Source organism: Phalangium opilio, unplaced genomic scaffold, assembly GCF_054372755.1.
Source record: "Phalangium opilio isolate 3A_F unplaced genomic scaffold, DU_Popi_V2 ptg000053l_1, whole genome shotgun sequence".
In the NCBI taxonomy this organism is placed as follows: Eukaryota; Metazoa; Arthropoda; class Arachnida; order Opiliones; family Phalangiidae; genus Phalangium; species Phalangium opilio.
Window position 1 is genome coordinate 5,322,937 of NW_028324172.1, and position 72,089 is coordinate 5,395,025.

The 72,089-nt window shown below is 38.3% G+C and overlaps 1 protein-coding gene and 5 long non-coding RNA genes across 8 annotated transcripts; 4 read left to right on the forward strand and 2 right to left on the reverse strand.

The window, feature by feature from the left end:
* The first annotated feature begins 13,242 nt into the window (after positions 1-13,242).
* LOC149673223 (uncharacterized) lies at positions 13,243-13,621 on the forward strand. The gene is made up of 2 exons (XR_016367143.1): positions 13,243-13,409; positions 13,474-13,621. It is a non-coding gene; the product is annotated as an uncharacterized LOC149673223 (long non-coding RNA).
* A 6,623-nt stretch (positions 13,622-20,244) lies between these two features.
* On the forward strand, positions 20,245-22,595 carry LOC149673224 (uncharacterized). The gene is made up of 5 exons (XR_016367111.1): positions 20,245-20,395; positions 20,530-20,724; positions 20,787-21,304; positions 21,402-22,401; positions 22,464-22,595. It is a non-coding gene; the product is annotated as an uncharacterized LOC149673224 (long non-coding RNA).
* Positions 20,719-22,550, reverse strand: LOC149673225 (uncharacterized). Its single transcript, XR_016367110.1, has 3 exons — positions 22,421-22,550; positions 20,953-21,028; positions 20,719-20,892 (listed from the first exon to the last, which is right to left on the reverse strand). It is a non-coding gene; the product is annotated as an uncharacterized LOC149673225 (long non-coding RNA).
* A 4,208-nt stretch (positions 22,596-26,803) lies between the features above and the next one.
* Positions 26,804-27,770, forward strand: LOC149673226 (uncharacterized). 2 transcript variants are annotated; one of them, XR_016367114.1, is made up of 3 exons: positions 26,804-26,954; positions 27,089-27,283; positions 27,346-27,770. It is a non-coding gene; the product is annotated as an uncharacterized LOC149673226 (long non-coding RNA). The 2 variants fall into 2 exon arrangements; XR_016367115.1 differs by having other exon boundaries at positions 27,089-27,137.
* Positions 27,278-29,110, reverse strand: LOC149673227 (uncharacterized). 2 transcript variants are annotated; one of them, XR_016367112.1, is made up of 3 exons: positions 28,981-29,110; positions 27,512-27,587; positions 27,278-27,451 (listed from the first exon to the last, which is right to left on the reverse strand). It is a non-coding gene; the product is annotated as an uncharacterized LOC149673227 (long non-coding RNA). The 2 variants fall into 2 exon arrangements; XR_016367113.1 differs by lacking the exon at positions 27,278-27,451 and having other exon boundaries at positions 27,551-27,587; positions 28,976-29,108.
* A 3,997-nt stretch (positions 29,111-33,107) lies between these two features.
* Positions 33,108-38,549, forward strand: LOC149673228 (uncharacterized). Its single transcript, XM_089840237.1, has 5 exons — positions 33,108-34,110; positions 34,176-36,392; positions 36,447-37,676; positions 37,752-37,931; positions 38,029-38,549. The coding sequence occupies exons 1-5, from the start codon at positions 33,108-33,110 to the stop codon at positions 38,547-38,549; spliced, it is 5,151 nt and encodes a 1,716-aa protein (XP_089696363.1).
* Positions 38,550-72,089: the final 33,540 nt, after the last annotated feature.

Genomic DNA, 72,089 nt, shown 5'->3' on the forward strand with positions numbered 1-72,089 from the left:
TCCCTATTAATTAATTGTTTTTAAAAATTTTTTTTCAAACTCTGTAATCCTTTGGCGAAAGCGTTGGTCGTTGATGAGGTCAAAGTTCACGCGAGACTCGAAGGGTAGTTGGTAGACACGCACTACAGTAGAAAACACGACGGATTTATGCGCACGCGCACTTTTTCGTTTCCCGACCGCTCTTTGTTGGTGGCTGGGCATGTTTGGATTAGAGGCTCGCAAACATCTTCGCCCTCGCTGGTCGGGAAGTCGGGAAACCCCTGACGCAGTGGTTTGTTGTTGCACGGCTTTTTGGAAACCATCGGACACGATGGACTGTGCTTCCGATGTTCCCTTGATGGATGGTCCGTGCAACGCCACTGGTACAGGGCAATGCCGCAAAAGGCGCAGCGCGTCGTCTGTGTTTCTACATCTGCAAGATAGAAACCGTCTTTGGCCAGGGCTTCGATAGGAACGCAAGATTCCCACAAGCCCTCAAAAGTATGTCTTCGCCTAGCCTCGTAATTCATGCGAAAGAGATGTTGAAGCGGGTGTTGCCTCTTTGAAACCGTAGGGTCGACTGGTTGTCAAATCGGCGTTCAACAATCTCTTATTCGAGGTTTGGCGAAATCTTTTGGTGATTTTAACGGCCTCTAGCTGCAGCTTGTATTTATCCCGTTTAAAATTAAAAGGGACATTGACTGTAACTTCCTTTTCCGGATTCATCGCTACACTTTCAAAGGTTTCAAAGTCAAGTTTTTCAAGATTTTCTCGATTTAACGTCAACCCTTTAATTTTCTTGACTTCTTTTCCTTTGCTAGTGCGAAACGAGTAACTTTTGGCACCGGTACTACAAAAGGAAGTTATATAATCACCGCCGAGTTCGTCCGCCCAGCAACCAATATGATTGCCAGTTGGAATGTCAAACTTTCCCGGTTGATGGCGGTAGATTATGGAGTCGGTGTCACAATACAAGGCTGCGCGGTCTAATTGAAGCAGCATCTTGTTCAATTCGAGTCGCCTGTAGCAAGAAACAAAGCTCCCCACAATGGCCGACCCCAGTTTGTAGTCCGAAACGTAATCGCTTTTGGCTTTGTACGATAAGAGAGCGATCGACTCCGTAACTGGCCGTAAGTCGACTAATTCCAGAGTGTAATCGCTCGCGTATCGTATCAATTCGTAATAATTGTTGATAAAGATGCTGCGAATCTTTCCCCTATTTAACGCCATGCGACCCCAAAGAGAATTTAAATTAATTTTAGCGATATTACGCAGGGAAGGATTCGATTGAATATCCGCCACTGTCAGAGAAAGCTTTTCATTCTTGTTTATATCAGCGATATACGCCTCTTTTTGCAGAGGCGTTTGCGCGTGAGCGGGAAATCCGGAATTCTTCACTTTCAAGGCGATAAAATCAGTCATGTACTGGGCGAAGAAATATTCCGTTTTTGGATAATGGTGAACCTCAAATATATCGAGGAGTTTATAACCATGCTCCATAGCGGCATAGACTTCAACCGTTGGCCAGACTGATTCGAAAGCCCGTTCATTGACAGTGTGATCGCAGATTTCCGCTCGCAATTCTAGACACGTGCGACAGAGGGCGTAGGCTAATTTACCACCACTGCGAAAGGGAATTAAGGGGATGTGGAGATCTTGAGGGGCCAGCAGACGACAACTCATAACGCCAAAATACCAGCCTGGCGATTTGTCAAAATCTCTGTTATAGATTATGGGGTGCCCGCTAGGGTACGGACAATCGCGACAAACTTTCGGGTACAAAGAAATAATATCCTTGTAGAAAATTTTCTCCTCACCTTGCACGTGGCAGTTAAGAACAAAATTTTCAGTTCGTCCCCCATAGAGAGCGCTACGGGCTGATATTTGAGGTCGAAAAGTTAAACTTTTGCAGAAAGCCTTAGCTTCGGCGTTTTCTTTTAAAAGCTTAGCAAATTGACACTCAAAAATCGAGGTATATTCATATCCGACAATCTTCTCTTTAATAAACAGCTCTCTATCTAGAGTCCGCTCGTACAGAAATCTGTTGCTGGCTTTGAGTTGGGTATTGTAGGCATTAAGTTTTTGACATGGACAACCGTGAAAGTAGCAACCGTGGAAATCGTAGATTTTGGGCGGAGTTTCGCTATAGCCGTCGACTAAATAGCGCCCCACCCGATATTCACCCCCATAGCTTAAAGCCGTTCGCAATTTTATATTTTCCGTTTTCTCCACCCAAGCGAGATATTTTAAGCTAATCTGACTGTGATTGAATTTTGCGTTATAGCCGTTAGAAGGAACAATACCCATGCTGTAAGGTTTATAGTAATTGTTAAGATAAATAGTGGTTAAAGCACCCGCCAAAGTAATATTTTTTAAGCAAAAAGGGTCTAATTTTGTTAGATCTACGTAAATTTTTCTAAAAGCTTCGACGCCTTGTCTTAGGACTTTGACATCTTGAATGCAATATTTAATAAGCTCCTCTTTGATGTTGTAAATAGATCCTTCCATTGACGCGTACCAAGCTTGAAAATCTCGATAATCATTGGCTTTCATTTGAGCTACGTTAAAGTACGAAGCTTCAGGGATGACGCCAATGTAATTAAGATTTTCTTCGGTATGAAAATCAAATGGAAAGAATCCTTTCGCCACATTGCCGAGGCTAAACATGCTGGTGAAATTACGCAGAGTTTGACTAATGTAATTAAAGCTATCATGAAATCTAAATTTGCGGTCCCTCAAGATGAATCATTAAAATTTTACTGCCGTCAAAAATAACGGCAGGGGTGACGTGTCTATGGACTAAAGCGTTGAGAATTAAGAAGTTATCAAAAGCATTCGCGTAATGAGCTACGACTTGAGTGTTAGTAAAGCGCGGTTGGTACATCTTACGTTTCTGTCCAGTCAAAACTACCTGCTCTACGCTAAATAAATAATTTAAAAATTGGCGCCGTAAAAAATTTTAGTTTCAAAGCCAGCTTCAGTTTCTACGTCACAAACTAGTAAAATGGGGACGTGGATATTATTTCTAAGAATAGTCTCAATGTCGTAATAAACAAACCGCGAGGCTTTCATTTTGGTTTCCAAAGGCATAACAAAATGTTCACCTGGCGGATGGACTATTTTACATTGAGAGCATTCGGGATTGCAGTCGTGATCGTCGCCCACATTCTAAACATCGTTTTTGACTCGCGCAGGTGCCATTAAGTAAATGAGTTTCGTAGCAGGGGCCCGGGAAAAAGTAGCGGTGGCATTCGTCGCAACGTTTTAAAACGTCCTCGTTGGTTAAATGAAAAGCTTCACCTTGGCAGCGAAAACATATATATGGCTTTGTATCCTCGGGGCATTTATGTTCTTTTAACAATTCGTATTTGTAAAAAGATTTTAAGCATAAATCGCAAGAGATACAACCGCCCATCATGCCGTGCCAAGTTTTCGCGGGGTGGATATGGTCGCCAATTTTTAATAAATAGATAAATTTAGGAGCTTGGGGTCCTTTGAAAAATATGGTAAAATTATTCGTAGCATCAACTATCACGATCCGATAATGGGGAGCTAAATAATTTTGAAATTTTTGAATATCTTCTAGAGTAACGAAACCCTCGGGGACGCCGGCTTTCCTGTGCAAGATTTTCGCAATATTACCTTGAAGGTCGCTATTGCGTCTCAGTTTGTCAAAATTGTTCCGGTTAAAGGGCGGACCTTGCTTATTTTGTCGATAAAAATTGCGATCGGCCAACTCTTTACCCAAAACTAAACTTCGAGCAAAACAGAGGTTATCATTGTTTTCCATAAAAATAAATTGGTTATTTTGTTTTACGAAATAATCCAAATTAACCAAAGTTCTATTTTTTATGGACTTATAATAAACTCCTATATTAGCATCGAGGTTTAAAAAAATTATGTCAAACTGAAAATCTTCCCCATTAAAGACAAAGTCCCGACTAGATTGCGTTACTCTATAGATGGTGCGCATAATTCGCTTACTGGTGAATTTGTCAATTTTTATAAATTTAATATTAACGGGGGTCGTCAATCCGGGGGAGCTTAAAACAAATCGAACCCGATTATACCCGGGGTTCTCGGTTACTAATTTACGTATAACTTCGTCGAGAATTTTTCGAAAAATTCGAAAAAAATCTCGCGTTGGAATGTCATCCAAATTTTTGAAAGCTATACGCAAATCGATTTGTTTACAGTGCCACATGCGACTCGTTTTGTCAATCTGCCGCTCAATTGTGTAGTACCGGTTTACCTGTGCGTGTTCTTCTCCCTCACTACCCTCCGAGTCACTCCCGCTGCTGCCGCTGCTCGAACTCATTTTTTGAATCTCTATCAGAAATAAAAAGAATTGGAACAAAATTTTGGTTTGTAAATTTATTGTTAATAAGATACTTACTTTGCTGGGCGGCTGCTGCGTGGCCTGAGCGTCACCCTTTATGTCCTCCACCAACCGGTGGAAGGCGTTGAGGAGTTTGACGGCGTCCTTGTCCTTGCTGTCAACGACTCGCTTCAGTCGTTTGTGGGAGCGCTCCCAAATTTTGTCGGCTTGGGAGTCCTTTATGTCCTTAAATTTGTAGACACTCACGTCTACAAAATAATCCCCCTTTCGCGGGGGGGACTTTTGTCTCGAAGTACTGGCCGTCGCTCCTCAGCCGGTACGACCCTTCAATTCCGTTAACGCCGACGACGTGTTTCTGGAGCACGTCTTGGACGAACGTCTCGTCGTCGGAATCGATCAGCACTTCTATAGGGTCCGGTTTTAAGAACTGAGGTATTTTATGCTGGCCGCTACTTGCTCCTGGTCAAGCCCCGGGTGACGATGGTGGCGAGTCGAATAAAGATTGGCTTTGAGGAAATTGACTCATGACTGCTGGTTTGATTGTGAAAATCCAATGCCCATGCTCGAGCTTTTATACCCAGAATCTCAGGGCCATTTTTTTAGAATACAGGCCCAGACATGGTTTTTTATAACACAACCTTATTCTATTCTTATTAAGAGTTTAAAAAAAAATATAATTATGTCTGATACGCTATTTTTTTAATTTAACCTAAAATACATTTTTCATTGTGGAGTTGATACTAAAGATTAAAGAGGACCTTAATATATCTATCTATATAAAAAATAACCTCTCTAGTTTAATATTAATATACATTTATTTAGATTTAAATCATGTTACAAAACAATTTCCGTCCCTCCCAAAGTAATTAGTTTTAACCTTCACTAATAAATTGTTTTTCTTATATAAAGCGATCTCGTGAGAATTATTCAAATTTAATTATTCGAAACACGCCTAAACAAGCTTTTGCATACGAATAATATTTGTCCCCTTAGGCAGCTATCAAAGTAACTTCTTTTTAACCTTCGCTAAAGGGTTTTTTATATAACACGATTTTGTTTGAATTATTTAAAACACGCCTAGACAACTTTTTTGCATACGAAAAAAAAAACTTAGACCTCGGAGAGATTTTGTAATTTTAAGCCTATTTATCTAATTAACTTTTTGCTATTTATTGAATTTTAAGAATCTTGAAAGTATTGGCTAGACACTATTAGATTTGACCTCGCTTATTTTGTATATAAGCCCCGTGTTTCAAAATGAAAGTTATCAGTTGTTTAACTTCTGTTTCTGAAACACCAGTCCCAACCACTTTAAGATGTCTTTTTCCACCGCTCCTCGTTTGCCCTGCCTGCCTGCTATAAAAATCCATCCGGCAGCGCTTATTCCCCGTCGTGCCACTCCCCAGTCGGCCGGACTGGATTTATATTGTCCAGTGGATACCGTAATCGACCCTCACGGTATCAAAATTGTGTCGACTGGGTTAGGCGTTATGCTGCCGGCGGACAGCTACGGCCGCATTGTTGGCCGTAGTAGCTTAACGGCCCAAGGCCTGTTTGTTGCCGAGGGGACGATAGGTATGTTTATTAGTTATTTTATAATGCGTAATAGTATAATAATTCTTAACAATAATAGACGCCGACTATCGGGGACCCCTAAAAGTCGTCATCGCCAACGTCGGGGACACCGCCTACACTGTTCGGCGTGGCGATAGAGTCGCCCAATTGATAGTTACCCCGGTTATATTGCTAAGACCGCGGGAAACGGCGGTAAATATTTTCAAGTTTTTTAATTTAGAATTCAACTTGTAACATGTTTTTATGTTATCTCTAGACTTTGGCCCCTACGTTACGCGGCAATGGGGGTTTGGGTCGACCGGCGTCTAGTATTTTTTTATTGGTGGTGGGTTTTTTATGTAAATATTTTAGTTTTATATATTTTTGTTATTTTGTTTTAATGTTATTGTATAATATCTGTTATTAAAATCTTTATTTGCATATTTGTATATTCTTTCCAGACTTATAATTATAGGCTTATTTTTTAGCTCCGCCTTAATTAACCTATCCAATGAAATTTATCTCTTTACTTACACCCCGCCTAATAAGCCAAGTAGGAACCAATCAACAATATCGCTTTCCTTGCTATTATATTACATATATATCACGTACTAGCTATTTAAATATCATTTGCTTTTGTAACCCGCCCAATATGCTATGCCTCATTTTCTTTTTTGTTCACGGGTTAATAGTCAACATTTTGTTAACTCTTTACGAAATCGAGCGGCGAAGCAGAAAACAGCTGGAAAATAAACCCAAACGGCCCTCCGCCGATTGCACTTCCGAGTCAAATAACGATACGGGGTCAATGTGAAAAATGAACTCGATAAAACATGTTTGTTTATCCTTGCTGGTTGTTGATTATTTTGTACTATATATTTTGTATTTATTTATTACGCATATCTGTACATCTTATAAAAAGTAAATATTTGATGTCTTAAAATCTGTGTTTTTATTAACTTTAGGCTTACAGAGAAAAAAGGGTAACACCCAATGTAAGCAAACCAGGGATGACGTCAAGGTTGACTATAGTTTTAGTTTTGGTCTGAGTTAAGAATATGATGTCATGAAACTAACAGACAGGAGCTCGGGCTAGTCCAGACTTGTCTGGACAGTTTGGTTTGAGTCTGGTGGATGAGGAGATGGCGGCCATCTTGGGGTGGCGGCCATCTTGGATCTCTGCGAATCTAGGTAGTTCCTACTACTGAGTAGGGTCTCTAAACTATTCACAATTTCAAAGACCATTTGGGAGTAAAGTACTAAGATCTTATCAATCTGTGTAACGTTTGATTGGGCTATTTAAGACGCCAGGGTGGCCGGGTATCTTTTTTTACAGTATAATTGTTACCCGAGTTGTTACATGAAGTTATCCTTTAATGTATAGCATATGTGTGGTGTTGGCTTATCTATGGAGTGAACTGGATTCATTTGTCTCCTTTTCTTTATCTTAGGCGTAAAGAATCAATTCAATTATTGAGGAAGAGGTTGAAAAATCCCGGGAATAAAAGAGGGAAAGAACGGACGGACAACATTAATTTCTGTGCGGGGTTAAAAAACCTGTTAGGGGGCTACCACTAGAAAATTTGGAAATATATACACTGTTTTTGGTGAGGACCCTTCTGTATGTGGGTACATTTCCAAAATTTTTGAATCTATGTTCCAGTCCCGAAACTCGTTGCTGATGTGTCTTTAAGCATAAAATGACTTACCAATTTTCGAACTAGCAGAAGATGAATTACTTTCTGAATTCTTTGACGAGCAACTTCCGAATGTATCAGATCTGCACACTTTAGTATTATCTTCAACTTCAATTGGTACTTTTGGTGAATCGCTTTCCATAGAGACGGGGGTCAAATCCGATAGTTCGTTGGAATCGGGCTCAGGTTTACAAACATACAACGAAACACTCAATGAACTCAAATCAACATTAATCAAAAATGTCTTGATTAGAATCAAGACCTAAAAAGTATCGATAAGACTGAGGGTATCACTTGTCTGAAGGATCAGATATTAATTTTTCTTTTTAATTGAAACTTAAATGCAGGCTTAAGAAAAAACAACGTTCCATTACTGTTTTCCGTTGAAATAAATTATTTTACTGGTAATCAATTTCAAAAATTTACTTATCTCGGCTTTTCGACCACAATTCCATTCCCCGAAAACATTTTATCATTACATTAATTACTTTTGGGAGAGTACGTGTATGGTTTTGCGTTTTAAAAGGTTCCTAAAGACGTTACATCCCCATTCGTGACCGGCACTCTTCGCAGTGGAACATTTTAATTATTCTAAAAGCAATGGCGCCAAATTCAATAGGGACAGTAACATTTTTAGTCGCGGTTTTGCAAAATGATGTAATATCGAGTGTACTTTAGTGAACCGTCGTATTGTTCTTTCTCATAGTTCAGGGCATGATCAGTATTACTGCCCAATTTCTCTCTCTAGTTTCTAACAATGGTTAGAGACTATTTGTGTTGAGTTTGTCGGTTACTCAAAACGTTAAGAACTTTTACCTCGACAACTCATTATGTAATAAAATGACTTTATTAATAAAAGAACAAACAAACAACTATCACCGATCGTGACCCACGGAACAAGACCCCGATTCTTTAGGGAGTATTAGTTTAAATAGTATAGAATAGGCCAAAAAAACTATTATTACATTAACAAAGCTTAAGAGTTACATACATAAAAAACTATTGATTAGCAAGCTTAAGAGTTACATTCATAAAAAACTATTTAGATCGGATTCATAACATCTCCCTTTCTCGAGGAAGCGAAGCGCGAGATGAGGTATAGCATCGCTGGCTCGGATTGACTTGAAGACGCGATGGCTTGCGAACTTCGCGGCCCGACCGGGGCGGGATGTTTCCGGATCCTCGTCGACCGCGTCGTGCGGCAAATTAAATTGAACATGACGTTCCGGGTTTTCCGTGACTTCCAACGGTTCCGTACATGGTGTTAATTGGAACGAATCCATGATAATAGAATAAGGGTCGCTGCTTTCTTCTGCCTCAGCCCTATGCTGAAGATGATTTGCATGAAAGGCACGAGAAACTCCATCCTGGAGTTGAACCGTATACACGAGCCCTCGGGATTTTGTTACCCGACCGGCAGTCCAAGTGGGCACTAAGGCGTTCCTTGCCCAGACCAGATCACCAGCATTAAAACGGCGAAGACGTGCCCCATGTCGTCGGTTAAACTGGCGCTCCATTTCCATGTCACGGACAGCGACGTGCTTGGCCGGTGGACGAAGAAGGTCCAAGGACGTTCTGAGTTTGCGTCCAAGGAATAGTTCCGCAGGAGTCTGACCTTGAATACGGTCATTTGGCGTAGTCCGGTACGTCGTAAGGAAAACTTCCAACAGCTGTGGAACCTTGCCTTGGCCTTCAAGCTTCAGTAGTGCCCGTTTAAACGTATCCACAAATCGTTCCACTTGGCCATTTGACTGTGGATGATACGGTGGCGAAAAGACATGCTGAATGCCGTGACTTGCGCAGAACGTAGCAAAGGCTTCTGAGGTAAATTGTGGACCATTATCACTAACGAGAGTGTCTGGAAGTCCATAACGAGCGACAAGGCCTCTTAGAATCTTTGTCGTAGCGTCTGTAGTTGTAGACCTCGTTAGGAAGATTTCCGGAAATTTAGAATAGGCATCCACGACCAGTAGGAAATAGTCCCCATGATGTGGTCCTGCATAGTCTATGTGGATCCTCTCCCATGGACGTGACGCTTTAGGCCAAGACTTGAGGAAAGTTTTGGTCGGTAGTTTGGTTGCTAGAGCGCATTTGGCACAGGAACGGACCAATTCTTCAGCTTGCTGATCCATGAATGGCCAGTACGCGTAGCGTCGAGCTAAGGACTTCATACGATTAATGCCAGGGTGTCCGTTATGGAGAAGTTCCAAAACTTTTCGTTGGAGCAGCTTCGGGACGACAATACGATCGTCAAATAGAAGACAATCCTCTTGTAAGGCCAATTGATTACGTCGACGAAAGAATTGTTGAAGCTCGTCGTTGCCTTTGCTGAACCCCAAGGATCGAGAATCTGGCCAGCGGGTTTTTGTAAAGTGCATGACCCGTTGCAGGAGATCATCAGCTCTAGTGGCGGCCTGGATGTCCTTATATGTCAACGGGAGGTGCCGAATAGTTGCCCGCATATCAGAGTCAACTTGAATGTGGGCGATAATGACCTCGTCTTCTGTCGACTTCTGAGATGATATCAAGCGAGACAACGCATCCGCCTGACCGAAGATAGTCGTTCCGCGGTACTCAATGCGAAAATCCTACGCAAGGAGGATAACAGCCCAGCGCTGAAGTCGATTAGCAGAGTGTATAGGTACTCCCTTCTTGCTGCCAAAGATAGAAACCAAAGGTTTGTGATCCGTAAGTAAGGTAAAATGCCGGCCGTAAAGCATTTTGTGAAATTTCTTGACGGCGAAAACCAGTGCTAAGCCTTCCTTCTCGATTTGCCCATAATTACGTTCGGCTGGTAGTAACGACCGTGAGGCATGGGTTACGGCTTTCTCGGTCCCATCCGGGAAGACGTGAAGCAGAACAGCCCCAATTCCTTGTTCAGACGCATCGGCGGCTACGATGATGTCCAGGGTTGGATCATAATGCGTGAGAAGCAGATCAGACTGTAAGATCCCTTTCAGATCATCAAACGCCTTTTGGCAACGTGGGGACCAGTGCCATGGTTGAGACTTCTGCAACAACGCGTCCAGTGGCGCCCGTATTTGACGCATGTTGCTTACGAAGGCCTGATAGTAATTGATCATGCCCAGATATGCGCGAAGCCCAGGAACGTCGGTAGGTTCTGGCATATGAGTGAGAGCGTCGATCTTAGCTGGATCTGGTCTTCTTCCCGTTTTGTCGATTATCATGCCCAGATACTTAATTGAAGGCTTGAACAAAGAGCATTTCTCCAGGCGCAAACGGAAACCAAAACTTTGAATCCGTGAAAGAACCTGCCGCAAATGATCTCTATGATCCTTGACGTTCTTGCTTGCCACAATGATGTCATCCAAATAACCCGCAGCAAAGGGTAGCCCGGCGAGCATGTTGTCCATAATCTTTTGGAAGATAGCTGGAGCTGTCTTAATTCCAAAGGATAACCTTTGAAACTGGAACATTCCGCGGTGGGTAGAGATTCCGCATAGACGTTTTGACGGATCGTCCAGCTCGACTTGGAGATACGCATCCGATAGGTCGAGTTGGGAAAATACTTGACCGCCATTGAGAGTGGAGAAAATATCTTCCGGTAATGGGAGTGGATGATGGTTTGGTCGAAGAGCTTCGTTCAACCCCGTGGAGTAGTCAACGCAGAGTCGTGTCTTCCCATTCGCCTTCCGTATTACCAGAATTGGCGCTGCCCATTCGGTGTGATCGACAGGTGTAATAACGCCCAGAGTAAGTAATCGGTCTATTTCGGCATCTACCACCTCCCGTGAAGCGTAGGGGACTGGCCTGGCCCGACAGAAAACAGGCACTGCCCCCTCAATGACCTCTAGACTGGCTTTTACTGTCGTACAGCGGCCTAAGCCATCTGCGAAGACATCCGGGAAATCGTCCCGCAGGGACGTGAGGTCATCTTCCTGCCGCTGTAGCATGCAAGGGTTCAGAGACTGGAACGGTCGTCGTAGTTGATCAAGGAGCCCGAACACGTCCAGTGTTCCTACGCCTAGAAGTTTTAAGGCCCCGTTCTTGGCCAGAAAGAACGACTGTTTGGCTTTGATGGGACCCAGTTGAAACGTCGCCAGACCCTTTCCAAGGAAGGAAGCAGTAGTTCCATCAAAGAGAAGGCCAACATCCTCGCAGGGTTGCAGTGACGGCCTTCCTATAGCTTCGTAAGTCGTTTCATCAATGATATTAGCTTCTGCACCGCTATCCATTAGGAATTCGACAGGCACTCCATTGACTAAGATCTTCCCCGTGATTAGTCTTGACCCCTGAACGGAGTTGAGGCGTAACGTTGGAACCGCGAGGCAATTGACCCGTCTGCGGGACCTCCTGGGGAATTGTTTATGTATCCGCCACTTCTCGCATTGACTTTCCAAGTGGCCCTCCTTGGCACACTTGTGACAGACGTTATGTGTATAGGGGCAGTCCCGGATCCAATGCAATTCCCCGCATCGATAGCAAGGAGAGGGTGGTGGTTTGAGAGATCCACTTCCGCTTGCGGAGCTGGTCGGTGAGCCGGACCGTGGAGCACGAGACCGCGCACGGCTTCGAGATGGCTTCCCCTTTGGACGCTTAGTGGTAGCCTGGACAACATTAAGTCGGGCCGTGCGGTCTTGAAACACGGTCTGCTCGGATTTGGTGGCTACCACAGTTAAGATATCCTCGATAACTGATTCTAGCGCCACGGAGGCTTCTGTGTTTGAGCGCTGCAGAATCCGTGTCCGGATAGTTTCGTCCTCAGGTCGAGATAACCCAGAGAGAGCAATCAGAATCCCAAACTGTTCTTCCGTGAGGTCGCCGAAATTAAAACGTTTAAGCTGATACTTGACGCGGTTGAAATAGCGCGCGTAGTCTTCGTCCAAGCTTCGTTGAATACGCATGGTGTTAAACCGTTCGATGAATAGCGTATGCGTTTTACCGAAGAGCTTGCGCAGGTGTGTAATTGTTTGGTCGAGGTCGAAATCTGTCGGTTCCTTGGGAGAGCAGAACTTGTCATACTCATTGAATGCTTCCATCGACAGCTTGGCAAGGAGACACTTGACTTAAGTTTCGTCATCCATAGTCGGGGCATTGACATCCAAAGAGTACTGGAACCGCTTAAGCCATTGATCCAAATTGGAACCATCGTCCTCCGGACTGAAAAGAGGAACGTCGATGGCATTGAAACGCGGTGGGCTGACCACAGAATCCTTATCCTGCAAGCCCGTAGTGCGAGGAAGCAGAGTATCAAGTAGCTCGTCGTGACGCTTCCCCGATTCCGCATTCTGCTTGATAAGTACGCGCAAGAGGTCTTCCAGAGTAGACATTACTAGAAGAAGGTAATGTAGAGTTCACGCCCAAGGCCGATATCTCATCTCCGTCGCCACTGTTGAGTTTGTCGGTTACTCAAAACGTTAAGAACTTTTACCTCGACAACTCATTATGTAATAAAATGACTTTATTAATAAAAGAACAAACAAACAACTATCACCGATCGTGACCCACGGAACAAGACCCCGATTCTTTAGGGAGTATTAGTTTAAATAGTATAGAATAGGCCAAAAAAACTATTATTACATTAACAAAGCTTAAGAGTTACATACATAAAAAACTATTGATTAACAAGCTTAAGAGTTACATTCATAAAAAACTATTTAGATCGGATTCATAACAATTTGATATGGCACGGCACAACGTTATATACATTTGTAAATTCTATGTAGCACAAAAGGAAAAAGAATCCATTTTTTTATATTTTGGTTTGAAATAAATAAACTCATCATAGTAGTTATAACGAACAGAAAGTCAAGAGAATGGCACCGGTAATGAGCAGCAAAAAGAGAGGAAAGTTTGCTTCAAGGTAGCAGAGGGACATGGTAGTGAAAATAGTAATCTAGAATTTTGTTCGTTCAAACCTTAATATATCATGAAAAATTCAAGTGAGGAGGCGGCACTACCTAGAAAGATCTATTTTGGCAGATAACAGCGAAAAAATTATGTTCTACACACACTGGGACTATGGGAGAGTTTCTGGGCCGCAGGTCGCACATGATGAAATTTCAACTCCAATTTACATCAATTCTCCCTGGTCGTACTAGTTTCAGGTTAAGCTATAGTTTTCTCAGGTCCTGTTAGTCTCGAAAGGGTTATATAGTCCTTGTAACTTTTAAAAGGTTGTTGTCATGGCTAAACAGACCGCTATAACAGTTTTTTTTATTGTTTTATAGGTTTTTTTGACACGTTATCTCCCAAAGGTAATTAATGTGTTCTAGATTTCAATTCCAGCCTATGGCTTTTAGAAATTTTTAAAAATAAAAAAAATTTAATTTCAGGATCCTTAATTAGGGATAATGTTTTTAAAACTTATAGCCCTCTTGTAGGCGTTTTCAATCCTATGTATTTCCTATGAGCGCCTGTAGAATGATTTCTCCGCAGTACCCAGAGCTTTAAATTGGTGAAAAAAACCACTTACCTTCTAATTAAACAGGAATTTTTCCATATTCTATTATTTTTTTTTCGATTTTTGGTTTTTCAAGATAAGTATGCCTAAGTGCATTTGAACTGCACTATTAGCGACATTCGTATAGATTATAAAGTTTTGTTTTAAATCTTTCTAACTTAAAGTAGAAATACCAGATTTTGGAAAATGAATGTTACAACACAAATTACTGCCGACCAAGAGTCTAATAGATGTTATCTCTAAAAAGAACTCTTGGTCATTCCTCTTTTGACAAGTGATGGGCGGGCAGCTCGACCCTTCAACGGATTTTCCCTATTACGGAAAAATCTCGCTTTTCTTGCAATAGCCTTTCTTAAGGCTCGGTTCTCCTATATTTTAATTCAAATATTGAGAGTATTTAACTCTCAAGATTTAGGTTCATTAAATTAATGACACCTTTATTATTATTATTTTTTTTGGTGCAATATTTATATACTTCTAAGAGTTTTCAATCCGATTTGATCCCACGTATTCTTCAGTGGGCGCCTGAAGGGTGCTTTATCCTCACTGCACCGTGCACTTTTATTTCTATTTCTGTTTTATTTGTACTTATAATTATACAATTTTGTGAAAAACTGTAAATAGTACTATTTCTGAGCAATTACTTGCTCCTCCCTGATTTAAAACGGATTCACCTATGTGAAAAGTGAATAAATATTCATTCATTGAATTTGAAGGAAGCATTAATTAAAGGATCTATAAACCACTCCTTTTTATAATTTAGATAATTAAGTGTGACTAAACGAAATCTTAATCAAGAATTAACATATATTTAGATTTTAGACGAAATATAAAAAGCGCTATTGAACGCATTTGAAAAATACTCTCTAACGGACAAAAATACTCATACGTTTGTAGAATTAATCCGCGCTAAATTAAAAATAGGTACACAATTAATTAAAATGCATAGTAAAATAAAATGCACAGTGAAATTAAATTAACACACAGTACTTTGGTCCTCCCACCCTTTTTGAAATAACCAGTATATTTTGTATTATTTTCTATTAATATGATTTAAAGATTTAATATGATTTTAAGCATATGTGAAGGGAAGATCTGCTGGATAAGAAATGGAACCATAAAGCTTCCCTCGAACTGATTTTCGAACTAATCATGATGAACTAAATCGAAATGCTCATGGAGAAGCCGCTTCGGTTGGAAAATAGCAAAAACCCACGCCGTCACTGGCTCACTCTCCAGATTTTCCATCCTCCTTATTGGTCGAAAAAAAAACGGATTTCAAGTCGTTTAAAACCTATAAATAGTACTCGGCGCTCTCCTATGACCATTCTCTTCTCTTGCGATTTCTCCCTCCGAGACAAGATACTTTCAAAGCCTTTTTAAAAAATTGATCTTACCAGTTTTTTTAAGACTTTAAATTCCTCGACAGTGTTTGAACTGTTTCAAAACAGCTTTTTTCAAAGCTAAAATTCAAGTTCAACTTGAATTAGTGTACATCGTGTACGTTTTAGGTTTTTAAAAACTTAAATTTCATTTTTGTGAAATTCCGCGAACCCGTGTTATTTTCAAGTTTTTTTTTATTAAACTTGAAGTTAGTTTTAATCGCGCAAACTTCGCATAATTTTTAAGTTTATTTTAAAACTAGAGTTTTTGGTTTGAGAAAGTCCGCGAACTCCGAGTGCTTTTCAAGTTTTTTTTAAACTTGAATTTTTTTAAGCCAGCGAGCTCGGCGTAATTTTTAAGTTGCTTAAACTTGAATTTTTGAGAAAGCACCTCTTTTAGGACGTTTTTGGAGCCAACGTATTTGAAGGTAAGCGAATTTCGTTATATTTTTATTCAATTAAACATTTTTAAGATTGGTTTTGAATTTCTTAAGTGGCTATCCCCTTGACCTATAATTTATTTGACCTTAAATTTTTGATGCGATCTACGCGATATACGAGGGGCTATCCACTTTAATTATGTTTTTTGGAAATTCTTTAGTAGTTATTCCCTAGTCTATATTCCGTAGTATTATTTATTTAACCTAATCTAGGCGATATACGAGGGGCTATCCACTTTAATTATGTTTTGATTATTCCTTAGTCTATATTCCGTAGTATTATTTATTTCACCTAATCTAGGCGATATACGAGGGGCTATCCACTTTAAGGATGTCTTGGAGATTCTCTAGTAGCTATCCCATAGACTATACTTATATTTTTAATTTAACCTTCATTAACTTTTTGATACAATGCACGCGATATACGAGGGGCTCGGTTTTAGTACTTTTAGAGTATGTTTTATTTGACCCAAAATACGCGAAAACCAAGGATTATCTACCCTCAAGATGTTTTGAAATTTCTTTAAGGGGAGGGTGAAATGGAAAATTTAGTGATTTTAGCGATTATTTCATAGCGAAACATCCTTGAAATAATTCTGAATGGGAAATAGATTGCCATAAACTAAATTTATCGTATAATTAAAGAGGCTGTGAAGCCAATTTACTTTAATACATTATCGTACATAAATGAAATAATAACAGTAATCAGAATAACAATATCCCCTTTTTTACCCACTGTCGGGAGATATTTTGAAATTTCATCATTGCATATCCCCTCGCGCATATTCCATGGTCTTTCTTAAATTTTTGAACATAAACTATGCAATATACGAGCCTTTATCCACTTTAGGGAGGTGTTTTGAAATTTCTCTAGTGGATATCCCCTTCAGTATATTGCCATAGTCTTTTTTATGTAATATTTCACTTACCATCCATTATCCTTTTTTCGGGATCTATTTTGAAATTTCTTTAGTGGATATACCCTCGCGCATATTACATAGTCTAAATTCTTAAAGAAGGGATATAATAGTATAATAAGGATATTAAAGGTAAAACCTTATCTCTTCGAATTCAGTGTGTTTCGAATGAAAGTTCCAATTTAGATTCAATGACGGAGTGTTAGATGTTTTCTAGCTAAAAAAGTTAGTGTTACGTTTCAATCTAGTAGAATTATTATGTATATTTAAGTTAATACCAGTTACATACGCTCGATTATTGATTACTGCAACGATATATTCAACAATCGGTTGCAACATATTCTCACATTATTTAGCCACTATGAATATCGAAAGTTACGAAGACCTTTCTTTGGACTCGGAATCTACTGGACTAGTGTCGAATTCATCGCCCCTTTCTAGCGCGGAAAGATCGCAGCCAGCTTTTTCAGATACCTCAAATATTGCTTCGGGAGACGAGGATGACGGACGTATCTTGAAATCTTTGCCAGAGTGTTGGTGAAGAAATTTGCCTCTAAATGTTCTGAGAGGGGCATTGGAATCCGAAATATTCAAGACCACTACTCGTATCATGGTCATATTACGGACAGCACTGGGGCAGTAACCAAGCATATAGTTGTCCAGTGCAAATGGGATAACTGCCGGAAATGGACCAAAATCCAGGAAAGTACGGCCGGAAACTTGGAGCGCCATATTAAGGTATGCAGTTATCCATTAAGAATGGTAGATTTTTATAAATTTTATCGCTTTGTTGATTAATGTGATTTTTCGATTCAAAAAGAAAACCCACGGAGGTGTTCTTAGAGCACGACAGCCGAAAAGATCCGCCGAAGAATTGTTGGCACCAACAAAAAAGGTGGTGAATTGCAAGTCTGAATCAATTCAGCAAAAATCCTTTGAGGTCGCATTAATGGCTACGGTGGCGAAGGATGGCGTACCCTTTTCCCTGGTGGATAAAAAGGGATTCCATGATGCCATCGAAAGAGGAGGACCCCAGGTCACGGTACCGAATTCCGTGGATCTTCTTTCCATGTTAAAAACTTTTGTTGGAAAGAAAACGCCAAGGATGGTACGTGATACAGAAAACAAAATTTTTCTTAAATCAGATACTTTTTTTATAATTAACATAAAATATTTATTGTAATTCTAGTCGAGTGTAGATGAAAAACACCTCGTCCTAATTCGTTGGGGCGAAATAGTGAAGATGTACGCAAATTTCATCGACGAAAACTGGCAGTATAACTCCTCAACACTAGGTTTTGTTCATCTCATTACAACTACACCGGAAAATAATTGGCAGAGAATAAAGGGAGCCCTGCAAGAATATGGGGTAGAAACCTCCGAAGTATGTAGATTAAAATTATCACCATACATGGTTTGTTCCCACAAAATTATTTACCATAAATTATTCCTGTATCTCAGGTGTATTCAGTTCTACCTATGGAAGCGCCAAAGGCATTAGAACTGATGAACGAAGGAAAGTGGTGGGTTGTGCCGTTATCCCAAACAGAAAATGGTAATTTGAACCACGTGACAACGCTTGGAAGTTGAAACTAACTTTTAATTTCCTGTAGGTTTCACGACACTGGATATAATAGCGAAGGAAGCCTGGGATGGAGAATTTACGCTTCAAACAGCAGTTAAGAAGATAAAGTGCTTGGCCCATGCCATGGTCGAGGTTTTCCTGCGGCAGGTGGAAAAGTCCCCGGAAGCGCAGATGATTTTGGAAAAAGTGGAGAAATTGGTCTCTACCTTAAGAAATTCGCCGAATTTAGCCAAGAAGTATCCTTCGGTGTGTTCAGGAAAAGGTTTCACCAGATTCCAAGCGGTAATGTATGCTATGGAATCTCTAGTTAAGGTACTAAAAAATACTCAGATATATCATTGTGGGAAGGTCCGGGATAAAATTTTAACAGCAATTTCTATATGATCGTCAGTTACATGCTTCGCAATGAATAAAGGCACTGTCAATATCAAAAATGACTTTAATTTTCTCTTATTTATTATAGCACGAAGAAGGAAAAGAAGACGAAATACAATCGCCACTAGACATTATTGAAGATAACGATAACAGTCTCGTAGATGTTATGCGGGAATTCCTTGGCCTGTATAAGCCAATAAAGAACGCTACAGAAATCTTCCAGTGTTTAGAGCTTGTGGCTGCAAAGACTCTGGGAACAGTTTTGACTACGGTTGTTCAAATTAGAAAGGTTGAATGCGTCCACTTCCAAGATGTCCAAAAAAATCTCCAGAAAGATTTTACAGCAACTTTCGCAACCGTTCTCAATGACGAGAGTTACATTTTGGCATCATTTTTGGACCCGAGGCAGAAGCGATATCTGTTCATTGGTACAATTTTCATTCTTTGTTATATTGCTCAAGCAAATTTTGTACAATTTTCATTCTTTGTTATGTTGTGCAAGCTAATTTTGTATGTGTTTATCTTTTAGGTCACTACGTCCATCCCGAATGGAGCGACGAATTTCCCGAATTTTGCGTCCCAAGCTATGAAAAGGTCTTGGCTCTTGTCAATCGCCAACTCCAAGAACTGAAAGATGACGAGCCTGTTGATGTCGAAGTTGACCCCGGAAACTTCCTCTTTCCATCCCTAAATCCGGTTGGTGGCACAATCCAGCCTTCAACAACGGCATCGATAGCAACACCTTCAGCGGAAGTCACTAACTATTTGAAGAAAGTGTTACCACCGAAAGTGGATAAAAAAGTAACATGGCTCCATTGGATGTTTGGAGGGCCAAGGAAGCGATCATGCCAAAGTTGGCGAAGCTCGCCAAGAGGTACTTGGCGGTTTCCGTTTCAACGACCCTAATGAGCTCTGCTGTGGACCGAGCCCGAACTTTGACCAGATACCAGCACTGCGGTCATAACGCAGAAACTACGGCAACCTTATTGAAACTTAATGCGTTGAGTGCACCATAAAGGTTGGCTCGGTGCGTTTCCGTATCCCCCAATTGTACATGCACTTCTATGAAATGAACGAATAGCTTATCTTTTATCTTCTTTCTTCTCTTTAGGAGTCCGTCCGTCGTCGGGTCACGCCAATTCGTCGGGTCACGCATTGGCGTAAAGATGGGATAGGGCTACTGGCGAAACCCCTCGGAGTGAAGCGCGTACCTTGTACACTTCGTCCAAACAAAAACGCGTCATACATCGAGTAAATTTAATCTTAAGAACTACGCCGCCACGACGTTCTTAAGAGTAAACTACTCGATTCTATCGTTCCTCATGGGTGACGTGGAAACGATAGGGTAGATTTTTTTCTCTCTTTTCTTGGGTGCTCATCTCTGGATTACAACTTTACAATATTGGCGTCTTAAACTTAGGTTTGGAACATTACCTGCTTAAAATTGCCTTCCTAATATGATATACCGACTAAATTTAGTCTTAAGGAAGGACACCGTCACGTCCGCCTTAAGACCAAATAAAACTTTTTTTTCGGTCAGTGAATGGTTCTGGATTCACCCACTGCTGGGATTCGTTTTAAAGACTTTGTGCATTTGATACTTTTAATTTAATATTGTTTTAAGCTTTGACGCTGCCACGTCAGACGACATTTCAACACTTTCTATCGACCTCCCGACGTTGATCAACGTGTCGAGTAAAGTGGTGAGTGTAATTTATGAAGGATTAATTAATTTAGGAAGTGTTCAACTAAACTCTTTAATTTCCCCCCTTAAAATCCGATTTAAATAAAAACACACCATTTAATTTATTTCTTTTATTATTTATTACTTATTTAGATTGTGTGGCAACTGTCGATCGCAGTATAGAAGTCACTGCAGTAAAAAGGTGAGAGGGCTGATCGCCCGTGGTAACTGAATGGTTAAAGCCTTATTTGAGCACTTAGCATGACCAAAATCGCAAGAGCAACTCCATGATTCGTTCATGCTCTTGTGGCATTAACAATTTCGCACTTATTATATTCTCATGGAATGGTGTGTTGATGAGCGAGATACACCCATACCCTTTAATCAATATTTATCCTTTCATCTCGCAGACGAGGTATATCTTCCAACTGCTGACGAAAAAGCTTATCCAGAGACTGAGTGTCAAGCCATTTGCGCCTCGTAACTAACACTGGAAGTCGCGGAAGCGCTTTACAACTGCAAATCGACATAACTTATAAAACATAACCAGTAACCATATTTACACTGAACAGTTACTTGAAAAGTAAGCATTTCAGTATGCAGCAATTGGTATAATCACCCCTTTGTTTCTCATAATATGAATATGGTAAATCTGAAATAGGTCTAATGAATGACAATAGAATAGTTAAGTTATATTTAAAATAGGTATGTGGTCATGAAGACTTCGGAGGATGTAAATTGCAATCATGCAACAGAAAAAAGCAATGAACTCTTGACAGTCAGAAATATGTAAAATTGAATACAAGTGGAAAATAAATTGCCGAATTTTTGGGTTTGAGAGCGTTTCGGGACTGATTGGGTGCTGGCATGCTGGTTATAAATAATGTCATCTTGAGTACAGGCTAGACATCATCAACATAATTCTAATGTGAACAGATTAAAAACATGCCATTAACGGTTTTAACGCATTAAAGGCGGTAACAGACTTTGTCTTCTTTTTTAAACCCCTCCCCGGCTCCACTTAGCTCTATGAGGATGACGAGCACTATCCACACAGGCTCACAACCCCTTTTAATAACAGTCAATGATAACAAAAATCCAACTAATTTAAAAAATGTTATGAAGTCTATCTAATAAATTATTCAATGCATGCATATAACCCATGCAATAAATTTAATTGGCTTATTAAATGAAGCGTCTACTAAATTACAATATAAGTTAACAGTAAACTAACACGTATGCGAGAAATAAATCATAAAATACACGCAAATAAATTAAACGCGAAAAAATAACTATTTATAATGAGAGAATCAAAAAAAGTACGTGTCAAATTGGATATTAAAGAAACTTTGGTGAAAATGAATTATTAGAATATCTACAATGAGTACTATAAAATCACAAAGGAGAATACAATAATCAGAGAGAGTTCATGCCGTCATGAAGAAAGTGCATGCCAAATAGAGCATTGAAAATAATCGAAATACAGGGAGACGTTATTCAAACAACCTATCATGGCATTTAGAAAATTATCTACAGTAAAGTAGAACATGCTTCGCTTGAGCATGTCTTCAAAAATCAAAACTAGTCATTATTTTCAGGTTGCAATGTTTCACTTCGGTCATGATGTTGGCTTGAATACTCTCGGTTTCCAGTCTAAACCTTTAATTTTCAAACCTTAGCTTTTCGTATTCGTTCCTAGACCTTTCATTTTCAGTCATTATTTGCCAAACAGACGCAAACATGAGAAGGGCCTCCAAACATGCATTAGCGGAAGCTATGAGCGTTTCTTTGCTTTTCTTACTAGGCAGCGACTAAGCTATAAGAAAGTTTAGCCCATTTATAAATGAAACAATAAAGGAAGGCCATGCATGCTGAAACAATAACAAGGAATGATGGAAAAAAGAACAATGAAATGTTGAAGTGAAGAATAAAATTAAAAGGACACCGCAGTAACTATTAATGGTTAACTGACTTTGCAGCAACCCTCTATCTCAAAAAAAAATGTCCAAATGAAATTTTCAGAAGGTGGACTATTATACCCTACATTGAATAGAAACCATTCTTATGACCATTTCTGTGTTCTTCAGTGGCAAGTGGATGAGCACCATGTTCATGGAAAGCAGAAGGCTCTTTGAGGAATCTTCAGCAAAAACTGGAGGAAGGCTATTCAAGAAGCTTGCACCCACCTGCAACAAAAAATAATGTTAATAACATGGTTAATACGTTACGAGAACTTACCAAATTTGCAATACGCAGAGCTTCATGTTCTTCTATAACAAGTGGAATATTGTTGAGGAATGCCTTTCATTGTCACCTCGGGAAAGGGTTCTCTGTTGGCGGTGGACATCATTTACCTGCTTTGTAATATGTTATCACATCTTTGTCCTCTCTTGGGGTGTCACTGATGACCAATAAGGGTACAACCTTCAACTCATAGAGGGAATGTGGCGCCTTTTTCAGTTTTTTAAACACGTTTCATTACTGTGTATAATTCAATACAATAACTACAAGTAAATCTTACCAATGTTAGAACATATAAATATACAAAAGTTGAAGATAAATTACACAGGAATGAAACAATTACTGTTTCACCATTACCAATAAAACTACTGACACAAAAATCTGTGTGCCCTTCACATTATGCCTTCATTACGCTGAGGTAGTTGTGGTTCGATGTTATCAAAGCAACAACATGGAAACAGGGAAAGATTTGACGTTTAATACTTAATTCGACAATTACAATTGGTTTTTAATTTTTTATACAAATATGTCAAGCACATTATTTACGTGAAAATATATAACTTGCTCAACGTTAAACGATGTTACCTTAACAAGCGGCTGTCTCAAATGCGTTGACGTCATTTAAAATTACAAAAGAGCAGACGGCACAAAATTACTATTCAGTTCATATGATAGGTGGCGTTAATAGCTTAAATGTTTCGGGTGAAAGGTTGCAGCACTGACCTTTGGCGACAAATTTACACTGTACACTGACCTTACACCGAAATTTGGTTCAACTTGAAACTCAAACTGAACTGAATTCAAAGGCTTATTTTTGCCGGTTGAACCTCCAATCACTGAGCCAAGGCAAGTAACGTCATCGGTAGACGTAGCCAATTAAAAGGCCAAGGGCAATGGTTGACGGTCCAATCAGAGAGCCAAGGGCAGAAGGAGGAGCTTAACTTTTCTGCAGAATACGGCCGCTGGTGCATTTCACTAGTGACTTGCCCCTCGGGTTGAAGAATCAACTAAGCCTCTTTTTTTTACATTGGTCACAGCAGGGGGTTTTGAAGATAATTTCTGTGTCTCACCCTAGGAATTCAGCGTTGCCAATCGTTCAAAGCAATTATTATCAATAGCATTGATAGAGTTATCTTTTCGGTAAGAGGAATTGAACTCCGATTGTGGGATAGCTTATACGTAGAAAACTTCAAAGTTTACCCTATAATCCGAACGGGATCACCCGCTCACCTGAGCGCCATTCGAACTTTGGCTAGGTTCTCTTCCCCCTTAAGATACGGATTTAAACCATCCAACGTTGACTGTGAAAAAAGAGAACTCGGTGGCGTCAGTCCGACTGAGTCAGTCCTGTCGTGACGGGCCTTTACTATGCGTCTTGTTTATACTATATGTCGATCAAATCTTTAAAGTGGAAACTTTCAATAAAGGGAAAGTTAACATTCAAAACATGTCCCATGTCCCCCTATCCACAGTGCAAATTTATTATTAACCATTTCACCATAAATCCTCAGCAGGAAATAATTCGTCCAAGAAACCTTTTAAGCGAGTTTCACCCCCGTTCAGAATCCCCTCTTAATGAAGTGTTCCGGAAATTGCAACATCTCATTATAAATATGGAAAGTTTTGAAATAAACCATTATTATTGTCTTAGCAGAAAACTTAAGCACATCTTATAAACTTCTAACATGGATAAAGAATGCGCGTGAGGAAATTTGTTTTCACTCTACAGGATAGGCAACTCCCTATCTAGGTCGACAGCCTATTCTGTAAATTATCTTTTACAACATCGGTTGTCAGCACGCGCAAAGCTAGGTCTCTATGTAACCTAGCTTTGCGCGTGCTGACAAGAGGCTAAAAAACTTCAGGATATTTTAAATCCTGAACATGAATATTTCATTCGTCTCTTGTCAGCACGCGCAAAACTACGTTACATACATTACCTAGCTTTGCGCGTGCAGACAACCGATGTTGTAAATAGAGTATATACAGAATAAGCTGTCATCCGAGATAGGGAGTTGCCTATCCTCTAAATTTCCGCGCGCGCATTCTTTATCCATGCTTCTCACATAGACTCACGCACATCTCATCTTACAAACATCTAATCTATCACCATTATCAGCATATTTTTATTAGGGTTCATCTCTTGGAGATGCTTTCACATGCGTTCACAGGATATCATTTGCTGTGTATATTTTTATTTAGGGTTATTTAACTTTAATTTTATTTTTATTTTCACTTGTATTTCAAAACAAACCATTTACATGTAACTTTAGTTATTTTTCTCCACATGAATTGTAATATTTAAAGTAAAAAATTATAAATGTATATGGCAGCACATACAAGGCGTCGAAATTGTTTTCAAAGTTATGGACGAAATAAATCAAAAAAAAAATTATCATATTCAAACTTAATTTCCAAGAAATATAGTTTCTAGTTTGGAATTTAAAATTGATACATTTGAATTAAGTTACTTAATATAAAATTCAAATATGGCGCGGATGCATCCTTCGACAGAAAAACCGAATTTAAATTACCAATCGCGACACCCGACTACCCCTCATAGGCGCCCCCAAGGGGTTTCTATCGGAGGGGAATGCTGGTTGTGGGGGTCCCCGGGAAATTGCGCAACACTAAGATGCAAATTTCTTTGATCATCTGTTTTTAATTCAGCTTTAACTCATACGCAAAAAGTGTACGCAATAATAGCCCCCGTATTTGCAAACAAAATACTGTCTTACATTCATCGTGGATGAATCCCAAATGCGATTCAAAATTATCAAAATACAGAAGAAACATTCTCCAATTAAAAATTGTAAAACAGTTAAACCCACGAGATAATTAAAAATGATTGTTGCTATTAGCCTGCGAGTTCTCAAAATACTAAAAAAATACATTCTCGACGTCATGCAACGAAGTCCTTGATAGACTTACGAGGGGATGACGTAGCGAAAGATTGGCTAAGGAATTTAAATAAAATACAAAAAGTTCTAACTGGACCTTCCCCGAAAACGAATATAGACTATACCCCCATCTAGTGGCCTTGCGGTTTTTCGCGTGGGAAAAAAAATATTGGGATTGAACGTATTTCGTTCCTAGGCATGCTTTCCAAGAACGAGGAGGGAGAGAGGGGGGAATGAGAATGTTTATGTTATATTTCCATAATACCTTTTTCGAAATCATTTAATACCCGCACTGTGAGAGAACTGATTAAATATGTTCATGGGAACTAAATATATAGTGGAGGTATTTTGTAGTACGTCTACAAAATACCTTTTGTTTTTAGACAGGGTACATATCATAGAAATAATTGTGTAGCCATTTTCTTCACGCATCTATATAGGCTGACTTTGTGTGAAGAGGCTAGACTAATCATTATGCTGCTTATGCATGACGAATTTTATCTCTCTACACCTTGCACTTTGCCCACGCCTAGGAACTCGCGCTGCTGCCAATCAAAAAATTGACAAAAAGACTACAGAATTATTAGGCGTGACGGGGTGACGTAACTTTTATTTTATTTGAGTAGAAAATAGATCAAAAATAGATTAGCATAAAAAATGAGAGTTAAGAGCTTGTATAAAAAATATAGTTTAAGAACGCGAGATTAAATTACATAAAAAACTAGTGATAAATTGTTATAAAAAGGGAAAAAACCCACTTGGAAAAAACTTAGTAATGTGAGGAGGCTTCGTGTAATCAGTTCGAAATTGTTTTTAATCAAATTAAGTTGTAGTAATTATGACCATGTATAATAATGCAAGGAAAATAAATTAAGTCGTTTTTAAATTACAATATTCCACTGAACTCGCCTTCGATATTTGGGATTCCAAATCGCGCTCAATCGAGAAATTACCACAATTTATGGTGCCGAAACCCGGGAGTGGAGAACAATAGTTTAAATTAGTCGGTAATTATACTTGCGCCTAATTCCAAGTATCGCTATGACGGACCCAGTGGATATATCGAGAAGACGACGTGGGTTCCTTAAGGGAAAAACTACGAGGATACTACAGAAAATTAATGATGAACTCAAAGATGAAGCACCGGATGCTGACATTTTAGAAGAACTGGTTAACCAGCTGACATCGAAAGAAGAAGCCATACGAGAACTGAACAACGATATTATCAGCCGACTCGAGGCCTTAAGACCAAATAAAACTTTTTTTTCGGTCAGTGAATGGTTCTGGATTCACCCACTGCTGGGATTCGTTTTAAAGACTTTGTGCATTTGATACTTTTAATTTAATATTGTTTTAAGCTTTGACGCTGCCACGTCAGACGACATTTCAACACTTTCTATCGACCTCCCGACGTTGATCAACGTGTCGAGTAAAGTGGTGAGTGTAATTTATGAAGGATTAATTAATTTAGGAAGTGTTCAACTAAACTCTTTAATTTCCCCCCTTAAAATCCGATTTAAATAAAAACACACCATTTAATTTATTTCTTTTATTATTTATTACTTATTTAGATTGTGTGGCAACTGTCGATCGCAGTATAGAAGTCACTGCAGTAAAAAGGTGAGAGGGCTGATCGCCCGTGGTAACTGAATGGTTAAAGCCTTATTTGAGCACTTAGCATGACCAAAATCGCAAGAGCAACTCCATGATTCGTTCATGCTCTTGTGGCATTAACAATTTCGCACTTATTATATTCTCATGGAATGGTGTGTTGATGAGCGAGATACACCCATACCCTTTAATCAATATTTATCCTTTCATCTCGCAGACGAGGTATATCTTCCAACTGCTGACGAAAAAGCTTATCCAGAGACTGAGTGTCAAGCCATTTGCGCCTCGTAACTAACACTGGAAGTCGCGGAAGCGCTTTACAACTGCAAATCGACATAACTTATAAAACATAACCAGTAACCATATTTACACTGAACAGTTACTTGAAAAGTAAGCATTTCAGTATGCAGCAATTGGTATAATCACCCCTTTGTTTCTCATAATATGAATATGGTAAATCTGAAATAGGTCTAATGAATGACAATAGAATAGTTAAGTTATATTTAAAATAGGTATGTGGTCATGAAGACTTCGGAGGATGTAAATTGCAATCATGCAACAGAAAAAAGCAATGAACTCTTGACAGTCAGAAATATGTAAAATTGAATACAAGTGGAAAATAAATTGCCGAATTTTTGGGTTTGAGAGCGTTTCGGGACTGATTGGGTGCTGGCATGCTGGTTATAAATAATGTCATCTTGAGTACAGGCTAGACATCATCAACATAATTCTAATGTGAACAGATTAAAAACATGCCATTAACGGTTTTAACGCATTAAAGGCGGTAACAGACTTTGTCTTCTTTTTTAAACCCCTCCCCGGCTCCACTTAGCTCTATGAGGATGACGAGCACTATCCACACAGGCTCACAACCCCTTTTAATAACAGTCAATGATAACAAAAATCCAACTAATTTAAAAAATGTTATGAAGTCTATCTAATAAATTATTCAATGCATGCATATAACCCATGCAATAAATTTAATTGGCTTATTAAATGAAGCGTCTACTAAATTACAATATAAGTTAACAGTAAACTAACACGTATGCGAGAAATAAATCATAAAATACACGCAAATAAATTAAACGCGAAAAAATAACTATTTATAATGAGAGAATCAAAAAACGTACGTGTCAAATTGGATATTAAAGAAACTTTGGTGAAAATGAATTATTAGAATATCTACAATGAGTACTATAAAATCACAAAGGAGAATACAATAATCAGAGAGAGTTCATGCCGTCATGAAGAAAGTGCATGCCAAATAGAGCATTGAAAATAATCGAAATACAGGGAGACGTTATTCAAACAACCTATCATGGCATTTAGAAAATTATCTACAGTAAAGTAGAACATGCTTCGCTTGAGCATGTCTTCAAAAATCAAAACTAGTCATTATTTTCAGGTTGCAATGTTTCACTTCGGTCATGATGTTGGCTTGAATACTCTCGGTTTCCAGTCTAAACCTTTAATTTTCAAACCTTAGCTTTTCGTATTCGTTCCTAGACCTTTCATTTTCAGTCATTATTTGCCAAACAGACGCAAACATGAGAAGGGCCTCCAAACATGCATTAGCGGAAGCTATGAGCGTTTCTTTGCTTTTCTTACTAGGCAGCGACTAAGCTATAAGAAAGTTTAGCCCATTTATAAATGAAACAATAAAGGAAGGCCATGCATGCTGAAACAATAACAAGGAATGATGGAAAAAAGAACAATGAAATGTTGAAGTGAAGAATAAAATTAAAAGGACACCGCAGTAACTATTAATGGTTAACTGACTTTGCAGCAACCCTCTATCTCAAAAAAAAAATGTCCAAATGAAATTTTCAGAAGGTGGACTATTATACCCTACATTGAATAGAAACCATTCTTATGACCATTTCTGTGTTCTTCAGTGGCAAGTGGATGAGCACCATGTTCATGGAAAGCAGAAGGCTCTTTGAGGAATCTTCAGCAAAAACTGGAGGAAGGCTATTCAAGAAGCTTGCACCCACCTGCAACAAAAAATAATGTTAATAACATGGTTAATACGTTACGAGAACTTACCAAATTTGCAATACGCAGAGCTTCACGTTCTTCTATAACAAGTGGAATATTGTTGAGGAATGCCTTTCATTGTCACCTCGGGAAAGGGTTCTCTGTTGGCGGTGGACATCATTTACCTGCTTTGTAATATGTTATCACATCTTTGTCCTCTCTTGGGGTGTCACTGATGACCAATAAGGGTACAACCTTCAACTCATAGAGGGAATGTGGCGCCTTTTTCAGTTTTTTAAACACGTTTCATTACTGTGTATAATTCAATACAATAACTACAAGTAAATCTTACCAATGTTAGAACATATAAATATACAAAAGTTGAAGATAAATTACACAGGAATGAAACAATTACTGTTTCACCATTACCAATAAAACTACTGACACAAAAATCTGTGTGCCCTTCACATTATGCCTTCATTACGCTGAGGTAGTTGTGGTTCGATGTTATCAAAGCAACAACATGGAAACAGGGAAAGATTTGACGTTTAATACTTAATTCGACAATTACAATTGGTTTTTAATTTTTTATACAAATATGTCAAGCACATTATTTACGTGAAAATATATAACTTGCTCAACGTTAAACGATGTTACCTTAACAAGCGGCTGTCTCAAATGCGTTGACGTCATTTAAAATTAAAAAAGAGCAGACGGCACAAAATTACTATTCAGTTCATATGATAGGTGGCGTTAATAGCTTAAATGTTTCGGGTGAAAGGTTGCAGCACTGACCTTTGGCGACAAATTTACACTGTACACTGACCTTACACCGAAATTTGGTTCAACTTGAAACTCAAACTGAACTGAATTCAAAGGCTTATTTTTGCCGGTTGAACCTCCAATCACTGAGCCAAGGCAAGTAACGTCATCGGTAGACGTAGCCAATTAAAAGGCCAAGGGCAATGGTTGACGGTCCAATCAGAGAGCCAAGGGCAGAAGGAGGAGCTTAACTTTTCTGCAGAATACGGCCGCTGGTGCATTTCACTAGTGACTTGCCCCTCGGGTTGAAGAATCAACTAAGCCTCTTTTTTTTACATTGGTCACAGCAGGGGGTTTTGAAGATAATTTCTGTGTCTCACCCTAGGAATTCAGCGTTGCCAATCGTTCAAAGCAATTATTATCAATAGCATTGATAGAGTTATCTTTTCGGTAAGAGGAATTGAACTCCGATTGTGGGATAGCTTATACGTAGAAAACTTCAAAGTTTACCCTATAATCCGAACGGGATCACCCGCTCACCTGAGCGCCATTCGAACTTTGGCTAGGTTCTCTTCCCCCTTAAGATACGGATTTAAACCATCCAACGTTGACTGTGAAAAAAGAGAACTCGGTGGCGTCAGTCCGACTGAGTCAGTCCTGTCGTGACGGGCCTTTACTATGCGTCTTGTTTATACTATATGTCGATCAAATCTTTAAAGTGGAAACTTTCAATAAAGGGAAAGTTAACATTCAAAACATGTCCCATGTCCCCCTATCCACAGTGCAAATTTATTATTAACCATTTCACCATAAATCCTCAGCAGGAAATAATTCGTCCAAGAAACCTTTTAAGCGAGTTTCACCCCCGTTCAGAATCCCCTCTTAATGAAGTGTTCCGGAAATTGCAACATCTCATTATAAATATGGAAAGTTTTGAAATAAACCATTATTATTGTCTTAGCAGAAAACTTAAGCACATCTTATAAACTTCTAACATGGATAAAGAATGCGCGTGAGGAAATTTGTTTTCACTCTACAGGATAGGCAACTCCCTATCTAGGTCGACAGCCTATTCTGTAAATTATCTTTTACAACATCGGTTGTCAGCACGCGCAAAGCTAGGTCTCTATGTAACCTAGCTTTGCGCGTGCTGACAAGAGGCTAAAAAACTTCAGGATATTTTAAATCCTGAACATGAATATTTCATTCGTCTCTTGTCAGCACGCGCAAAACTACGTTACATACATTACCTAGCTTTGCGCGTGCAGACAACCGATGTTGTAAATAGAGTATATACAGAATAAGCTGTCATCCGAGATAGGGAGTTGCCTATCCTCTAAATTTCCGCGCGCGCATTCTTTATCCATGCTTCTCACATAGACTCACGCACATCTCATCTTACAAACATCTAATCTATCACCATTATCAGCATATTTTTATTAGGGTTCATCTCTTGGAGATGCTTTCACATGCGTTCACAGGATATCATTTGCTGTGTATATTTTTATTTAGGGTTATTTAACTTTAATTTTATTTTTATTTTCACTTGTATTTCAAAACAAACCATTTACATGTAACTTTAGTTATTTTTCTCCACATGAATTGTAATATTTAAAGTAAAAAATTATAAATGTATATGGCAGCACATACAAGGCGTCGAAATTGTTTTCAAAGTTATGGACGAAATAAATCAAAAAAAAAATTATCATATTCATACTTAATTTCCAAGAAATATAGTTTCTAGTTTGGAATTTAAAATTGATACATTTGAATTAAGTTACTTAATATAAAATTCAAATATGGCGCGGATGCATCCTTCGACAGAAAAACCGAATTTAAATTACCAATCGCGACACCCGACTACCCCTCATAGGCGCCCCCAAGGGGTTTCTATCGGAGGGGAATGCTGGTTGTGGGGGTCCCCGGGAAATTGCGCAACACTAAGATGCAAATTTCTTTGATCATCTGTTTTTAATTCAGCTTTAACTCATACGCAAAAAGTGTACGCAATAATAGCCCCCGTATTTGCAAACAAAATACTGTCTTACATTCATCGTGGATGAATCCCAAATGCGATTCAAAATTATCAAAATACAGAAGAAACATTCTCCAATTAAAAATTGTAAAACAGTTAAACCCACGAGATAATTAAAAATGATTGTTGCTATTAGCCTGCGAGTTCTCAAAATACTAAAAAATACATTCTCGACGTCATGCAACGAAGTCCTTGATAGACTTACGAGGGGATGACGTAGCGAAAGATTGGCTAAGGAATTTAAATAAAATACAAAAAGTTCTAACTGGAAAACGAATATAGACTATACCCCCATCTAGTGGCCTTGCGGTTTTTCGCGTGGGAAAAAAAATATTGGGATTGAACGTATTTCGTTCCTAGGCATGCTTTCCAAGAACGAGGAGGGAGAGAGGGGGGAATGAGAATGTTTATGTTATATTTCCATAATACCTTTTTCGAAATCATTTAATACCCGCACTGTGAGAGAACTGATTAAATATGTTCATGGGAACTAAATATATAGTGGAGGTATTTTGTAGTACGTCTACAAAATACCTTTTGTTTTTAGACAGGGTACATATCATAGAAATAATTGTGTAGCCATTTTCTTCACGCATCTATATAGGCTGACTTTGTGTGAAGAGGCTAGACTAATCATTATGCTGCTTATGCATGACGAATTTTATCTCTCTACACCTTGCACTTTGCCCACGCCTAGGAACTCGCGCTGCTGCCAATCAAAAAATTGACAAAAAGACTACAGAATTATTAGGCGTGACGGGGTGACGTAACTTTTATTTTATTTGAGTAGAAAATAGATCAAAAATAGATTAGCATAAAAAATGAGAGTTAAGAGCTTGTATAAAAAATATAGTTTAAGAACGCGAGATTAAATTACATAAAAAACTAGTGATAAATTGTTATAAAAAGGGAAAAAACCCACTTGGAAAAAACTTAGTAATGTGAGGAGGCTTCGTGTAATCAGTTCGAAATTGTTTTTAATCAAATTAAGTTGTAGTAATTATGACCATGTATAATAATGCAAGGAAAATAAATTAAGTCGTTTTTAAATTACAATATTCCACTGAACTCGCCTTCGATATTTGGGATTCCAAATCGCGCTCAATCGAGAAATTACCACAATTTATGGTGCCGAAACCCGGGAGTGGAGAACAATAGTTTAAATTAGTCGGTAATTATACTTGCGCCTAATTCCAAGTATCGCTATGACGGACCCAGTGGATATATCGAGAAGACGACGTGGGTTCCTTAAGGGAAAAACTACGAGGATACTACAGAAAATTAATGATGAACTCAAAGATGAAGCACCGAATGCTGACATTTTAGAAGAACTGGTTAACCAGCTGACATCGAAAGAAGAAGCCATACGAGAACTGAACAACGATATTATCAGCCGACTCGAGGAAGAAACGGACATTACCAACGAAGTTGAGGCAGCCGAAGAATATAATGAGAGAATTATTACTGCCAAGACAAGGGGACAACGCGCCATACGCCGTCGAAATGGAAGTACTGCAGCATCAGTCAATACAGTCTGTGAAGAGCCAAGGGAAGGATCAGAAGTAACGACGAGAGTACACACAGTCCGGTTACCAAAACTGGAAATAAGCAAATTCGGAGGAGATTTCTGTGAGTGGCACAATTTTTGGAACCAATATCGGGTGGCGATACATGAGAACAATACCCTCACGAAGTGCGATAAGTTTACCTACCTGAAGTCGTACTTAGAAGGTTTAGCGAAGAAGTCAATATCGGGGTTATCCACATCGGACCGTAATTATGACGAAGCGGTAAGAATACTGCAAAGAAGATTTGGAAGAGTAAAGCTCATAATTCAGAACCACAAGACCAACCTTATGAAGTTACCAGCAGTTAAGCGCTACAATGACCTCGTCGCCCTGAGAGCTCTCTATGACGCTTGTGAAGTAGAAGTTCGGAGCCTGAACGGACTTGGGATAGCCGTTAAAACCTTTAGTGGATTTTTATGGACTATTCTTTTTGAAAGAATTCCCAACGACGTCGCTTTAGAGTATACAAGAAGACAAGCTCTCAACAATCAAGAAAACACAGAAGAAGAAGAAAACCAGAACTTAGACACCGACGAGGACATGGATGGTCGACAATTGATGAACTTTCTTCGACTGGGAATTGAGAGTCGAGAAATGATGCATACGCTATCCAGAAGTGCCACTGATAACCAAGATGCAAGTTACTCCGGGATAAACAACCTTCGGAATAGAATTAAACCAAAATTCCCAGGATACCATAATCAGGCAGAGTCCCAACAGCTGCAAATTTGACCGCCGGAGTGGAACAAAGACTTTCGTGCATATACTGTGGTGATGAAACGCATACCACATCGTCCTGTCAAGAATTAAGTTCAAAGGAGAGATCAGAGACTATCAAGGATCAAAATCGTTGCTACGTCTGCTTGAAGTTAAACCACCTAGCAAAGAATTGTCGATCAAGAATAAGATGCCGTTTTTGCCAAAGGAAACACCATTTCACCATCTGCGAATCCGAAAAATGGAAGAAGAATAATGATTCCAAGAAACCAGAAAGTACCAAGACAAGTGAAAATGGACAAGAAGGTGATAAACGAGAAGAGACTTCGGTATCAACCCACATCGCATATCCGATAGAAGGTCATGCAAAAACCGTACACTTGCAGACTGTAAGAGCTCGTCTATTCGGTGGAAGGAAGCTGGAAAACTCAAGATATGTAAGATGCCTTATTGACGGAAGAGCTCAGAGAACGTTCGTGAAGGAGACACTGTCCAGAAGTCTGGAACTTAAAATAGTTGGAGAAGAAAAGGTTCGGGTTTATGCCTTCGCAAGTCAAGCACCAGTAATTAGCACTAGAAGAATCGTGGAACTTCAGCTACAAAACACTCGCCATCCAAACAAGAAAATCACCATACAAGCTCTGGAAATACCCCATATCAGTAGCACACCTATCTCCATACTTGAAAACGACCTAGTGGAATATTTAACCAGTCATGGACTACAGATCGCCGACGATTCCATGGAAACGGAAGAAATAGAGATCTTACTAGCATCTGACGTCATATGGAGATTGACTTCCGGAGAGACGCACCGAATAACGCCTGAATTAGTTGCAACAGAAACTCTGTTTGGATGGACAGTACAAGGCCCGACTGAAAATACGTCGCTCTTAGCCATCGTCAATAACGTTATTACCCTGAAAGCAGTTACCGCCAGCCTAGAAGAGAAGGAAATATCCGCGCAGCTGACAACCTTTTGGGATTTGGATACTATGGGAATCAGGGAAGAACCACAAAAACCCGTAACGGACGACGAAACTATGAAGTACTTTGAAGACACTATAAGCAAGGTGGGAGAGCGTTACCAAGTCCGACTACCATGGAAAGAGAACAAAGATGAACTAAAAAGCAACTACTATAACGCTGAACGTCGCACACTTCAATTGGTGAAGAAATTTCAAGTTGACAAGAGCCTCTACAACCAATATAAGGAAGTCATACTTTACCAACTAAGTCAAGGAATAATTGAAGAAGTGCACACCTCGGAGAAGTATGACAATTTGAAATTCTACTTACCTCATCAGCCAGTTACGGGAAGTGAAAGGAAAACCACTAAACTACGCGTGGTTCATGATGGATCGTCCTCGGAACGCAACTCACCTTCCCTAAACGAATGCCTTGCCACAGGACCAAATTTGAATCCCGACTTGCTTGATGTCATATTACGATTCAGATCTAACCCGATAGCCTTCGTCTCAGATATTGAGAAAGCGTTTTTACAAATATGGATCGCTCCCGAAGATAGAGACGTATTACGATTTCTATGGCCTAATGAAGATCTGGGACAAGAACTCAAAATATTGAGGATTGCACGAGTACCGTTTGGTATAACCTCAAGCCCATTCTTGCTCACCGCAACTATTCGACATCACTTACGCCAATACGAAGAGGAAATGCCTGAAATTTGCAAGACGTTAATAGACCAACTATTCGTCGATGATTTTCCTTCGGGTGATTCAACAGTTGAGAAAGCGTTGAAACTATCCATTGCGGCAAAAACCATCATGAACTCAGCGGGAATGAACCTCAGAAAATGGATGTCGAATTCTACGGAACTTGAAGACGAATGGAGGAAACGAGTTAAAGAAAGTCCAAACAAGACACCTGTAGTTGAAGAAAGAAACCCAGACGAAATTCAGAAAGTACTTGGATTGGGATGGAAGACGAGTCAAGATACTATACATCTCGATACTATACATCTCAACGTTCAGCAAATTAAGAACATAAACGTGGGGAAGAAAATAACAAAACGCCACGTACTGAAGACCGTGTCCAGTGTATTTGACCCAGTAGGGTTCTTATCACCTTTCGTCATAAGAATCAAAATCCTATTCCAAGAACTCTGGGAAGCTGGTATTAAATGGGACGAACAACTAAGACCCGAAATAGCGAAGAAATTTGAGACGTGGTGCCAAGAAACGGAAGGTCTAAATACACTCACCATTCCATGACATTACTTCCATGGACTAACGTCTGAAGATCTTAAAGATGTTACTCTACACACATTCACGGACGCCAGTGAAGGGGCGTATGCAGCAGTTGCGTACATTCGTTTCGTAACCCAAACTGGAGAAATCGGCGTAACTTTCGTAGCGTCGAAATCAAGAGTCGCACCTTTAAAGAAATTAAGCTTACCAAGGCTGGAATTGATGGGTGCTTTACTGGGGGTAAGACTGGCTGGGTATTTGAAGAAGACGCTCAGAATTGAAATCCACGAATCCAAACTCTGGTCGGATTCCATGATGTCGGATTCCATGATATCACTACATTGGATAAAAAGCAGGTCTAGACAATGGAAACCGTTCGTGTCCAACCGGGTTTCTGAAATACAAACTCTTTCGGAACCTATGTCTTGGGACTACGTAAAAGGAACGCATAACCCGGCAGATATGCCCACCAGAGGAAGACATGCTGAAGACTTAATGCAGAACCAAACATGGTGGGATGGGCCTTCCTGGCTCAAACTAGAAGAATCACGAGAAAAATCGAGATTTGATCCACCTACAACAGAAGAACTACAACTAGAGAAAAGGAATGGAAAGGGAGAAATCACCTTAACTAACTTCGTAACAACCGGAAAACCGCCAGTAATCGATCTGAGTCGTTTCAGCCAGTACCTGAAAGCAAACCGCATCGTATCCTGGATATTGAGATTCCTACACAACTGTCAACAACCAGAGCGTAAAAAACAAGGACCACTATCAGCGGAAGAAGTCCATCTGGGAAAGATCATCCTAATAAGAGAGTCACAAGAACACTCTTATCCAGACGAACTTCAGAGTCTACGAAACCAGAGGGATGTCCCAAAAAACTCCCAAATAGAAAATCTTGACCCTCAACTTGACGAAAACGGATTACTTTTCGTTAAAGGACGGTTAGAAAACAGCGAATTCACGTATCGCGAGAAAAATCCATGGATAATTTCCGGTAAAAGTCGTTTAGCGGAACTTGTTGTCGCGCATCACCACGGTCATAACATGGGACATTCCGGTCTTAACGAGACGTTAGCTTCTATTAGAGAAGAGTTTTGGATTACGCGCGCGCGCCAGACAGTAAAAACCATTATCAGAAATTGCTGGAAATGTAAACGGTTTAGAGTAAAAGCCGCTCAACAAACTATCGCGCCATTACCGTCAGATCGCTTGAACTTCGGGCAACCGTTTACCATTACCGGTATAGATTTCGGAGGTCCATTGTACGCACGGAACGGTAAAAAGTCAACGGTTAAATGTTATATTGCGCTCATGACTTGCGCGAACACGCGTGCGATACATCTTGAATTAGTAACCGACCTGTCCACGGAAAAATTCCTTTTGGCATTCAGGAGATTTATCTCGAGACGCGGCGTCCCTGAAGTAATCTATTCGGACAATGCTCGAACTTTTAAGCGCGCTGAACAAGACCTCAAAGACATTTTTAACAATCTTAAACAACCCGAAGTAGCTAATTTCATTTCCTCGAAAGGTATTTCCTGGAGATACATAGTGGAACATGCCGCCTGGTGGGGGGGGGGGTTATTGGGAGAGACTTATTCAATCAACCAAGAAAATTCTACGGAAAGTAATTGGGAAAGCTTCTCTGTCCTATGAAGAGCTGGAGACTGTCCTTATCGAGTCCGAAGCGATCCTCAACAGTAGACCTTTAACCTTCACCTACAACAGCGTTGACGAACCAGTTCCTCTTTCTCCAAGTCATTTTCTCTCCGGACGAAGACCAACAGCCATTCCATCAAGAAACTTCAGATCGACGGATAGACTAACCGCAGACAGACAAGAATTGAACAGGAGGTTTCAATATCGGCAAAAATTACTTGATCACATTTGGAATCGATGGAAGACTGACTATCTCCTTCAACTAAGGACTATACACTGCCAGAAACAACCCAGAACGGTGACTCATCTGAAGGTCGGGGACGTAGTTTTAATTAACGAAAATAAAACTCCAAGAACTGTTTGGAAATTAGGCAAGATATCAGAAGTCTTTATGGGCAGGGATCAGAAAGTCAGATCATGTAGTTTGAAATTGGGAAATGGTATGATACTTAAAAGACCGATACAATTGTTGTATCCATTGGAATGTTAAAATAGTGCAGTTAAAGTTAGATTTTTGTAATTCTAGTAAAATGAGTAGGAAAACTCATTTCGGCGGGCAATTTGACGTAACTTTTATTTTATTAGAGTAGAAAATAGATCAAAAATAGATTAGCATAAAAAATGAGAGTTAAGAGCTTGTATAAAAAATATAGTTTTAGAACGCGAGATTAAATTACATGAAAAACTAGTGATAAATTGTTATACAAAGGGAAAAAACCCACTTGGAAAAAACTTAGTAATGTGAGGAGGCTTCGTGTAATCAGTTCGAAATTGTTTTTAATCAAATTAAGTTGTAGTAATTATGACCATGTATAATAATGCAAGGAAAATAAATTAAGTCGTTTTTAAATTAAAATATTCCACTGAACTCGCCTTCGATATTTGGGATTCCAAATCGCGCTACAAAACCCGTATAGAAATTAAATTGGGAGATATGGGGGCTAAATAATGTACGTATTCCTATTCCACGGGTTGCGAAAACCAGGTGTTCTATTACTTTGACAGTAACGAAGGAACCATTAACCCCTCTGCTGCATTTTATTAAAGGAAAGTTCAGCTAACATAACATTGTACTTAAAAAGAACGGCCTTTTTCTAAATATCAATGGCAAAATATTTAACATAAGTGAATGGTCTCTTATTTCATTATAATTAGCATTAATTATTCTTATAAATGAGGATACTGCGTTGGCATTGGTTTAGTGGCGTATGCTTAATCGAACCTATTACCTCGAAGGGTATTGGTTTAATTCTCACAGGCTAAGAGGTGTATGGGTAAGATAGCCCTCTCGATCACGCGCGTAAGAGGCATAATGTTATGTTACCTGAACCTTTCTTTAAAACATTAAAATCTTGGAATAATTGCAATTTAAGTAATGCTCTCCAGAACAACAAATTATGGATATCCAATGAATACTTTTAGAAGCTTAAGGTTCTCTGGTGTTACAGTATACAACTTAAACATTTAAGGAAATCTTTATAGGGTTCTGATCAGGAATAAAACATTTTGTAAAACACCGGGGAAGACATTAAAGTTTTCATCAATTAACAGTATCAGTGATCACAACTCAGAGTGCTTATGTTCAATGCAACATGCTCTGGAAGGGACTCGTAACTAATAACCACTGAAGATAAAATCATGGATTTCAGATTCTCGTTCTTAACTGTAAGACCTTAAATATGTTTACTAACCAAGGGGTCAATTAACTGACTTTCAATAATTTTTTGGCTTAGAGTAACTATAAGTTCGTTCCGTTAATGTGGAAAGGAGATATGATAGTGAACTTTCGGTTAATGAACATTTTCCGATTTCATTACATTATATGTAACTTGCGAAACGTAACGTAAGTCAAGTTTTATATTGAAGCTATTAAGGTGAAGCCTCATAGATTTCAGAATTTTCAAGCGCCCATAACTCGGGTTCTACACATCGCAGCTTCATTTCGTTTTGTTTTTCTTAATCTAGAGTGCCATTGCCAGGGCATCATCGAGTTCAAACGGTGATACCTATTTTAGTTATTTTTATATTTAGTTTTAAACATGATGCCAGAAGCGAAAACATGCTTCGGGCAAACATCCGCTATTCGCCAACGGGTTTTCCCCGAGGGTCGGGCTCTTTTTTAATATACTTTAAAATGTTCAAACTAGGGCATCATCGTGCAAAATTTTAATCGCGCTAACGGTTAATTTGTTACTGACGTTTCTAAATGACTCTCAAACATGCGGCCTAAACGTTTCGATTTAGATTTTCTAATTTTATAAATTTGCTCACACTTCATAGAACGAACCTTCCTATACCCGGGGAAAAAAGAATTATCACTCTAAGTGAAATAGCCTTCGAGATATAACCATTAATGTGAACCACTAATTTCGCTCTTTTTGAAGCAAAATTTTAAAAATACGCGCAATTTCACTAGCGGTGCCATGCGGCTAAAGAGGGGAACTAATAAAATTTTGAAACTTTTGTTATTAAACGGAGTAAAGATGTCACTCTAAACCTTTTCAAAAATTCTCGGTAGCGAAAGGTTTTGTTGGGCCTTTTCGACCCCCCCCCTACAACATGAAAGAATGTAACCCAAGGGGGGCCCATACGCGCTTTTCGCGCGTCGAGTTTTCGATTTTCCAGACAACCAGCGCGTTGGTTTACAAAGCTAGCACGGAGGGGGCTTATAAAATATCTTACGTATGTCTGTCAGCCATCCAGTCTTTTCAGAAACAGCGTTATAGTGTAAATGTTGTACAAATAATTTTTGTGCGAGTATTTTTTAATTATGAATATTAGTTGTTCGGTTAATGTGTTTATATGAGTAAAAATAATTATAAATATAGGCACAGTAAATTTCATAAAATCCGTAACTAGAATCCTAGAAGTTGGAATAAAGTTTTATTTCAGGTGCCTGCACATGGTACAAAATAACAATAACCATTCTAGTATATTAATTAGTGCAAACTATTGATTATAATAATTATAATTGATTATTATTAATATTATAATTATTCTATCTCGTGAAACATGACAAGCTGAATCGACCGGTGCCCAAGCCGAAGTCGAGGCTTACCGGATATTTTAATACGTGACAAATTATAGTCAAAACAAAATCACTGGCCGTTAGCTTCAAAGCCAAAAATAATATTAATGGTAGTCTTAAATAACTATTATATTATTTACTCGGGATTCTCGTATATATTTACCCGGAACAACTTTTACCGACTAGGGCCGTGACTCGAAGTATGTTGTCGGAGCCTCGGACTCTAGATCTCGCGGAGGATATTTGCCGGTACGCGCCCAAAAGTATCGGCCAGGAACCGTTAACCGTTTAGCGAAAGATTTCTCTCTCCCCACTTTCATCACACGTGACACTTCGCCCTCTCAATCCTCAAGCGGTACGCGTCGCCTTGTTTCGTATGTTTTGAGATATTTTTACCTCTCGCGCCTAGCTCCGAAAAACCGAGATTTTTAGGGTCTGTACGAGCCAACCTAATAGTGCAATTTTTTGCGCATATACAGACCTTGAATGTAACCAAGGAGAATTGATGTAACCGCTATCACTGCTGACTGCTGAGTTTACGATTGACGTACCTGCCCTCTCCTTTCATAACAATATCCTCTGAAATACACACGACTCTACTATGACTGACTCTAGTTCGAAGCATCCTTATAACATGTGGATCCAATTTTGAGACAAGCCCTATACCCCACATTATAACCTAAGAAACAGACAATCTCCACACGGGGGGACAGATCTTTCCTCAGGCAAAATAGACCCACTCTAAGACTGCTTTATACAATGCTAAAAGCCAACTTGGTCGCTCTAATTTTATTGCCCCGCCGTTCTTTGGCGACAATTAGGATGCCTCGAAAACTCTCTTTCGGCACCATAAAAGGGATGTAGCTTCTGTATTGTTAAGCTTATCTTAAAAGGGGTGAAAAAGGTCTTTCTTGTCCGAAAATGTTGAAAATACTTTTTGCAGATATATAGTACTGAAATAGAAGGAAAAAGCAAACTTCAAGAATATAGGATTTACTTGGAATCCCAACAAATGTTTGACATTGCGCGCTCGCAAGCTTATGAATAGTACGAAAAGATAGTTCCTTGAAAGCGGAGTTCTTGCTCATTTCATTTTTGTTTTCACGAGACCCTGTAAACATCGACTCTTTACTTTAGTCTATCCAAACCACTGTCAATTCTCAATTTGAAAGTAGAATCGTTAGATTTTAAAATATCAATTATTATTATGCCTAAAACTAAGGGAACACGGCGCAAGAGTGCGGGATCCGTGAAATCGGCTTATCGGAAAAATTATTTTAATACACTTGGAACCCTAAATAGCGGGAGGTAAGAGTTCAACGAATCATATAAAAATCCTAGCCTGCTAATCTAATGAAAATCTTAATTTCTAAGTTATGATGCTAATAATGCGAAAACGAATACAAGTAGTATTCTCACTACGTCTACGCCAAGAATAATTCATAATTTGGAATTACACCGAAGTGACCAAGCTATGGATAAAGTTGCACCTAGGCGAATTGATTTCGGTGTTGAAACAGCAAATCTTGATATCGTTAGTGAAAATCCTTTATTTGACGAAAATACTGAACCGGAAGAACACGGTTTTATTGAAACTTTTCATGACCCCGGTCTTAATGAAAATGTTGTTGAGGGTAAACGAATAGTTGATCCAGTGTATTTTATTGAACAAATTCGGAGAATGGATTCTCACTATCAAAAATGTAAAAAAGTGAAAGAAAATGGAACCAACCAACAGAGTAATTTCCTATTTCAAAAGGAACAAAAGATAGGGCTATACTCTAAGTTTATTTATAGTTGCCCAAATTGCGATGAGAAATTAGCAATGTGCTCTGATAAAGTTTCGGGAAATATAAAAGGAAATAAGAAAGACAATGAACTATCTGTGAACGATATGGCTGTTTGGGGATTTATGACCATCGGTTCAGGTTTCGCCAACTTGGAAGAAGTTTTCTCAGTGATGGGTGTTCCTATTATGTCAGAGGGTTCCTGGAACCATTTAGAAAAGCGTTTGGGAAAGCTTTGGGAAGACATTCTAACTGAAAATATTTTGGAAAACGGAGCCGAAGAATACCGACTAGCGGCTGAAGCCGGAGATTTTTGCGAAGTCCCGTATGAAAAGACTTGTTTTATCACTGTTGTGGGGGATGGGTCGTGGCTCACACGCAGTCACGGACATAATTACAATGCGAGGTCGGGCATGGCTGTTATAATAGGGCTAAGAACAGGAAAGATAATTTTTGCTGGTGTTAGGAACAAATACTGTTACAAATGTTCGTACAGAGCTAAAAGAAATTTAAATCCCGTGTCTCACGAATGTTATAAAAACTGGACTGGATCGTCGAGAGCGATGGAATCTGATATAATTGTCAGCGGATTCAATCAAAGCATGTCCATGCATAATTTGCAATATAGGGAATTCGTTGGTGACGGGGACGCATCGGTTTTCTTCGATTTGAGAAATAAGGTTCAAGAGTACGGGCACAAAATCACAAAGGTTGAATGCGCCAACCATGTCGTAAAAAATCTAACCAAAGCGCTTTATAAATTGAAAGGGGACAAAGATAAAGGAGGAAGGCTTTTAAAAAATAAATTCATAAATGACTAAACAAAGGGTACCAGAGCGGCCATCGCCCACCATGCTTCCACTGACAAATCCGTTCTTGCCCTAAAGAAAGATATACTGAACGCTCCTAAACACTGTTTTGGTAGTCATATTGAATGTGGGGATTTTTGCAACAAAATTGGAGAAAATTCGGGAAAATGGCAAGAAATACCATCGCCTTTAAAATCAGCTATAACGGCCACTGCCGTCAAGGTTGCTGATAAAGCAGAGAAGCTAATTAGCGGTCTCACAAGCAACATGGCCGAATCTACCATGTCCCTGGTTGCCAAACATGTGGGAGGGAAACAGATAGACAGGTCGAAAAGATGGAGTTATAAATTCCGAACTACGGCGGCGTGTTTGAACAAAAATGAAGGAAAAGGTTGGGTCTACAAAGCTCATAAAGCTATTACGGGAAAGAGCCCGAACTCTATACTGAAAAAATACGTAGCGAGAACCAAGAGGATGAGATGGATTGCGAGAACTTCGAGAGACACAGCCTACCTCAGAAACAAAAAATTGAAACCTGAAAGTCCAAAGGCGAAAGACAATGGTATGGCCCAATATGGCGATAACGCGATGCAGGATGACTGCTCGGATGAAGCTCTTGAAGAATTGGCCAAATTAAAACTAGCAGATCTTAGGGTTGATTCAAAAAAACAGAAGCAAATCGAGGAGCAAACGCGTGGTCAAAGTCACTCCGATGCGTGGTTTGAAGAGCGACGTCATAGGCTTACCGCATCAAATTTCGGAAAAGTATGCAAACTAAAACCCTATACATCGACCATTAAAACAGTCCAAAGCATACTTTATAGTAGAAATGTATCAGCAGCTATGCAGAAAAATTTTGACCATGGACATGCCGGGGAAGAAAAGGCCAAACAAATCTTGCGAGAGAAGTTTAATATTCATGTTCGTGATTGTGGTATGTTCGTGGATTTAGATCACGGATTTTTAAGCGCATCTCCTGATGGTTTAGTTGGGGAAAATGCCATTTTGGAAGTAAAATCGCCTATAGCATATAAAAACATTTGCCCACTTGATATTCCCGCTCATTTAAAAAATATAAATCTTACACAGAAATGCAAAAAGACATTTTACTGCAAACTAGATTCATCAACTAATAAATTGACACTAAATCGAAATGATAATTATTATTATCAAGTGCAAGGACAGCTTCATATAACGAGAAGACAAATATGTCACTTTGTTATTTATACTGAAGGGGGGATTCACGTTGAAGACATTGAACGCGATTATGAGTTTTGGAAATCAAAAATGGAACCCTATCTCATAAAATTCTACCGTAACGCGTTGCTGCCAGAAATAGTGGACTCAAGATTTCAGAGATCTAGATCGCTTAGAGAACCGTCTTACGTAGAAGCGGCTATTTCCAAGAGAAAAGCGGAAAAAGAACTCAAAACTATATCGGCTTGATTTTTTTTTTTTTTTTTTTTTACTAAAAATGTCTTTTTACGTTTCCATATTATATGCCATATTGAATTTTCGTTTACTTGTATTTGTAATTATTTAAGATTCCATGATATTTTTAGTCTAAGAAAAATTACTTATTCAACAAATTTTAAAAGTTGTTACAGAGCTGCTTTATAACCAAAATGGGCTTTTTGGAAATTTATTTTCTGTGGGGATATTTACTTTTTTCGTCAATTTTAAAAAGAAGGTATTTACTTTTGTTCCGGTTAATGACAACACTTTCAACCTCCAGCAACCTTAGAGTGGGTCTCTTTTGCCAGAGGAAAGGTCTGTTCCCTGCGTGGAGACTACCTGTTTTTTTAGGTTATAATCTTGTTAAAACTCCTTTAGAACATTTGATAATTAAGCCTATGTTGTTTAATTAGTTTAATTTTAATTTTGTAATTTTCTGTATATTTGTAAAATTTAATTAATGCGCGCATATTTTATTCTTTGTTATTTTTACCAATTTTAGTGTATTTTTGCCTCTATTATTATTTTGTAGTTATTATTGAAAATTTAAAGAAAAATAAGATGTTTTTAAAAAAGTTTGAATAGAAAAAGTGAAAGTGGCTCTGGCCCTTCATATTAGCACAGAAAATATTATGACAATCAAGGAAATTCCCCCAAGATAGAAAAACAGCTAATTCGACTAAACAGAAATTTGGAAAACAAGTGTACCTCCGAAAAGGTCACACGAGCTTGTAAAAAATAAAAGTTTTGAAAAAGTAGTAGAATAACAGTTTAGCTCGAGATATAGAACAGAAAAGATGACTTAGATCCCAAGATAAGTAAGAGTAACGTAGTTAGAGTTTTTAAGTCCCCGTTGAAACCATGGTGTCAGTAAAGTTAAGTAAACTTAGTGAAGAATTAATAAAGTATAACTTTTGTTTTGTCAAATCACGTTTCCTCAATTACACTTCAATAGGCTACCTAACCCCACGTATCGGGTCAAGTGGTTTTATTTTTAATAATAAAAGGATTGGAATGTTTCAGTTCGCTCCTATCTGAACAATTAAGACTCTCCCAGAGCCGTCTTGGATAAAAGTCATCAAATGTGGGGTATAGGGTTTGTCTCAAAATTGGATCCACATGTTATATGGATGCTTCGAACTAAGGTCAGTCATAATAGAGTCGTGTGTATTTCAGAGGTTATTGTTAAGAAAGGAGAGGGCAGATACGTTAGTCGTAAACTCAGCAGGGATAGCGGTTACTTTCTTTCATGTTGTAGGGGGGGGGTCGAAAGGGCCCAACAAAACCTTTCGCTACCGAGAATTTTTGAAAAGGTTTAGAGTGACATCTTTACTCCGTTTAATAACAAAAGTTTCAAAATTTTATTAGTTCCCCTCTTTAGCCGCATGGCACCGCTAGTGAAATTGCGCGTATTTTTAAAATTTTGCTTCAAAAAGAGCGAAATTAGTGGTTCACATTAATGGTTATATCTCGAAGGCTATTTCACTTAGAGTGATAATTCTTTTTTCCCCGGGTATAGGAAGGTTCGTTCTATGAAGTGTGAGCAAATTTATAAAATTAGAAAATCTAAATCGAAACGTTTAGGCCGCATGTTTGAGAGTCATTTAGAAACGTCAGTAACAAATTAACCGTTAGCGCGATTAAAATTTTGCACGATGATGCCCTAGTTTGAACATTTTAAAGTATATTAAAAAAGAGCCCGACCCTCGGGGAAAACCCGTTGGCGAATAGCGGATGTTTGCCCGAAGCATGTTTTCGCTTCTGGCATCATGTTTAAAACTAAATATAAAAATAACTAAAATAGGTATCACCGTTTGAACTCGATGATGCCCTGGCAATGGCACTCTAGATTAAGAAAAACAAAACGAAATGAAGCTGCGATGTGTAGAACCCGAGTTATGGGCGCTTGAAAATTCTGAAATCTATGAGGCTTCACCTTAAATATTTTTTTGATGAGTAAAATGTCTCTTTTTGATCAGAGGTAAACAGTGTTTCATCAATTTCCCATAATTTAAAAACAATAATCCTAGTTTTGTAATATTCCTTTATATTCTGTCCTAAAAATGAGAAACATTTGTTTCGAGGGAAAGAAGATTTGGTGAAATTAAAATCCATTTCTATAACTGTTTATCATTTAAATAGGCTGAAATGGGTATTTAACGAAAAGATTCAACGTAACAAAAGCAATTTTCAATTTGAGTTACAATATTGGGACTATGCCATAAAACATGGGGTATGAATACTGAACGTTGCTTATTTAAATTCAACCCGAGATAAAATACAAAATACTTTCACAATTCATTTCTGTAACGTAATTCATGTTTAATAGTTTACAGACGTTGTCGCTCTAACCTATAATCCAAGCCCTTACGGATTGGAGCATTATCACTTGTCACCAGCTGTGCAAACTCAGTCCAATTGTATCTTAACGTGTGTCAAAGATAAAGGAAATCAAGCTGAAAGTCGTCTGTCGATAGAAGGCTTCAATGAAACTATCTGGTTGACGATGTTTTTCTGTTTGGTCCTAATGGCGCTAGCAACATCCTTTCTCAAATACATCAAATCAACTAGGACGCAAACTCCACTCCACCTCATTTAAGATACAGTTTGGAAATACGTCTCCGGTCTCCTCGAAAACTGTTAAGTTCATACGCATTTGTTTTTGTTGGAAAATTACATAAATGTTATCGTTTGCGCCGAATAATTTTTGGATTGGAAGATGTTTAACGCGCAATGTTTTTTGTCAAATGTTATTCGGGATTATTGAGCGGCGAACTATTAATTTCCAAGGATGTACACATCGACAGTATCGACGATCTCTTAGGACAAACTCGAATAACACCAATGATGTTACAAGACTCAGTTATTGATCGGATAATAAAATATGGGGTAATATTGTGACAGAAATAGCTGTAATTTTAGAATTATAACAGTAAAGGGAGAAAAAATTACGCGCTCGAAATTAGGGATATGTTGATACTTAAAATATCAAAGACCAATAGTAAACAACTTGATAATTAACAAGAGTAGTAATTTTCCGTTTAAGTTTTCTTAATGGCTTCTTTTGATCCAAATTAAAAACGGCAAAAACGACGACGTTCAAACTTTCAGTATACATACAACCAAAAATATCTGTTAGAACTAGCTTTTCTCTAGAGAATAACATACGTTTTTAATCTTTGTGAGCATTATTATTATAGAAAAACGGTAATGGGGAGTATTCTCGTCTTCAGAAGCGCATCCGAGCGAATAGTCGATACTTGAACAGATTTATTGGATTAAAACGTATCCCTATAGACCTTTTTGTTAGGGGCGCTGGTGCATTTTTTTACGAGAGGGATATTTCGCGATCCTTTCTGTTTGCATTGCGAAGTAGACTCAAAGAATATGATAATAAGTATTACTTTGGGAAAAAAAATTACGAGGCGGTTTCTGCACATTACAGATTCACACATACGGGCACACGATTCACACTTGGGGACCGGTAAGGAGTGATTGACATCTGAGGACCCAATTAACTATAGTTCTTTAAAAAGAGGATTTAATAATTAGTTGAGCGCCGTAAAGCATATAATTAAACACTCGCTGTGGAAAAAGAACCCAAGACATTTATATGTAGGGACCTGAAAACACACGATATTTTCACCGTATCAATGGGGACCCTAATTCCAGATTACTTTCAAAATTCAGATATAGATGTCGCTAGGTGAAAGTCCCCACTTGTCAATGAATTCACTGCGTGAATCTTGAAAGTGTATAATCACAAAATGTCCCCAGATATAAGGTTGGAAGACGGTTTAGGTCCCCACTTGTAAACCTGAAATCAGCTCAAAACTTCAGTGTTAAGCTAGAAATAGGTCCGATTACCTAAATTTCATTATAATAATCAATATTTAAACTATAAAATTATAATATACATGAAATTAGAAAATGTGTGTTTAAAAGACCCCACTTGTCTGTTGAAATGACAGTGAAGGTTCCCACTTGTAAATTTATCAAGTGTTAAAAGAGATCAAGAAATACTTGATAGAACCATATAGGCTTTGACACTAATTCAAAATATAATAATTTATACACAAATGTCCCCAGATATAAGGTAGGAAGACGGTTTAGGTCCCCACTTGTAAACCTGAAATAAGCTCAAAACGTAAGTGTTAAGCTAGAAATAGGATTGATTACTTAAATTTCATTCTGATAATCATTATTTTAACTACAAAATTATAATATACATGAAATTAGAAAATGTGTGTTTAAAAGACCCCACTTGTCTGTTGAAATGACTGTGAAGGTCCCCACTTGTAAATTTATCGAGTGTGAAAAATGAAATTGAAATACTTGATGAAACCATATAGGCTTTGACACTAATTCAAAATCTAATCATTTATACACAAATGTCCCCAGATATAAGGTAGGAAGACGGTTTAGGTCCCCACTTGTAAACCTGAAATCAGCTCAAAACTTCAGTGTTAAGCCTTAAAAAGGTCCGATTACCTAAATTTCATTATAATAATCATTATTTTAACTAAAAAATTATAATATACATGAAATTGAAAATGTGTGTTTAAAAGACCCCACTTGTCTGTCGAAATGACTGTGAAGGTCCCCAGTTGTAAATTTATCGAGTGTGAAAAATGAAATTGAAATACTTGATGAAACCATATAGGCTTTGACACTAATTCAAAATCAAATAATTTATACACAAATGTCCCCAGATATAAGGTAGGAAGACGGTTTAGGTCCCCACTTGTAAACCTGAAATCAGCTCAAAACTTCAGTGTTAAGCCTTAAATAGGTCCGATTACCTAAATTTCATTATAATAATCATTATTTTAACTAAAAAATTATAATATACATGAAATTGAAAATGTGTGTTTAAAAGACCCCACTTGTCTGTCGAAATGACTGTGAAGGTCCCCAGTTGTAAATTTATCGAGTGTGAAAAATGAAATTGAAATACTTGATGAAACCATATAGGCTTTGACACTAATTCAAAATCTAATAATTTATACACAAATGTCCCCAGATATAAGGTAGGAAGAGGGTTTAGGTCCCCACTTGTAAACCTGAAATCAGCTCAAAACTTCAGTGTTAAGCCTTAAATAGGTCCGATTACCTAAATTTCATTATAATAATCATTATTTTAACGAAAAAATTATAATATACATGAAATTGAAAATGTGTGTTTAAAAGACCCCACTTGTCTGTTGAAATGACTGTGAAGGTCCCTCGTTGTAAATTTATCGAGTGTGAAAAATGAAATTGAAATACTTGATGAAACCATATAGGCTTTGACACTAATTCAAAATCTAATAATTTATACACAAATGTCCCCAGATATAAGGTAGGAAGACGGTTTAGGTCCCCACTTGTAAACCTGAAATCACCTCAAAACTTCAGTGTTAAGCTAGAAATAGGTCCGATTACCTAAATTTCATTATAATAATCAATATTTAAACTATAAAATTATAATATACATGAAATTGAAAATGTGTGTTTAAAAGACCCCACTTGTCTGTTGAAATGACTGTGAAGGTCCCCAGTTGTAAATTTATCGAGTGCGAAAAATGAAATTGAAATACTTGATGAAACCATATAGGCTTTGACACTAATTCAAAATCAAATAATTTATACACAAATGTCCCCAGATATAAGGTAGGAAGAAGGTTTAGGTCCCCACTTGTAAACCTGAAATCAGCTCTAAACTTCAGTGTTAAGCCTTAAATAGGTCCGATTACCCAAATTTCATTATAATAATCATTATTTTAACTAAAAAATTATAATATACATGAAATTGAAAATGTGTGTTTAAAAGACCCCACTTGTCTGTCGAAATGACTGTGAAGGTCCCCAGTTGTAAATTTATCGAGTGTGAAAAATGAAATTGAAATACTTGATGAAACCATATAGGCTTTGACACTAATTCAAAATCAAATAATTTATACACAAATGTCCCCAGATATAAGGTAGGAAGACGGTTTAGGTCCCCACTTGTAAACCTGAAATCAGCTCAAAACTTCAGTGTTAAGCCTTAAATAGGTCCGATTACCTAAATTTCATTATAATAATCATTATTTTAACTAAAAAATTATAATATACATGAAATTGAAAATGTGTGTTTAAAAGACCCCACTTGTCTGTCGAAATGACTTTGAAGGTCCCCAGTTGTAAATTTATCGAGTGTGAAAAATGAAATTGAAATACTTGATGAAACCATATAGGCTTTGACACTAATTCAAAATCTAATAATTTATACACAAATGTCCCCAGATATAAGGTAGGAAGAGGGTTTAGGTCCCCACTTGTAAACCTGAAATCAGCTCAAAACTTCAGTGTTAAGCCTTAAATAGGTCCGATTACCTAAATTTCATTATAATAATCATTATTTTAACGAAAAAATTATAATATACATGAAATTGAAAATGTGTGTTTAAAAGACCCCACTTGTCTGTTGAAATGACTGTGAAGGTCCCCAGTTGTAAATTTATCGAGTGTGAAAAATGAAATTGAAATACTTGATGAAACCATATAGGCTTTGACACTAATTCAAAATCTAATAATTTATACACAAATGTCCCCAGATATAAGGTAGGAAGACGGTTTAGGTCCCCACTTGTAAACCTGAAATCACCTCAAAACTTCAGTGTTAAGCTAGAAATAGGTCCGATTACCTAAATTTCATTATAATAATCAATATTTAAACTATAAAATTATAATATACATGAAATTGAAAATGTGTGTTTAAAAGACCCCACTTGTCTGTTGAAATGACTGTGAAGGTCCCCAGTTGTAAATTTATCGAGTGTGAAAAATGAAATTGAAATACTTGATGAAACCATATAGGCTTTGACACTAATTCAAAATGAAATAATTTATACACAAATGTCCCCAGATATAAGGTAGGAAGACGGTTTAGGTCCCCACTTGTAAACCTGAAATCAGCTCTAAACTTCAGTGTTAAGCCTTAAATAGGTCCGATTACCCAAATTTCATTATAATAATCATTATTTTAACTAAAAAATTATAATATACATGAAATTGAAAATGTGTGTTTAAAAGACCCCACTTGTCTGTCGAAATGACTGTGAAGGTCCCCAGTTGTAAATTTATCGAGTGTGAAAAATGAAATTGAAATACTTGATGAAACCATATAGGCTTTGACACTAATTCAAAATCAAATAATTTATACACAAATGTCCCCAGATATAAGGTAGGAAGACGGTTTAGGTCCCCACTTGTAAACCTGAAATCAGCTCAAAACTTCAGTGTTAAGCCTTAAATAGGTCCGATTACCTAAATTTCATTATAATAATCCGATTACCTAAATTTCATTATAATAATCATTATTTTAACTAAAAAATTATAATATACATGAAATTGAAAATGTGTGTTTAAAAGACCCCACTTCTCTGTTGAAATGACTGTGAAGGTCCCCAGTTGTAAATTTATCGAGTGTGAAAAATGAAATTGAAATACTTGATGAAACCATATAGGCTTTGACACTAATTCAAAATCTAATAATTTATACACAAATGTCCCCAGATATAAGGTAGGAAGACGGTTTAGGTCCCCACTTGTAAACCTGAAATCAGCTCAAAACTTCAGTGTTAAGCCTTAAATAGGTCCGATTACCTAAATTTCATTATAATAATCATTATTTTAACTAAAAAATTATAATATACATGAAATTGAAAATGTGTGTTTAAAAGACCCCACTTGTCTGTTGAAATGACTGTGAAGGTCCCCAGTTGTAAATTTATCGAGTGTGAAAAATGAAATTGAAATACTTGATGAAACCATATAGGCTTTGACACTAATTCAAAATCTAATAATTTATACACAAATGTCCCCAGATATAAGGTAGGAAGACGGTTTAGGTCCCCACTTGTAAACCTGAAATCACCTCAAAACTTCAGTGTTAAGCTAGAAATAGGTCCGATTACCTAAATTTCATTATAATAATCAATATTTAAACTATAAAATTATAATATACATGAAATTGAAAATGTGTGTTTAAAAGACCCCACTTGTCTGTTGAAATGACTGTGAAGGTCCCCAGTTGTAAATTTATCGAGTGTGAAAAATGAAAATGAAATTGAAATACTTGATGAAACCATATAGGCTTTGACACTAATTCAAAATCTAATAATTTATACACAAATGTCCCCAGATATAAGGTAGGAAGACGGTTTAGGTCCCCACTTGTAAACCTGAAATCAGCTCAAAACTTCAGTGTTAAGCTAGAAATAGGTCCGATTACCTAAATTTCATTATAATAATCAATATTTAAACTATAAAACTATAATATACATGAAATTGAAAATGTGTGTTTAAAAGACCCCACTTGTCTGTTGAAATGACTGTGAAGGTCCCCAGTTGTAAATTTATCGAGTGTGAAAAATGAAATTGAAATACTTGATGAAACCATATAGGCTTTGACACTAATTCAAAATCTAATAATTTATACACAAATGTCCCCAGATATAAGGTAGGAAGAGGGTTTAGGTCCCCACTTGTAAACCTGAAATCAGCTCAAAACTTCAGTGTTAAGCCTTAAATAGGTCCGATTACCTAAATTTCATTATAATAATCATTATTTTAACGAAAAAATTATAATATACATGAAATTGAAAATGTGTGTTTAAAAGACCCCACTTGTCTGTTGAAATGACTGTGAAGGTCCCCAGTTGTAAATTTATCGAGTGTGAAAAATGAAATTGAAATACTTGATGAAACCATATAGGCTTTGACACTAATTCAAAATCTAATAATTTATACACAAATGTCCCCAGATATAAGGTAGGAAGACGGTTTAGGTCCCCACTTGTAAACCTGAAATCACCTCAAAACTTCAGTGTTAAGCTAGAAATAGGTCCGATTACCTAAATTTCATTATAATAATCAATATTTAAACTATAAAATTATAATATACATGAAATTGAAAATGTGTGATTAAAAGACCCCACTTGTCTGTTGAAATGACTGTGAAGGTCCCCAGTTGTAAATTTATCGAGTGTGAAAAATGAAATTGAAATACTTGATGAAACCATATAGGCTTTGACACTAATTCAAAATCAAATAATTTATACACAAATGTCCCCAGATATAAGGTAGGAAGACGGTTTAGGTCCCCACTTGTAAACCTGAAATCAGCTCTAAACTTCAGTGTTAAGCCTTAAATAGGTCCGATTACCCAAATTTCATTATAATAATCATTATTTTAACTAAAAAATTATAATATACATGAAATTGAAAATGTGTGTTTAAAAGACCCCACTTGTCTGTCGAAATGACTGTGAAGGTCCCCAGTTGTAAATTTATCGAGTGTGAAAAATGAAATTGAAATACTTGATGAAACCATATAGGCTTTGACACTAATTCAAAATCAAATAATTTATACACAAATGTCCCCAGATATAAGGTAGGAAGACGGTTTAGGTCCCCACTTGTAAACCTGAAATCAGCTCAAAACTTCAGTGTTAAGCCTTAAATAGGTCCGATTACCTAAATTTCATTATAATAATCCGATTACCTAAATTTCATTATAATAATCATTATTTTAACTAAAAAATTATAATATACATGAAATTGAAAATGTGTGTTTAAAAGACCCCACTTGTCTGTTGAAATGACTGTGAAGGTCCCCAGTTGTAAATTTATCGAGTGTGAAAAATGAAATTGAAATACTTGATGAAACCATATAGGCTTTGACACTAATTCAAAATCTAATAATTTATACACAAATGTCCCCAGATATAAGGTAGGAAGACGGTTTAGGTCCCCACTTGTAAACCTGAAATCACCTCAAAACTTCAGTGTTAAGCTAGAAATAGGTCCGATTACCTAAATTTCATTATAATAATCAATATTTAAACTATAAAATTATAATATACATGAAATTGAAAATGTGTGTTTAAAAGACCCCACTTGTCTGTTGAAATGACTGTGAAGGTCCCCAGTTGTAAATTTATCGAGTGTGAAAAATGAAATTGAAATACTTGATGAAACCATATAGGCTTTGACACTAATTCAAAATCTAATAATTTATACACAAATGTCCCCAGATATAAGGTAGGAAGACGGTTTAGGTCCCCACTTGTAAACCTGAAATCAGCTCAAAACTTCAGTGTTAAGCTAGAAATAGGTCCGATTACCTAAATTTCATTATAATAATCAATATTTAAACTATAAAACTATAATATACATGAAATTAGAAAATGTGTGTTTAAAAGACCCCACTTGTCTGTTGAAATGACAGTGAAGGTTCCCACTTGTAAATTTATCAAGTGTTAAAAGAGATCAAGAAATACTTGATAGAACCATATAGGCTTTGACACTAATTCAAAATATAATAATTTATACACAAATGTCCCCAGATATAAGGTAGGAAGACGGTTTAGGTCCCCACTTGTAAACCTGAAATAAGCTCAAAACGTAAGTGTTAAGCTAGAAATAGGATTGATTACTTAAATTTCATTCTGATAATCATTACTTTAACTACAAAATTATAATATACATGAAATTAGAAAATGTGTGTTTAAAAGACCCCACTTGTCTGTTGAAATGACTGTGAAGGTCCCCACTTGTAAATTTATCGAGTGTGAAAAATGAAATTGAAATACTTGATGGAACCATATAGGCTTTGACACTAATTCAAAATCTAATAATTTATACACAAATGTCCCCAGATATAAGGTAGGAAGACGGTTTAGGTCCCCACTTGTAAACCTGAAATCAGCTCTAAACTTCAGTGTTAAGCCTTAAATAGGTCCGATTACCCAAATTTCATTATAATAATCATTATTTTAACTAAAAATTATAATATACATGAAATTTGAAAATGTGTGTTTAAAAGACCCCACTTGTCTGTTGAAATGACTGTGAAGGTCCCCAGTTGTAAATTTATCGAGTGTGAAAAATGAAATTGAAATACTTGATGAAACCATATAGGCTTTGACACTAATTCAAAATCAAATAATTTATACACAAATGTCCCCAGATATAAGGTAGGAAGACGGTTTAGGTCCCCACTTGTAAACCTGAAATCAGCTCAAAACTTCAGTGTTAAGCCTTAAATAGGTCCGATTACCTAAATTTCATTATAATAATCATTATTTTAACTAAAAAATTATAATATACATGAAATTGAAAATGTGTGTTTAAAAGACCCCACTTGTCTGTTGAAATGACTGTGAAGGTCCGCAGTTGTAAATTTATCGAGTGTGAAAAATGAAATTGAAATACTTGATGAAACCATGTAGGCTTTGACACTAATTCAAAATCTAATAATTTATACACAAATGTCCCCAGATATAAGGTAGGAAGACGGTTTAGGTCCCCACTTGTAAACCTGAAATCACCTCAAAACTTCAGTGTTAAGCTAGAAATAGGTCCGATTACCTAAATTTCATTATAATAATCAATATTTAAACTATAAAATTATAATATACATGAAATTGAAAATGTGTGTTTAAAAGACCCCACTTGTCTGTTGAAATGACTGTGAAGGTCCCCAGTTGTAAATTTATCGAGTGTGAAAAATGAAATTGAAATACTTGATGAAACCATATAGGCTTTGACACTAATTCAAAATCTAATAATTTATACACAAATATAAGGTAGGAAGACGGTTTAGGTCCCCACTTGTAAACCTGAAATCAGCTCAAAACTTCAGTATTAAGCTAGAAATAGGTCCGATTACCTAAATTTCATTATAATAATCAATATTTAAACTATAAAATTATAATATACATGAAATTAGAAAATGTGTGTTTAAAAGACCCCACTTGTCTGTTGAAATGACTGTGAAGGTCCCCAGTTGTAAATTTATCGAGTGTGAAAAATGAAATTGAAATACTTGATGGAACCATATAGGCTTTGACACTAACTCAAAATCTAATAATTTATACACAAATGTCCCCAGATATAAGGTAGGAAGACGGTTTAGGTCCCCACTTGTAAACCTGAAATCAGCTCAAAACTTCAGTGTTAAGCCTTAAATAGGTCCGATTACCTAAATTTCATTATAATAATCATTATTTTAACTAAAAAATTATAATATATACATGAAATTGAAAATGTGTGTTTAAAAGACCCCACTTGTCTGTTGAAATGACTGTGAAGGTCCCCAGTTGTAAATTAATCGAGTGTGAAAAATGAAATTGAAATACTTGATGAAACCATACACGCTTTGACACTAATTCAAAATCTAATAATTTATACACAAATGTCCCCAGATATAAGGTAGGAAGACGGTTTAGGTCCCCACTTGTAAACCTGAAATCAGCTCAAAACTTCAGTGTTAAGCCTTAAATAGGTCCGATTACCTAAATTTCATTATAATAATCCGATTACCTAAAATTCATTATAATAATCATTATTTTAACTAAAAAATTATAATATACATGAAATTGAAAATGTGTGTTTAAAAGACCCCACTTCTCTGTTGAAATGACTGTGAAGGTCCCCAGTTGTAAATTTATCGAGTGTGAAAAATGAAATTGAAATACTTGATGAAACCATATAGGCTTTGACACTAATTCAAAATCTAATAATTTATACACAAATGTCCCCAGATATAAGGTAGGAAGACGGTTTAGGTCCCCACTTGTAAACCTGAAATCAGCTCAAAACTTCAGTGTTAAGCCTTAAATAGGTCCGATTACCTAAATTTCATTATAATAATCATTATTTTAACTAAAAAATTATAATATACGGATATATGAGGTCCCGTGCCAAAGAAGACTATGGGAGGATTTTCATACTTCATAACCTTTATTGATGATTACTCACGAAAAGCAATGGTTTATTTAATGAATTCCAAGAATGAAGCTTTCAAGAAATATCAAGAATACAAGGCCTGGGCAGAAAGACAAACAGGGGAAAAATTGAAGCACCTTCGGCAGGGTATTTTGAAGATAAATGTACAAGGGATGGAGTTCAAGTCGAAAGGTTAAATATTTATTCTCCTGAGATGAATGGAGTAGCTGAAAGATATAATCGTACCCTAATGGATTGGGTTAGAACCTTATTAGAAGACGGAAAGTTACCGCAATCATTATGGGGTGAGGCACTGTGGGCATTTAACTATTTATCAAGTCGACTACCTCATTCAAAGATCAAAGATGAAGTACCGGAAGAAAGATGGTCACGACGAAAACCATCTGTTAGACACCTCAAGCGATATGGATGCTTGGCGTTTACCTATTTACCCAAGCTCCATCGTAGTAAGCTGGAAAATCGAGCGAAATTGGGGATCATGGTCGGTTACGCGTTCCGTACTAAAGGTTATCGTATTTGGTTTCCAAGGAAGAGAAGAGTTATTGAAACAAAACACGTATCTTTTAACGAATCTAAATTTGGTCAACACCCAATTTAGATTCGTTAAAAGATACGTGTTTGGTTGGAGAAACTAAGAATCAAGAGTATATTTACAATTTCAACAAGTACTGGGCAGAAATTCATAGTAACGAGGGAACAGATAATGAAGATTCAGATAAGGAGAATATTGCAACGCACAGAACACTAATACACGATTACAGAACACTTGCACTAGATGAACGAAGACCACCAGAAGGACGCAGACCACCTGAAGAAAGAAGACCACAAGACGATAGACAAGTTCACATACAAGAAGCAGAAGACCGGAGGGAGAATATTTGTTATAACACAAGATTACGTTCCAAGAAAGATTTACAGAAATGTAAGACCATAGACAAGAAGTCCTTATCCAAGCCTAAGGAATCAATAGATCAAGAGGCGTCTAGACCCGAAAATATGGAAGCACATTGTATGGAAATTCCAAATTCGTTTGACGAAGCAATCAGAAGTCCAGAAGAAATGAAATGGAGAGAGGCGATGACTACAGAGATGGATTCAATTACCAAAAGAGACGTTTCGGATGTAGTACCAGCTCCAGAAGGAAGGAAGATAGTCGGATGCCGCTGGGTGTATGTAGTTAAGACGAAGGCAACCGGTGAAGTAGCTAGATATAAAGCCCGGTTCACTCAACAATTTGGATATGACTACAATCACAAATATGCTCCAGTTTAATTCGATTGATGATCGCACTATTCGTATCGAGTCTTGGATGGCTACATAGACAGTTAGATGTGAAATGTGCTTATTTACATGGTACCTTGGAAGAAGATGTTTACATGCGGCAGCCGGAAGGATATGAAATACCTGGGAAAACTGATTACGTACTCAAGTTGAAGAAGGCTTTATATGGTCTGAAGCAGAGTGGGAGGCAATGGTTCGCCGAATTGGAAAACTTGCTGATAAAATTGAAGTATACAAGACTACAGGGATGTAATTGCATTTATCGATATTCTAGGAGAGCGATAGCTCTCTTAGATAAGACTTCATACCGACTTTAATGTATAAGGATGGTTTTTTCATTGGTTATAACTTTTTTTGTATCGTATTAACTGCTTTGAAAAAATTCCACAGAACTACAATTCAGGCCCTCAATATGTGGTTAAAATTTCAAAAAGATCCACTCATTAGTTTATTTTATAAAAAATAAAGTTGCTAAGGGTGGTTTTCATTTGCATAAAATGATTCAGCCCTTTTGGTGAAAAAGTTTAATTTTCCCATAGAAATAACATGGAGTTTTTTTCAAATTTAGCCATTTTGTCGCCACCCTTTTGAAATGAAATATTCGTTTGTTACGTTTGGGAACGGTTTTATATCAAAATTTAAACCTTTTTCTAGGACCATTTTAAGGTTTTTGAGAAAAATTAATTTTAAGTATGTTTAATTTTAAATTTTAAAAACTACCCCAATCTGCGATATTTTAGCATGGATACGCTGTTTTATTGGTAAATATCAGCGCGACCAATATTGGCCTTTTTTTACGTATAGTTGCGTCATAATAATCCGATTGTTTTTTCTTAATGCCTTTTGGTTGAAATGGCCTATCGATAGTGAGATAAGACTGCATTAATATTGCCGCCGTGACAAATTACCTCGTTTGTGGCCGCCATTTTTTTAAGGGGAAAAAAAATTTTTTAGTGGGTCCTTTTTCGTTGCCATTTTCATATTTTTTGAGGATTTACTCATGGATGGATACCTGCGGGCGATTATACCTGCGATTTTACGGCAAGCGGGGCCGTAATTCCCTTCTCTTTACATTTAAAATTTATAAACCAGTTATTGGGGGTTCAAGAATATATGCCCCGCCGGTATTTTAAAATGTACATTCTCAAAACGGCGCTGGAAGATAGATTTTATGTTCGTCTCGAAATAGAGCCAGGTGTTCGCGTGTCGGTAGCTGGACCAATGGCTCAGTTATTTAACATTCCCGAAGAGGGAGAATTTTTTCAACACAGTCATTCGGGAGTAGCTCTGGTAAATCCTCGATTAAGAATAATGACCCTGACAGCGGATAATAATTTTTGGACTAGCGAATACGATGTGGATAGATTTCCAGAAGACCCAAATATGGCTGACCAGCCGTATTTACCCGGGTCTCAAGCCAGACGAGTTGATAATTTCGCGTGCGAGATTCCTCCCGGGGTATATTATCATATTAGCGATGTTTTAAGTGCTATGAGCGAAGCCATGTCGCCGACGCGTAGAAAAAGTCTAAAATTTACGCAGAATGTAGACGGAACCGTCACGGTTTCAAAACTGAACGATACGGTCTCAATGTTGTTTCCCAAAACAACACCCGGACGAGGATTGGGACGATTGTTAGGTTTTAGTAGTAATCAATTGGATCGGTATATCAATAACGAGACGTCAGAGTATCCCGCGGATATCATGAGAGGCGTCGATGCCATGTTTGTTTATACCAATATTATCCGTCAGCAAGAAGTGGGTGGTGGTCAAGCCCCTCTGCTACGTTTCATAAAAATGCCGGCTTTTTCGCTGCTAGACGAGGAGAACCAGGAAATATTTAATAATATCGATTTTTATCCAATTTCAACCAGCGATATACAGGAAATTGAAATTGAATTGAAATCCGATTACGGGGAAAATATCCCGTTTAATGTGGGTAAAGTATATATTAAACTGTTTTTTAGGCGTCGACGTCAATAGAACAGGAGCAATGGTACCTAATAGATACACTCTGTATTTCCAAAGAGGATCGTCCCTTCCGGCTTTACACGCAAACGTTTTCCAATCGGGGGGTCATTTTAGTGTTGGCGGTATCTTCAATTCTTTATTGCGCAAAATTACACCCTTTATTAGGCCGGCCATTAGTACTTTAGCGTCCGAAGCTGTTGGGTTAACGAGTAGAGTAATTAGCGATGCACAAAGTCCCGGAATATCACCTCGAGAATCGATTAAACGAAATGTCAAACAATCTATAAATTCCCTACTACATAAAGGCGTGGACCGGTTCGTCAACACTCAAAGCGGGACGGGCCGAAAACAAAAGAGGACTGCTAAAACAAGCCGGAGCAAACGTGTTAAGCGACGCACTAAACGCGATTTTCTAGACTAAACATGTCGACCTACGAAAGTGTTCTTTCCGACTTTGAAGTATTTGAAAAGCCAGTGGTGAATAATAATATTGTTGGGACTAAAACGACTGCTCATTATCCAATTGCTCCACTAACTAATGCTAAATATGTAGAACTTATCATTCCTCCCTCTAACAATTATTATGATTTGACTAAAACTCTTCTGAGATTAAAATTTCGCGTTTTACACGAGGACGGCACGGCCGTTCCAGATGCGGAAAAGAAAGTCTCGGTAACAAATTTAATAATTTCCTCGCTATTTTGTCAAGTAGAATTATTTCTTAATGGCGTCGCCGTCCAGCAACCTAATAATATGTACCCATACAAGGCCTATTTTAAAATACTTTTAAATTATGGACAAACGGCGGCCAATTCCTGGTTAACTTCTATGTTATATTATTTGGATACCATTATCGATCCGGCGGCGGCTTTAGAAGATGCCAATATTAACAAGGAAGATAATGGTATTGGTCGTCGCGCTAAACGCGTGGCAAAATCAAAGACGTGCGATGTAATTGGCGAATTATTTTTGGATATGTTCAAAACGCCCAAATTCTTACTAGATAATATCGAGGTGCGAATAAGACTTGATCGAAGCTCCACGGATTTCGCTATTATTCACAATGAAGCGGGCAAAAAGTATAAGATTGATTTAACGGAATGCACCTTGTTTACGCGCGAAATTGAGGTTAATCCCGAACTGCAACTAGCTCACGCTCAGATGTTAAATTCGGGAATAAACGCTCGCTACGAAGTAAACTCTATTGTTATGAAAAATTTTTAAATAACCACCGGAACGCAAGATTTTATTAGGGACAGCTTGTTTACGGGGCAATTACCCTCGCGAACTGTCGTGGCTTTCGTTACTAATAAAAAATTTGTAGGGGAATCAACTTCCAACCCCCTGGATCTCCAACATTTCAAACTCGATTTCATGCAATTCTCTTTAAATTCACAAAATTATCCCGATATCCCGTTTACGCCTAATTTTGACGATGATCAATACGTTAGATGTTACAATTCTTTATTCGAGGGTCTCGAGATATTAGGTCTTGACCGGGGAAATATAATTTCTTACGATTTATATAAAAAAGGCTTTTTTGTCGTTGTTTTTGATTTGAGTAGAGAACATCTCGCTTCGTTAGGTCTAAATTCCATGCCCCAGACTGGTAACTTGAGATTATCGTTAAGATTTAGCTCGCCGCTAACCGAAAACGTCACGTGCATTGTCATGGCCGAATTTCCAAACAACCAATTAATAATATCTAAAAACAGAGAAATTATTTATAATCACCCCAACGTATAAAAGACTAAAACTTTATAAATACAATATCAGTCGCGCGCCAATATGCACCCAGTACACACCGTCACGCCAAAGCTCGACATTTGCGTCATTGAGTCAATTGAACCTAAAATATTAATTCAAAGATCGGATACGCGTACAAAAACTATATTAAAACCTAACGCCTGGTACGCTTTGTTTCGGTTTCAAAATGAACTCACGTCCTTTTTTGACGGAAAAATACCTCGCTATCATATTTGGTTGCCCGTCAAAGAGCGCCTCAAGCTGGAATGCTTCGTCAACTCGAAAGATGAACGTCTAATCGATCTTCGATACTATGAACGAGGCAGCGGCAGTCGTTATTTCCTCAACTTTAGCACCAGCGAAGGATTCAGCCTGAACAAAACAGGATGGCAGACATTGATTGATTTAAAGCCGCTGATTGACGAGGATCTCAAAGCTAAAGGGATAGCTGTCTGTCGCATGCGCGAATTAATTTTAAACGAGCTCACTACCACTTTGTTTGACGTCACTTCCACTTGCGCCAACGTCGAGTGTCGAAAACAAATATGCCACTCTCAAAGCTGCTCGGAATTTGACACAAATTTCAGTGATCGAGTCGAACGTAATTTGCACGAAGCGCTGCCTCAATTGGATCGTGAGAAAATTTTGCATCAATTTGAGACTGAACACGGATGGATTGAAGATCAAGAGGATATTTACGCTTATTTTGTCAACAGTTTTGCCGATTTAAAGAATGCCTTGATTTATGGCAATTAAAATAAATGTACTGATATATCGTATTTGTTTAACTGATATTGGTTTTATAAAATACCTTTGTGTGTATTAAATAAAGTTGTTTATTGGGAAACCATTTAGTCGTTATTTATACTTGTTAAGACATGGACGCTAAAATTAGAAAAATTTATTACGACGTGGCTAATCCGGCCGCCTATGGGTCGCTAGCGAGATTACAAAAGGCCTTACCGCACGTGCCAAAAGCAAAATTAGTCACCTTTCTCGAGAAACAACCCGCCTACACGAAACACCGATTTCGACGTTTCCGATTCAAAACCAACCAGGTGTACGCCTCGACTATCGATGACGTTTTTCAAGCTGATTTGTTGGATCTACCGAAATTAAAACGTTTTAATAAAAATGTTCGCTATGTTTTGTGCGTCATTGACGTCTTAAACCGCTACGGATGGACAATACCTCTTAGAAACAAAACATCTGAAGAGGTTATCGAAGCTTTTAAAAAATATTTCGAGAGAGGATCCCTTTAAAAATATACACTGACTACGGTGGAGAATTTAGTTCGCGCAACTTTGCTTCCTTTTTGAAACGTCACAATGTGCAAATACATTTTGCCCGGAGTCAGCATAAGGCCAGTATAGCGGAACGCTTTATTAGAACAATTAAGGAACAAATTGCCCGGGTTATTACGGCCACAGGGAATAAAAATTACGTTAAATATTTACCTTTAATTACTCAAGCCTATAATGAACGGGTTCATTCAACTACTGGAATTGCACCGGCTCATGTTAATATAGATAACGAATCAATCATTTGGAATAAACTGTACGGGAAGTCAAACGGAATTAATCGATACGCACCGAGGCTTAAAGTTGGCGATCACGTGCGTCTCTCTATAGCTAGTCGAGTATTTAGAAAAAATAGCTCGGGAGGCACGTTTACTGACGAAATATTCCGCGTTGTTGACGTCATACCCAGGTCATCACCCGTCTATCGCGTAGCGGATTTAAAGGGGGAGCAAATTTTGGGTGTTTTCTACGGCGCCGAACTACAAAAAGTCTCGTTACCCGAGACGGGCCTTGTCAAGACTAAATTATGAACACTTCGCAAATAAACGCTCTTTTAACTTGCGACAAAAGAACGCGACCCTACTATTTAGGATGCTTCCCCGTAGATAAACTCCCAGCACATCCTAAAAGGCCCAAATTTTGCTTTATATTCAATAACGAAGCTGCTGGAGAGGCTGGAGAACCTTGGATAGCGTGCTTTTCTAACAATGACACGGTAGAAATGTTTTGCACTTACGGAAAGTCGCCGCGATACTATAAAGTTAATTTAAAACGATACGGGAAACGAGTTCTTTACAATAAACAACAAATTCAACATCCATTTTTTCAACTGTGCGGTCTGCATTGTAGTCTGTACCTAGCACTCCGCTGCGAGGGCGTGGCTAGAAAGACGATATTAGACGCCATTTACGCTAATAACCTTAAACTTAACGACTATGTCGCCTTATTATATTTATCTTTACATTTAAAAAAAACATGTACACAGATATTGTTCACAATAAAACAATTTTTTATTTGTCTTAATATTACATTTAATCAATATCACGCCATTTATGGTGTTTAGCTCTTCGTTCGTTAGATGGAACTACTGGACCGAGATTTTGAACCTCGTCTTTCTTTTTCCGAGGTTTTTTCTTGTTCTTCTGTTTAGCGGAGGCCGTCTCAAACAGGTTTTCCAAGTCCGTTAGATTGTCCGCTTCCGCCTCCTCTAGATTCTCTTGTTCATCGGCAATTTCTTCTTGAAAAGCGTCGTCGGGATTTGCATAACCAACAGCCCCTTCTTCTAGCTCTCTTTTTGGCGTAAAAAATGTTTTTTGCAAACGATTTGCCAGAACTTCGGCTTGCCGTTTCACCATATCTCCAACATATGTCGGCCCAAATTGTTGGTAAAAATCTTCTCGTGTTGGTGTCCCCGCAGCCGTTTCGCTTTTAAAAACCCTTTGTCGAGGCTCGGTTCGTTTAGGCGTAGTAAAAGAACTGCCCGACGTGCTTGTTGTCGGTGATGACGTGGCATAGCTCGGCCATGACAATTGTTTTTTTCGCGGCGGAATTTTAGGGGTGACCGGTAATGACGGCGTGGGTGACATTGCAATTGTAGGACTGACGACCTCAAATTTAGGTAAAGGAATTTGTTTCTCGATACTTAAATATTTCTTAAAAGCGTCTAAATATTTATATAATTTATCGTAAGCATTCAATGGCGATTTTAAAATATCATCAATCTCTCGGTCCAAGGCCGAATGTTCTTGGGCAGCTGTTGAAGTTACGGCGCTAGCCGGCACTAGCACCATTTGTTTCATAGTTTAGCAGCTATGGCTTGGACAATTGAAGGCAAAATTGCTGCAAGCAACGTCGTAAGAAAACCACCTGATTGCTGCAACAACAGCTTTTTTTTGCTTTTCTGCGACAAGGTACTTGATCCGAGTTGTCTAATAATTTTCTTGTACTTTGCTAACCTTTTCTTACGGTCTTTACTCAAATAAATGCCTCCGCCCTTTAAATTCTTACAAAGTGTCTGAATGCTCTTTAATTGGGGCGTGCTACTATTGTTTAAGAGGGTTCGCCGTTGTTTACAGCTAGTTTGACGCAAACTTTGTAAATAAGGGACAAATTTGGCAAACTTTGTCGAGGGACTGGCTACGACGAGTCGGGAGCGTTTTCCTGATCGATGTTTAACGCGTGGGGCCATTATTCAAATGACAATTAAATTTAATCGACATACACATACATAGGTGATTCCTGAGGTAGAACACGCGACCTTAATCGTAAATTTTCCGGAGTTTCTTGTTTTAAATCAATTAACAAATAACTATAGGGTTGTTTAGTGGCTAGCCTGTACGCATCCGTAATACGTCTCGGGTTATCTGGACTTATTTGTTGCGCTAAATATCTAATAGAGGCAACATCTCGAGGATTTTTCATTATTATAAAATAGGAAGAGTTTTGAGAAATTATCCGCGATTGGCTACCCTTGGGAAACAGTTGTTGAGTAATAATAATGACCGTATACCCTAAATGATGCGACGTCACGCACACTAAATCGGCAATATGAGCTTGCTTAAATAATTGGCTAGCTAAGTCGTCTAGTATCAAGTAGGAATCGCGATTCATTTCCCAAAAGTCTGGATCAGCCGTTGGCAATCCTTGAATAAATTGAATTCCCGGAATCAATTGTTTCAATTTTTCGTAGTTTGGCTGCCAGGCCGCGTAGCAATAAATAACCTTTTTATGCGGTGGGTCAAACATAAGCTGATGATTTTGCAATAAGTTACTTAAAAGAAAGCTTTTTCCCGCTTGCGTTAGAAACTGAGCGGGTGTTTGGAACTTTAAAGAATGCGAGACTGACTCGGCTGGATTCATCTTGAATAATAAACATTTTTATTTTAATTAACAGTTTATATATATATATATATAATATATAATCAAAAATACAATTAACCCAAAACCCAAAGACCCTTAATAAACACAAATTAGAAAATATTTAAACAATATAAACGAAACCCTTTTACCCAAAAAAAAATTCCCCTATTAAGTAATTGTTTTTTTAAAAAGTTTCTCTTCTAATTCCAGACAACGCTGGCCGAAGCGTTGGGCGTTGAGGAGGTTAAAGTTGACGCGCGACTCGGAGGGTGGTAGGATGTAAACACGCGGATATATATATACCCGTTGGTGGTTGGGCATGTCTGAACCAGATGGTCGCAAACATCCGTGCCATCGTTGGTCGGGAAGTCGGGAAACCCTTGCCGCAGTGGTTTGTTGTTGCACGGCTTTTTGGAAACCATCGCGCACGATGGACTGTGCTTGCGATGTTCCCTCGATGGACTGTCCGTGCAACGCCACTGGTACAGGGCAATGCCGCAAAAGGCGCAGCGCGTCGTCTGTGTATCTACATCTGCAAGATAGAAACCGTCTTTGGCCAGGGCTTCGATAGGAACGCAAGATTCCCACAAGCCCTCGAAAGTATGTCTTCGCCTAGCCTCGTAATTCATGCGCGAGAGATGTTGAAGCGGATGCTGACTCTTTAAAACCGTACGGTCGACTGGTTGTCAAATCGGCGTTCAACAATCTCTTATTCGAGGTTTGGCGAAATCTTTTGGTGATTTTAACGGCCTCTAGCTGCAGCTTGTATTTGTCCCGTTTAAAATTAAAAGGGACATTCACTGTAACTTCCTTTTCCGGATTCATCGCCACACTTTCAAAGGTTTCAAAGTCAAGTTTTTCCAGATTTTCTCGATTTAACGTCAACCCTTTAATTTTCTTAACTTCTTTTCCTTTGCTAGTGCGAAACGAGTAACTTTTGGCACCGGTACTACAAAAGGAAGTTATATAATCACCGCCGAGTTCGTCCGCCCAGCAACCAATATGATTGCCAGTTGGAATGTCAAACTTTCCCGGTAGATGGCGGTAGATTATGGAGTCGGTGTCACAATACAAGGCTGCGCGGTCCAATTGAAGCAGCATCTTGTTCAATTCGAGTCGCCCGTAGCAAGAAACGAAGCTCCCCACGATGGCAGACCCCAGTTTGTAGTCTAGAATGTAATCGCTTTTGGCTTTGTACGATAAGAGAGCGATCGACTCCGTAACTGGCCGTAAGTCGACTAATTCCAGAGTGTAATCGCTCGCGTATCGTATCAATTCGTAATAATTGTTGATAAAGATGCTGCGAATCTTTCCCGTATTTAATGCCATGCGACCCCAAAGAGAATTTAAATTAATTTTTGCGATATTACGCAGGGAAGGATTTGATTGAATATCCGCCACCGTCAGCGAGAGCTTTTCATTCTTGTTTATATCAGCGATATACGCCTCTTTTTGCAGAGGCGTTTGCGCGTGAGCGGGAAATCCGGAATTCTTCACTTTCAAGGCGATAAAATCAGTCATGTACTGGGCGAAGAAGTATTCCGTTTTTGGATAATGGTAAACCTCGAATATATCGAGGAGTTTATAACCATGCTCCATAGCGGCATAGACTTCGACCGTTGGCCAGACTGTTTCGAAAGCCCGTTCATTGACAGTGTGATCGCAGATTTCCGCTCGCAATTCTAGACACGTGCGACAGAGGGCGCAGGCTAATTTACCACCGCTGCGGAAGGGAATTAAGGGGATGTGAAGATCTAGGGGGGCCAGCAGACGACAACTCATAACGCCAAAATACCACCCTGGTGATTTGTCAAAATCTCTGTTATAGATTATGGGGTGGCCGCTAGGGTACGGACAATCGCGACAAACTTTCGGATACAAAGAAATAATATCCTTGTAGAAAATTTTCTCCTCACCTTGCACGTGGCAGTTAAGAACAAAATTTTCCGTTCGTCCCCCATAGAGAGCGCTACGGGCTGATAGACCAAGAGCCAGTGGCCTGAATCTTACCTCATAAAGTACAAAAGGTCTGACCATTGGAATGAGTTCAGTTTTGAAGCTCATTAACAGATCTGGCCGTCTTACGCGTCACAGCTGGGGCATTTGAGGGGGCGGGGCCATGTTTGACCCTAATGAGGTATGATTTCTTACCTCATGAGGTACATGAATAAAAAAGGTGGCAAATGATAGAGCTGGAAATGGCGATTCCAAATATATGAAATCTGACGTCATCAAAGGGGGCCATCAATAAATCAGACGGGGGTTAAAATGGTCGAATGAGGTATGAGTTCTTACCTCATGAGGTACATGTATGAATCCGGTGTTGTTTCATAGATCTGGTCGTGCTAAATAAGAGAATATAAAATCTGACTGGAAAATACGCGGCTAAGGTTTAATCTGACGGCCTGATCAAGGAGAGAGGGAGATTCCGCGTGAATAGCGCGAGGTGTCTCTCTTTTGGGTGGGGGAAGTTAATTTCCCAGCCAACTGGGGTAGTATCGCCTGGGCCACCGCGAGCTCTACTGCGCAAAATCCAAAATTTTTATCTCATGTAGCGACTATTCGTGATGTCACTTCGCGCATGCTCAATGATCCACCGAATGACCCAAGGTAGAGAGAGAGAGAACATAGTATTTCATACCCCCGTTTTCAACCCCTTCCCGCTAGATACGAGTTCTGTTAGCATTAGGCGGCTTCTCCCTCTCTCCCTGGTCAGATTAAGACAACTTTTGCCTCATTAAGCTAGATTCCCACTCGATCGAAAACATTTGGCGGAAATCACACAGCTGACGGTAGAAATTTTAACTTACGCCAGCGCCGGCGGTAGATCGTCACACTACGACTTAATTTTGAGTTTGGCGGTAGTTTTTTTTGGTTCACGTGACAGATTTGAGTGGCTTCCACAACATCTACTTCGCACTCTGAATTGGTAAGGATATTTTCTAACCTCCTTGATAAAGTCTCCCTTATTAACGTCTAATCTCTTTTTCCTTCCATTAGTTTCATTTTTATTTCTTGGTGGCATGTTTCTGATAAGCCTTGGTAAAACAAAATGGCGGCTATCAATCTATCTCGCGTATGCGTGCGCTCTTGAAATTTATGTCGTAGTCAGTGGGATAATTTCATTGCCTGAGACACCGGCGTAACGTCGAACATGACCAAAAAATAACCCACAACTTACTCCCGGCCAAGCGGAAATTCCGTCGGGCTCGGCGTAATGATTTTTCCGTCTAACCCCTTTCTGCCGGGCTTCCGTCGTATTTTCCATCGAGTGGGAATCAAGCATAAATGTAGCAGGGATTATATTGTAAAAGCAGCCCCACTGATATCAAGTATATTAAACTTAACTTGTTTGAGCGAGTTGCCTCTGATTTTAACGATTTAATGTTGTAAAATTAAATTAAATTCGGGGGGAGTAAGGAGAGTTTTTGAAGCAAACGAAAGTACAAAAATACTATTACGACCTTAAATCTTAGAAAGAGGCCAATAAAGGTACAGCATAATTTTCACTTATCACGACTTTTCGCCCGACGTCAAGGGACCACCGAATAAAAACATGGTTACGCTGGACAGAAATTACGTTGAGTGTGGCGATGTTAGCTTTCTATTTTTTCGGTCGCGTTAAACGTTAACGTTCTGCGCAAATCAATCAGCAATAAGCTTGAGTCTTGACGTCATTTTCAGCCACCCGTGTTCGGAAAAAGACGTCCGCAATCCGAAGTTTTAATTTCGTTCCTAATGGAGTGGTTACTAGTACAAATCCCAGTTCAATGCTGAAATTTTTATTGAAGAGGTTAGTAACCATCCATATCTTTATGATATTAGACACAAAGATTACAGAAAAGAAAGAAAATAGATGGGCTGCAATTGGTGTAATGCTCAGTTTATCTGTTAAGCCTTGGTTTCATTATTTGCGGTAACACGCTAAGTGAAAACGCTATAACGCTGGGCGACAACGTAAAAAACAAATCTGACGTTTGACGTCCAGCTGCAAAGTCGTTTTTTGTCAAGTGAATTCCATGCTTACGCCACGCAAGGCGACTGTGAGAGTAAATTTGGTGTGACTGGCTGCTGCTAGAACGGAACTAACTCGAACTAACTGCTGTCGGACCTTTTACCCAGGATACCTTTGGTTTATTTCGGAAAGGCCTATTAACTGAATGGTGACCTAGTTCCTAACTCTCTAGAAGAAACACCAGAAAATGAACCTCATGACTATGACGATAAAACCGTAAACGTTGATTATCAGACTGATTCGGATGATGAACCAGACGACGTTTAAAATGTAACATTTTTGTTTCTCTCTTTGCATTAAATAATAATTGAACGTTAGAAGTTGAATGAGTTTGAAATAAAATGGGCCTGTGTAGAGCTACATCAGTTGAAGGGGGAAACGTCACACTTGGGCCTGGCAATAAACGGAGCTGGTTTTCACCCTCCCTCCGTGCGGCCGTCGTAGAATTCTATGCTAAAGTTTGCGCACAATAAGGCACCTGGGCGGGGACTGGCGAAACCCCGCCTCAAAAACTCTCCTTACCCCCGAATTGAAATAGCTCTTTTATTAAATGATGCCGATTTAAGTTCATCTCTATATCACAGTCCCAAATATTTTACCACATTACCTCCTTAGAATCAGAGGCAACTCGCTAAAACAAGTTAAGTTTAATATACTTGACATCAGTGGGGATGCTTTTACAATGTAACACCTGCTGCATTTAAGCAAGATTTCCACTCGACGGAAAACACGACCAGGCAGAAAGGGTTTCGACCAAAAAATCTTTAGGCCGAGCCCGACGGAATTTCCGCTCGGCCGGGCGTAAGTTGTTTTCTATTTTTTGGTCGTGTTCGGCGTTACGCCGGTGTCTCAGGCAATGATATTATCCCACAGACTGCGTCATAAATTTAAAGAGCGCTCGCATACGCTATATAGATTGATAGCCGCCATGTTTTTTTGTCGGAAACATGCCACGAAGGAAGAAAAATTTAACTAATGGAAGTAAATAGAGGTAAGATGGT

What these genes read in the sequence shown, in the direction of transcription:
- LOC149673228 (XM_089840237.1), top strand. Translation starts at nt 33,108, where the DNA reads ATGACGGACCCAGTGGATATATCGAGAAGACGACGTGGGTTCCTTAAG. An exon ending in CACTGATAACCAAGATGCAA is followed by an intron (nt 34,111 to 34,175) that starts GTTACTCCGGGA and finishes TACCATAATCAG; the next exon opens with GCAGAGTCCCAACAGCTGCA. An exon ending in TCCATTGTACGCACGGAACG is followed by an intron (nt 37,677 to 37,751) that starts GTAAAAAGTCAA and finishes ATCTTGAATTAG; the next exon opens with TAACCGACCTGTCCACGGAA.